Source organism: Notamacropus eugenii, chromosome 3 (genome assembly GCF_028372415.1).
Source record: "Notamacropus eugenii isolate mMacEug1 chromosome 3, mMacEug1.pri_v2, whole genome shotgun sequence".
Lineage (NCBI taxonomy): Eukaryota > Metazoa > Chordata > Mammalia > Diprotodontia > Macropodidae > Notamacropus > Notamacropus eugenii.
The window spans coordinates 149,638,171-149,710,259 of NC_092874.1; the positions used below are offsets into that span (position 1 = coordinate 149,638,171).

Genomic DNA, 72,089 nt, shown 5'->3' on the forward strand with positions numbered 1-72,089 from the left:
AGCTAAGTTAAAATGAGTAAATGGAAATTATGGCAATAACTTTCCTTTCTTATTTTGAAGAATTGTTTTTCTTTCACATGCCAGCATTCCATTCACAGATTTAATTTTCTTCCTCTATAGGCTAGTTTTCTTTATACCAATAACTATTTTCTCATTCTGGATGTAAGTTCAGCAAAACCATGGATCTTCCCTATAGTGGGGTTGCCCTGCCTTCTCACTGTACACACACATATCTACATGTATACATAGGAATACATACACATACACACACATATACACCTCATTTTTGTGTTCTGAACATCTCCTTAAATCACTTTTGATATAGCTCTAAGTATTCACCCTATATGCTTAAATGAGATATTGTTGTCATTCAGTCATTTCAGTCATATCTGACTCTTCATAATCCCATTTGGGATTTTCTTGGCAAAGATACTGGAGTGGTTTGCTATTTCTTTCTCCTATTTTATAGCAAATAGGGTTGTCATAACACACATACAGCTAGTTAGTGTCTTAAGGCTAGATTTGAACTCAGGTCTTCGTGACTTCAGGCCCCCACACAGACTCCACTCTGCTACCTAGTTACTCTTTAAATGAGATACTTGTATTTTGTTACTTTTTTTTTAATAAAATAAAAAATGAGTTTGACTTAATCTTGACTCTAAAACCCAATTCAGGGAATTAACTTAACTAACTAGTCAGTTAAATCAATTGAACTAAAGAACAATTAAGACAATTCATTGGCCAACTCAATGAAAAACAAAGTGAAAGAGTGCTAAATTGAATCAACGTTATCAAATTGGTAAGTTCAGTGAAAATAGTAGAACTGGTTTGATAGAACCCAAAATGGTGAGACATGGAGCTAGAACCCAGGTTTTGAAATCATCAGTATTAAAGCATTAACTTTTTCTAGTGTGAGAGAAAGGAGGGGAGGAGGGTAATTCAAGTGATAATGAAGTCAGGTTCTCATTTTCCTAAAAAAAATGGTTGGAAAACCCTTTTCCCCAACTAGGAAAGATGAACAAATGGAAGCAAACAGCTCAGCACTAGTTTTGACTTCTTGGAATGTTAATGGGATTTAAAATCTTCCCCCGCCCCATCCCCCCCGAATTAATAGGCCTCAAGTGGAGCCCATGAAGCTGAATTAAAGCTTGCTTAGGAGAGACTTGCTTGAAGGAAGGCTTTCACATCTTTTGCTAATTTCTAATTAGGCACTGAATCTGGAGGGTTGTGATGCCTTCGGGCTCTAAGAAGTATATTTATGCTTCAAGTTGGTATTTTGCTTAGGGGGTTCGCTTATGAGAAGGACCTTGTGATTCCCTGGTTGAGACTCTGAGTGGCCATATGTTCAGACCCTGACTGCTCAGATGATCTAGGGATGTATGTAAAGTGTACAGCAATACTGCTTTGATTCAGGCAGTAGAGCCCTGTCTGTTGGTCTTTATTTCTCTGCTTATATTTTCTCTATATTTTCTTTTCCCATAAACTAGTAAATTTAAATAAAAAAGATTGTTGATCCCCTAAACAGCTATCTTCCTAGTAAAGCAGATCTAAGAACCTGTGCTAACAGGTTATCCTAGGCATGTCAGGGTGCCTGCTGATATTTTTTCTTAAGAACTATGGCACATTCCTAGATCAAAGATATTGTAACCTGGCAAATGTGAAATGGAAAGGAAAATAATTGCAAAGTATGCATATGAGTCAACAACAACGATATGACCATAGCTCTAAAATATAACAAGATAATTTCACATTATAAACAATAACATTAGCAACACCCCAGTGGTGTGGAGTGGGAACATGACACGCTTCAACCTTTTGGCTCTGAAATTGTGTAACTATTACATCATCTGATCATATTTAATGACTGACTCCATGGTCAGCTTCTTTGAAGGAAAGTACAACTCATACTCTACATCACATGGCCAGAATGAACAGGCAACACTGGGTTTATGCAGAAGGAATATAGAATTGGTAGAAAGGGAAAGGTAAAAAAAAAAAGTAGAAGATTAAAAGAATGCAGCGGTGAGAAAGAAAGAGGGACTAAAAACATTGAGAAGAGTGAGGAGGAACGAAGAGAGAGACAGAAAAGAATGTTACGGGAGTGGTAAATGCTGCCAGTAGGTTTGTCAAGGGGGCCAGGTAGTGCCTACATCTTGGTATATCGTTGTACTTGGAGAAACATTAGTAAGAGGCAAGCATAAAATACTCTAGGGTAATGAAGACAGTAAAACAAAAATACAATTGTACCTGCCCTCAAGCTTTCTTTTAGGGAAGTCATAGATACACAGATACCAGGTGACTTGGAGGAATCGGAGAGGAGTCAGATAAAATTTCCTGGAAGAAGTGACTCGAGTTGATCTTTGAAGGATGATAAGGATAATAAAATCAGAGATGAGGAAGGATTACATTTCAGATTTGTGCAAGTGCCCAAGGGGATAAAATGTAGAGTTAGAAAACAACTTGAGGTCCAGCTTGGCAAGAACAGAGAGTGCATGAAAAAGAATGTTTACACATTACAACTATAAAGATAGAGCTGGAGCTACATTTTTCTTCTGTTTCGTAGGCAGAGAATATGGTGTTGGTTATTATTAGCTAATATTTGGCAGACTCTCTGAACAGATTTGATGCAGATGTAATTACTAATTAACCAGGCTCTTGCTCCACTTGGGTACTCAAAAAAAAAAAAAAAGACAGAGTTCTCTAAGGTGGCATAGCAAGAAACTCTAGAAGTTATAGAATCAAAAATATTTCTGTTTGAAGAGATCTCAAAAGTAATCTACCAGAATAGGAATCTCGGTGGTGGGAATATTGTGACAGAGTTGCCTGCTCGCAAATTTTTGTTTGGGATCCCAGAATATGAATTTAAACTATCAAATTTAGACTATTGCTACTATTACTTCCAGTCCACTTGGTGCAATTACTTTCATTCACATTTTGGCAAAATGCATGCATTGTGATCTCCAATTCTGAATGCATTGTCAATCAATATTCAATCAATATGCAATTATTGATCATGTGCTTTGTGTCAGATACTATGCTAGGTACAGAGGATATGAGGTCAAGAAATGAAATAACCCCTACTCTCAAGCAGTTTACATTCTATCAGGGGAAACAACATTACCATATATAAGTATGTAGAATAAAAATAAAATAAATGCTAGGTAAGTAAATAAAAGGTGTTGACATCAGTATCAAAGATTACTGCCTTGTAGAAACTTCTCACTCACTGGTTTTCATTACCATGGACATAAATCCACAGACTTATAAGATCTATATATTCAGCCCATCTGTCTCCTGAACTCCAATCTCTAATCTAGACATTTAATGACTGGGACAGTTGTGGTGCTTTGACAGTAATATGAAAGCTAGGAAGAGGGGAAAGCTTGAGGTGGCAGTCAGGATGTTTGGTTTTTGGATGCGTTGAGAGTGAGATATCTATCAGACATCCAGTCAAGATGTCCAGCAGGCAGTTGGGAAGGTGAAGCTGGAGGTTAGAAGAGAGGTTACAGCTAGATAAGTAGATTTGAAAAATCACAAACATAGAGATGATCATTGAATTCATGAGAGCAGATAAGCTCAAGTAAAATAGTATGAAGAAGAAAAGGTCCAGGACAGAGCCTTGAGGAACACCCATAGTTAGTGGGTATGCCTGGAGGAAGATCCAACGAAAGAGACAGAAGGAGCTGTAAGAAAATCTAGAGAGAAGAGAGCACCAAGCAGAAGCTCTTTTCTCAACAGTGTTAAAATGCTGCAGAGAAATCAAGAAGGGTGAGGCCATTAGATCTGGCAATAAAGAAATCACTTTTAGCTTTGGAGAATGCAATTTCAGTTGATTGATAACAGCAGAAGCTATACTGCATCTATCTATCCTTCATAGAGCTGCCAAGGTGATGTTGCTAAAGCATAGATTTGACCTTCTTACTCTTGTATTCAATAAACTTCAAAGATTCCTTCCTTATTGCCGTTAGGATCAACCAGAAACTCCTCTATTTGACTTTTCAAGTTCTTGACAACCTGTTCCCAAACAATCATTGCAATTTTATTCTATATTATTTTCCTTCATTTCAACCAGACTGCCTTTTTTGCTTTTCCTCACATACAGCACTCCATCCTGATCTTTGAGATGTTGTACTCACTGGCTATCCCCCAGGCCTGGAATTCCCATCCTTATCAGTGCTTCGTCTTAGAATCCTGAATTTCCTTAAAAAGTCATCTGAAATGCTACATCAAGTCTTTCCGTATCCCCTCAGCTTCTAGTGCCTCCCCACTCCCAATTTATCTTATAATATTTTGTTTATATTTTACACACACATACACACGCACACACACACACACACAAATGCTTTCTAACCCAAGAGAATGTAAACTTGCAAGCAGGACTGTTTCACTTTTGTTTTTGTATCCCCAAAGTTTAGGACAGTGCTTGGCTTAATAAATGTTGGTTGAATGATTTACAGATAATTGGTTTCTTCATTATCCCATAATGCATATTTTATAATGTCACATTCTTAATAATGTGATTTTGGGTGAATTTCATTCCAAAAACACACCAACTGTCCCTGATCAAGCCTAATTTGTCTCTATGGCAGATTAGGCAATGCTAGGCTTTAGGTACAATAATAGATATTGAATCTGGAAAGGCTGGTTGAGGCTTTAAGAGCTAAACAGAGGAATTTCCATTTTATTCTAGTGGAAGTAGGGAGCCTATGAAATTTATTGAGTAGGGGTGTGATATGGTTACTCTACTTAAGGAAAATCACTTTGACAGCAGTGTGAAGATGGAATAGAGCTGGAAAAGATGAGAAAGGGATGCCCGTTAGGAGGCTATTACAATAATGGAAGAATGAAAGACTATGCTAAGGTAGTGATTGCATGAGTTGAGAGAAGGGATGGGATGCTAGAGATACTGAGAAGGTAGAAATGGCAAGATTTGGCATGTGACAGCATATATGAAATGGAGGAACCAATCAGACAACTTGTTATGTGTTAGCCTAGATAAAGAACCTTGGTTTGAACTTAGTATAAAGAGAAGACCAAGGAAGTATGTGATAATTGTCATCAAATATCCAAAGTGTAGCAGAGGTGACCCCATGCTCTGGCTCCATGGGGATGGACAAGCACATTAATCAATCAATCAACATTAGGCATCTCCTATGTGTTAGGCACTGTTCTAAGAGCTGAGAGTCCAAAAAGAGGCAAAGACAAACCCTGCCCTCAGTTTACAATCTAATGGGGGGAAGGTGACATGAAAACAAATATATACAAAAACAAAAAGCCATACGCTGGATAAATAGGAAATAATTAAAACAGGGAAGGCACTGGAATTAAAAGAGGTTGGGGAAGGCTTCCTGTAGAAGGTAGGACTTTAGCTGGAACTTACTGGAAGCTAGGGAGGTCAGCAGCTGGAGCAGAGGGCAAATCACACATTGATCTCTTGCTGAGGGGCAGACACTTCACCTTGTTGAAAAGAGACAACTCCTGATTGGTTTCTGTGTACTGTTCCCCTGGCACACAGTAGGTGCTGACTGGGGATTTTGTCACTGAGCACCTTTCAAAACAGGCTGTTATAGAGGAAACTTCCTTCCTCAGAAGCTGTAAGAACTAGAAAGGCTCCATCCCTTCGCTCTTTCAGAGATGCCCTTTCTTAGGACAGATCCATCCCCAGCTGTGCTGTGAACTTCCAGCAAGGTAGGAATCTCTCACCACCTCCTCTTCTACTAACAAAGACTGCCTCAAATGGGTTAAGTAGCAGTGACAACATATGCTTGTCTAGCTGAGCCTGAGACTGGACCTCAAATCCCAGTCGCCTCTTCTGCTTTGTGTTTCTTTCCTTCTAATCCTGAGACATTTCAAAATTTTAGCAAGCAGCTACTTCATGTCTTTGAGAATTTTTAGGTACCTGAGTTAGTAGCGCCTGCTGTCCAGCAGGAGAGGTTCCCTGCAAGACGGTAACCACTATACTGCTGAACTTGAAGAGACTAGTGTCCCTGGCTGGCCAGAAGACTTAAATTTCATGAATTGTTCAGATAATATAGATTCCACGTGAAGACTAAATATCTGCTCAGTAGTTCTACTGACTCATCTTTATATCTCAGCAAGGTATAATTGCTTCAAGGGGCTGTTGTTTTAAAGTATTTGTTAATAGGCATTTATGAGTCTTGGGGGTTTAAACATTTCCCTTGTGGTGGAGGGGAAAAATAACTGTCCTATACATGATATCTATTTTGTACACAGTACTTTTTCTTAAAGTGACCCAATTGATCAGTCCCTTTCAAGAAGACCCTAGACACCAGTCATACCCTAGACTTTGTTTTAGAGAATTTCCCCCAGAATTCTGCATAACCAGCCAGGGTAAGGAAAAAACCTCACTCTTCTTTGGGATCATCTTGCCCCCAGGATGATTTCAGGCCCCCTGTGAAACCAGAGTCTTTTTTTCTGGCTCCCTGGGCATTGGTGACAGGTTGGTATTTGGAAGAAAAATTAGATAATTGTTCTTTTTGAATCCTTTCATACAACTAGGACCAAAGGATTCAAGTTGTAGAGACCCGGGTGCTAGTTCCATAAGAAGAAAAACATTCTTAACGATTTAAAGGAATGTTAAAAATTGTTTTTACACATAATTGGGAAAAATAAAATATTAAAAAATAAAATTTTAAAAAGTTGAACTGTAATGACAGTTGATTAAGAAATTCTCCATAGAAATCACTGGCAATTGTTGAATGGAAATAAAAAAAGATCATCATTAAAAAAAAAAAAAAGGTTTGCCATATATGGTAGTGAGTTCCCCATTCCTGGAAGTCTTCAAGCTGTTGTTGGATGACCACATAAGTCAGAGCAAATCGATGCTGCTAACATACGATATTTAATAAAGTACTTATAGAATTCTATATACTAAACATTTATTAAATGTAAATTGTATATAGAACTTGGTGCCAGGCCCTGGGGGATGAGTTTGCGTAATCCTCATGGAACTTAAACTTATTGTATGCAAGATATCTATCCATCCATCCATCCATCCATCCATCCATCCATCTATCTATCCATCTATCTATCCATCTATCTATCCGTCTATCTATCAGTCTATCTATCCGTCTATCTATCCATCTATCTATCCATCTATCTATCCGTCTATCTATCAGTCTATCTATCCGTCTATCTATCCATCTATCTATCCGTCTATCTATCCATCTATCTGTCTATCCATCTATCTATCCATCTATCTGTCTATCCATCTATCTATCCATCTATCTATCCGTCTATCTATCAGTCTATCCATCCATCCATTCATCCATCCATCCATCCATCCATCCATCTATCTATCCATCTATCTATCCGTCTATCTATCAGTCTATCTATCCGTCTATCTATCCATCTATCTATCCGTCTATCTATCCATCTATCTGTCTATCCATCTATCTATCCATCTATCTATGTCTGTCTGTCCATCCATCCATCCACCTCTATCTAATAGCTTACTTTGACCCAGTGAACAATCACGTATGTTAACATACAAACATTTATTAATCTCCTGTGCGCTGGGAACTGTGCTAAGCTCTAGGACTAAATTTCTTTAAAAAAACAATTTATTTTTTGGAACTCGAACTCTTTATGAACCGAAACGGCCCCTGCACCCCAAAGTCCTGACTGAGAGCCCAGGTTTGCTCCTCTCTCTCGAAGGCACCACCCGGGTTAATCGCCTGCCACACGGTGGGCACTGCACAAGGAAGCACTGGCACATGCCCTGACCCATGACTAACGGGAAGACTCTGAGGTCTGTCTAATGAATCCAAAGCCATGGGACGCGGGCGGCGAGGAGGCCGAGGGGAGGGGCGCACAGCTTGAACCCGTGGGTCTCTTTCTGCGGGGGAGGAAGGGTGTGAAGGGCACAGGCCTCGGGGACAGTGTAAACCCGGAGGGGCAGGGCCGGACAGCGGGCCAGGCGCGCATTCCCGAGGGGCAGAAGCAGGGAGACGGAACGCACGAAACCCCTGGAGACAGGGGAGAACAGGTGCCGCCCCTCCCCCGCTCCGATCCCTTGTCCTTGCCCCGCCCCCCCCCCGCGCCCCCGCCCCGCCCCCCCGCGCCCCCGCCCCGCCCCCCCGGGCCTTTGTGAGCGGCGCAGCGCCGCCGGAAGGGAGAGCGCGGGACGCGCGGCACTGGAGGAAGAGCGGGGCGCGCGGGCCCGGGGCGGGAGCCCAGTTCGGGCAGCTTGTTTAGGGGGCGGGCTCGGGGAGGGGGAGGGGGGGTTAGCGCGCTCAAGATGGCCTCGAATATGAGCTATAGGGTTCGCCAAAGGATCAGCCGGCTCGGCCAGGTGCAGAGCCAGGGAGGAGTCGCTCCTCCCTCCCTTTCCCTCCTCTCCGCCCTCGCCCCGCCTCCCCTCCGGACCCAACCAGGCCTAACCGCCTCCCGGGCCCCTCCTCAGGGCGGCCCCGCCCCGCCCTGCCCCGCCTCCCGGAGCCGCGCTCCGTCCGCCCGACCCGCCCTCCTTCCTTCCCTGCGCCGCTGGGCCGCCCTGGTCTGGCTCCCTCCTCCGCCGTTCGGCCGCCCTGACTCTCGCCCTCTTTCCCTCCTTCCCTCAGAGGATGTCGGGCCTCCAGATTAACTTCAGCCCGCTTAAGGAGCCCCTGGGCTTCATCAAGATTCTCCAGTGGGTGAGTGGGGCCCGTGGGCCCGGCCCCCGCCCCCCGGGCGGGGGAAGAGGGAGGGAGGAGGCCCGCCGACCCGACCCCGCCGCCCAGGAGGCCTTGGGGAGAAGGGTGGGGGCGGAGGGGTGAGGCCTCGGACGCCCGGGAAGGCCTGGCCGGTGCCCCGCCCCTGAGGCTGAGCTTGGCCGGAGGCGGCGGGGGTTTGGGGGGCAGGGAAAAGCCTCCGGGGGCCCCCGGGACCTGAGCGGATACGGCTGTCAAAGGGATCTCGAGGCGGCGGCGCCGTCCCGGGCCCGCGGCTTCACCCGAGGACCTTGGCCGTGGCCGGGGGCGGGGCGGGCGACGTGTTTGGTGAGGGAGAGAATGCTTCCTCTCGAGGTCCAACCGAAAGCCTGTCCTCACACTTCCATTCCCGAACCTCCCCCCAACTGCCTGGACGTGGTGAACAGGTAGGAGAACACGTGCTCACGGAACCCGGCCCCCCGCTGCGGGGCGAGGGGAGCTTCCGGAGCGCCGCAAAGTGGGGCGGCTGGGGTGCGGGGACGGAAGCCCGCACACCCGTGAACGCGTCCATTAGCTTTCCATTGTTTGTGAAGCCCATTAATTTTCTGAGTTGGAGCCGATGTACTAAATACGGGGTTTTAAACAGTGTTTCGCTGAGACTTGGAAACTCTCGTAGTTACTTAAGCTCTTCGTTAGGACTTTGGGAAGCCCGGCAGTCTTACTGCAGGTTGAAGCTGTTAAAGCTTAAAAGTGGAGCGAAAGGCGCTTGAGCCTTGGTGCGGCTTTATTACAGCTTGGGCTCCTGGACTGCCCCAGGGCCCCGGGGAGCCCGGCTCCTCTCCCCTGCCCAGAACACGCACGGCCGCTGGGGCGTTGCCTGTCACCTTGCGTACCCCCAGGAGGAAGTTTGGAAATCCTGGGTGGTTTCTGTCCTCCTCTGGTAGGTAACGCGGGAAAGTTCTCAGCACTGCAGTGCGGCCCCCCCCCCCCCCCCCCATCTAAGCCTTTGGTGAGTGTTTCGGAAAGCGGAAAGTATGCCAAGAGATACTGAGTTTCGTGTCGAACGATTTGCTTCCATTGGCTTCTAGAATAACATACGAATTGTGCTGGTTGGGAAAAGCCATTTCTCTCTGATACCAGATAGGAAGACCGTAGATACCTGCCGATGTTCGACCAGAGTACTCTTTAAAAAAGGCCCACTAGGGATGGTGAGTTTATCAGGAAGCCTGAGAACAGCGTGTGAGTCTGGTCGCTGAGCCTTGTGATACTAGTGAATGTGTGGTCAGGGCTTTGTGGTTTGGTGTTTTGCTTTTCCCCCGCCGGTGGACTTGGCTAGAACCGCACTGCTAGTGCGGGCGAAGCTGGATTTGAGCGCGGGTCCTCTGGCCATGCACCAGCTAGCTTCCCCTTTGTGGTCAACATTGAGCCCAGCATCTGGGGGGGAGTAGCATTTGACACAAAAATAAAAGAAAACCTCACAAATTATTAAGCAGCCTTATCCAATGTAAAATAAAAGCAGAAAGGAGCGTTATAGATTGTTTCTTCAAAGTCCTTTTGACAGATGAAGAAACAGACCCAGAGAAATGAAATGACTTGCCCAAGGCCACATGTTTAATCAGTAATATTTGAAGGGTGCTTCGGATTCCCAAGTGTGATGTTTTCCTCACCATTCCACCACTTGCCTTTTTTTTGGTTAACGTATTCAGTCAAATATTGTTTACTAAATAGAATATGTTTGCAATTAGTGCTTTCTAGATCTTATAAACAGCTGTTTTTTATTTAGTTACTTAGATTTATTAATAACGTTTTGAGAATCGTGGTTCTTAGACGTTTCAGATACATTATAACTTGTAAAAATGAACAGTTTTAGAGGACCTATAGTAGGACCGATAGTAGTAAGGTCATATAAACCGAACTGGAAGTGCCTTGGATGAGTGGGTGGGTCTTCTGTTCCAACCCCCCCCCCCCCCCCCATTTCTCCAGTGAAAAGGTTGTGACTAGCTCAAGGTCACTCGGGAAGTAAATGGCGGCACCGCACTGCTTCTTTAAGTCTGGGTTACCCAAGTTTCTGAAATCCTTAGAAGAAATTTATTGTAACTGGTTGGATTCTTAAAGGGAAGACTGCTTTTAGTATTTATAAAACTCTTGGAAGACACTCGCGTTTTAATTATTTGCCACTCCCTTTCAATGCTTGCTGCCATGGCGAGGAAGGGAAACGTACTTTCCGTTGTAAAGGTAAAAAAAGCAGCCTTTGTGCACTTACAACTTAAAGGGTGTTGTATTATTATTAAGCTTAATTCTTGGGTGGTATTGTATTTGAGCTGTTACATAACTTCTTAATCCCAAGCACCTTACGACTTTGTGCCTAACAGCTACAGTACACAGCTCCCTGTCTCACCCCCACCCCAGTGCTCTGTTAGACCAAGGATTCAGTTATACTTAAAAGTGAAGTATGTCTCTCACTGGCGTAATAACAGGTATGAATAAGTGTGTGTGTATGTTTATGTGTGTATAAACAATAGTACTTTGAGGCTTACTTAGTGCTTTGCAACATTCAACATCTATGAGGTATATATTATAAATATTTTTCAGATTAGGAATCTAAAACTCAGAGAGGTTGTGAACTCTTAATGTAAAATATTCTCCTATCTTCTAACCCTAGCATATAATGAAGAGTCCTATTTTTTTCATCTTTTGTTTTTATTATGATAAAACTAAAATGTGTTTAATGTTTTTGTGAGCTGGGTTATAAATTACTCCTGATATTTTGTAACTTAAGTGTTCCATAAAATATTGACAGCCTTAAAAGCATTATTTTAATTTGCTTAGTATCTTTAAAATTTTGAAGGGCCAAATTTCTGTATAAAAGATCTTTTATATAACTTCCTAATCTTTTGGTCAAATTGAAAACAAGGCTTCTAAACACGTAGCATAATTAGCCCAGTTTTTTATTAGGATCATTTTTATATAAAACTCCCAGACTTCATTTGGAAACAGTTGCATTATTTTTTAAGAGACTTTAATAGAATAGAGTCCAGCTTTTGAATTGGTACATAAAATAAAGAGATTGAAATACCAAATATCTTTTATATTTAAGTGCAAATTTTAATTCGATTTTTAGACAACTGAGAAAAGAAAGAGGTACAGGAACAACTAAAAGAATTGTTTCAGGTGGGAATTAAAACACCCATAGACCAAGTAACTTGCTTTTAGATAGCTTAGAATCAGATCAGTGTAATTGACCATTGACATTTGAAATCTTCCCCCTTCAGAAATAAGTTGATTTACCTAATTTACTATCACAAAACATCAATCTGGAAGACCCTCAAAAGTTTCTGGCCAGAACTGTAAACAGTTGCTATTTACACTCATTCTTAGCTTTAGATACCTAAACGATGAAGCTTGAAGGTTTGGACTCGGAGCTATTATTGGCCGTTCAATGAAAACTGGAGTGTTTGGGGTTTAAAGACTTTAAAGACTTAGTCGCTCCTTTTGAAACACACTAGGCTGGTCCAGAGAATCGTTTGATTCTTTTGAAATCATTTATTTTTTTAAACTAATTTTTTTCAGAGCCATGTTTTCAAGAAATCATAAATGAAAACATAGAACAAAAAGTCCAGCTTTTTCCAAATGAAAGACTATAGAAAGAGAAAAGAAGATTGCATGAGGAAGGGCTATTGGATATAGTAATTAAGAAATCACTGGGACCTCCGGACAGAAGTAGCAATAGAATATTATGCATCTTTCTTCAAAATATAGCTGTTAACTGCTGTGCTGTATTTCACAGGCTGCTGTATGACTACCAAGTCCCCATCCAAACAGTACATACCAGTTTCAAGAGTCCCCCTCTTTCAAAATGGGTGACAGAGGAAATCTGTGGACATTATGACAAAACTGGGGCTATATACTGACTTATTTATTAGTCTGATATAAAAACCACTAAAAAAAAAAAACCACATACCTACACAAAAGTATACAACCCAAGTGAGAAAAAAATTGCTAACAGTATGTGGAGAAGCAATTAAATTTCTTTAGATCCTTGGTGGATTTTGCATAATAAATGCTAATGTTTTAGCACTGCTAATCCATAATGATCAAGTAAAATAATAATAGCTTACATTTATATAGGACTAAGTTTCCAAAGATATTATAATGCATTCTTATTTAACACTAAACACTTTGTGACATGGATAATACAAGTATTACCTCCATTTTTGGATGAGGAAACTCAGGCACAGAGTGGATTAAATAATCTTTTCAATGTTACAGCTAAAGTGTAGAAAGTAGATTTTTTTTTTTAATTTAGTTCACCTTAAGTGTCACAATCTTTCTGCTATACCATATTAGTTTAGGGGTGAATTTAAGAAACAGTATACCAAGTGAGCATACATGGGAGTGTCTTAGAACATCTAAAAGCAGAGGTTCTTAACCTGGGAAGAGGGAACTTGAAATTTTTTTTAAAAAATAACCATTTCAACATTTGGTTTGTTTTCTAAAAATTCTATGTGTATTTTACTTTTGTGCATTTAAAAATATTCTGAGAAAAGGGTCTGTAAGGCTGGGGGGGGAGGGGTGCGCATGACCAAAAAAAATGATTTAAGAACCTCTGCCCTAAGGAAATAGTGATTAGTTTCAAGATAAGTTGACATCATTGTGAGGATTTTTAAAATGTGTAACAGATTAGGTAGGTAGTAAAAATGTCCTTCCATGGGGTCTCAATTTTTAGGTGCAGTTTTCTGTATTGGTCATATTTATAACATCTGGCACAGAACCCAGTAAAGGTGTCTTTTATGGGTCACCCCTCCATTCTCACTGCCAATATTACACCCTCAGTCATTTTGGACATAGGTTTCCTGAAGTCTCTGAATTGATGATCTTTCCTCCACAGCTATCTTCCCAAATCCATTTTTATACTTTGCTTAATCTCCCTCACATTTAAAAGTTGTACCATACTGTTTTGGTAAATGTGGTTCAAGATTTTCATTAAAAATTGCTTTTATCTATTACTAAATTCTTCTAATTAGATCCCATACAACAAATCGGAAACTGAATTGAGAGGGCAAATGTTTGTTTTCAAGAAATTCTTTTTAAATTAATATGTCCTTCCCATTAATCACTCTTCACCTCATTGAGCAAATTTTTAAATTTTTAATTTTTAAAATGAAAATTTTAAAAAAATGAAAAATCATTAAATACCTGTCTACATAGTGCAGCAAAACATTTTTATGTTAGCCATGTCCCAAAACATGTCTCTTTTTGAAGTTCATCACCTCTCTTTCAAGAGGAGAGTGGCTTGTTTTGTAGTCATTTTGAACTTTGTGGTTTATCATTATACTGATCAGAATTCTAAAGTTGTTTCTGTGTTATTGTATAAATTGTTCACCTAGCCCTGTTCACTTTGAATCAGTTCATAAAGATTCTCCCAACTTCCTCTGAAATTGTCTATTTCATCATTCCTTATGGCACAGTAATGTTCCATTACATTTCCTACATTGTAATTTGTTTAGCCATTCTCTGATAAGAGGACCGTCCCTTAGTTTGCAATTTTTGACTATAATTAAATCTTCCAATGGAAATAATGATAGTATGTATTTATTGTTCCTTAATATAACTATTTCCCATTTTTAAACATCCATAACTCTTAAAGTCTCAGGTTGGAGTTGACTAAATCATATACCATATTCTTATTCCATGTCTAATTTGATATTGATTTGCATGTGTGTGCGTGTGCGTTCGTGCCTGCATCTGCATGTTAGCAGGCTGTTGATTGATATGGGAGCAGTTTTATCAGTAGTAAGTTACAGTGCCTCTGCCATCCAGATAAAATTTGGGGGCCTTCCCTTTGTGCCAGAGAAGGTTTGAATTTTTTCTTCTTCTTTTATGGGACGTTTATAGTACCTTACTATAATAGTGGGTTAATTATTTGGTCGTAGGCTCTGTGTCATCTTCGGCTTCTGCAAAACACCCCTCAAAATTCCAGTTTTTCATGCCAATCCAGGATATAACAAAACAATGATGAGGAGAGTCATGATGTAGAAGGGATAGCTGTAGAACAGAGTCAGTTTAATTTTTGATGATGTTATTGCTTCCATTACCGTCTGGTTCACTTAATGAAAGTATCCTTGACTTGGAGACCAGGGGATTCTATATGTTCTACAACACTGGTGTCAAGTTCAAATAGAAACAGATGTTTGTGGGCTCCATATTTGACTAAGAAAACCTGGAATTGACTTTGTTGTATTCTTTTGTTAAATATTTTTCAATTCTATTTTAGTCTTATTTGGGTAGCACTTTGAGTTTTGCTGACCTTGAATTTGAGGACTCTGCTTTAAGTGTCAATCTTAAATAGAAATGGGGTCACTAAACCGTATGTAAGCTCCCTGCAGGCCACATATTGACTAAGAAAATGGAGTATTAATATTATCCGTATTTTATTGCATATTTATTTTGTTAAATACTGCCCAATTCACTCTAATCTAGTTCTGGTCATACCTAGTAACGTCAGCTCCATGCTGTTCCGTGGCTATTGATACCTTTGATCTTTAAGTCTAACTTCTCATTTTTTCTTAATTTCCAGCATTTTTTGTTGCCCTGCCTGATAATTACCTTTGCATATACGTGTCATTGATTATTAAAGTGTATGTATGCACACACATATAGATAAACTTAATTTGGAGTTCTTCATGACATTTCTCTGCCTTCTGAAATTCAGCAACAGATTTTGGTGCATAGACAGAAATTATGTTCATAATTTTCTTTATGCAAATGCTTATCTGCAAGGGATGACATGACGACTATTACCTATGAAATGATATTTCTTCTTGCCTTTGGATGTATGATGAAACCAAATGCTATCTCCTTTATTTGCCTATCTAAGGAGAACTAGTGAGCCATTCTTTGTTATATCTGTATCTTCATTTATCTTCTGGTTCCATTTATAGTGAAAATGCCAAGATTGATATGGTTCAGTTCCCTCTGTGGTGTGTCCATTTGTCACTGGACAAAGATCCCGTGCTTACTATCAACTGTTAATATTCTAAAAAACTGCTGCTCAGCACCTTTTGTTCAACACTGTCACTGTAGAATCAGAAAAGGGTTCTATGTGACTTAAGGATATTTTCTATTTTTCTTTCTTTAAATGCATTGCTGTGACCAAGGAATTCACTGAGGATAAACCTCTCTCTGTAAACTAGCTGGACTGTTTCTCCAAAAGCAGACATAGTCTGTTTCCAAGTTCCTACTGGAATCCTTTCTAGTTTGTTACAGTCTTTCACAGCTTGTACTTTTTTGAGAATTTATGTTCTAGGGCAGGGGTGGGAAACATGCAGCCTGGAAGGCCACATGTGGCCCTCTAGATCGTCAAGTGCCACCTTTGATGGAATCCACACTCCGAAGAACAAATCCCCTTAATAAAAGGATAGTAGTATAAAATTTGAATTTAGTCAAAAGGCCTCTCTGAAAGACCCAAAAGACCACATGTAGCCTCAAGGCTGAAGCTTCCCCCTTCTCTCCTCTCTTCCCAGGGTAATTGTCCTGCCACACAAAAAAGGCATCAGGAGTAGTTTCATTTAGGCTTATTTGATTTTGTTTTATGTTCTAGTCTGGAAATCATTTGGGATCCTATTTATAATCCAGTATATTAGCTATCTCTAGTATTGTTTTCTGCAAATTTGAAAAGTATGACATTTATGCCTTCCTTTAAGTTAATATTGTTAAATACACAAGACTCAGGAAACTACTATAGCCTTCTCTCCAAGTTCATATTTATGTCTAGTATCACAAATAAAAACACTCTTTAAGTACAATTATCCCTCCTTCTGCTTTGGAACTTTCCCCATTACTGTTTTTCTATGTCATGGGTTTGAATAAGAAATTAAATGGAAATTTGAGGGGAATTTTGCAGAAGCTGCAGATGATACATGAAGGCCAACAGATAGCACAGAAAAAATTTAGAAACTCAGAAATCCATAAAATATATGTGTAGTATTGTATAACATCAACACATTTTATTTTTTATATATATAAATATATAAATAATAATTAGGGGCAGGTAGGTGGTGCAGTGAATAGAGCAGCAGTCAGGAGGACCTGAGTTCAAATCTCACCTCAGACACTTGACACTCACTAGCTGTGAACTTGGGCAAGTCACTTGACCCCAATTGCCTCATTCTGGGTCATCTCTAGTCATCCTGAGGAACATCTGGTCACTGGATTCAGATGGCTCTGGAGGAGAAGTGAGGCTGGTGACCTGCACAGTCCTCACTCAAAACAAAGTCAAGTGCAAGTCATGTCATCATTTCTCTGATGGCATGGTCTTCTTTGGCAATGAAGGACAAACACACCATAATAAGTCAGATTTTTTTCTTTGGTATTGAAGGGAGGGCCAAAAACTTTTAGGCAGATTTCCCAGATCCAGAGAGTGCTACACCCTTAACCCAGGTGATATGGAAGGGATAACTGTACTGCATTTCCTAGGCATTTTCTGTAATTTTCTTTTTAAGAATTTTATATAAATTATAATCTGAAACAATAAATTAATACTAGATTTAAAAATCTGGAAATTAGTTTGCAACTTGAAACTTTAATGACCTGACTGATGAAAGTTATTAGTTTCTATCATCCCTTTTTCTGTAACATTGCCTACAACTTTATCACTCTCTTGTAGACCCTCTTATAATCAGTCTTTGGCCTTACATCTATTCACCTCCTTTCCATTCATAGTTAGCATCCTAGTTTGGGCCTTGATTTCTGCTTGTCTGGGTGATTATAATTGTCTCCTGTATTGTCTCTCCTTCCCCTAACCTTCATACAATCATGAAAATATTTCTTAATACTTCTCCAGCTCAAAAATCCTTTAGTAGTTGAAATGTTGTTGTGAAAAATATGAGTTGCTTCATGTGAAACCAGGACTTTGGCTTTCCAAAGTTTTTTTTCCACTCTTTTATTCTACTCTTCTCAGGCACTGTCAAAAACCAAACTGAAATATTAAAATGTGTCCTGATTTTTCAATTTGATCTCTCCTGCCTCTTTGTATTTAGAGTCCATCATACTCGGAATGCATTTCCTTAACATTGGAACCTGTTGAAATCCTTTTTTTTTCAGTGCCCAACTTTTCCCTGATCTCGTTACAAATCCCCCCCCCAAAAAAACCCAACTCTTCACCTGCTTCAGCTTTCTACGAATATCTTGCTCAGACCCCTCCTTTTCCTTTAATGTTCTAATTCATTTCTATATCTATGATTTCTGGTTTCTTCTCCTTAATTCCATGGTTTACCTCATCTATAATTTAGTAAATAATTGCTGATCCTTAGAAGTTTTTTAGAAGATTTTTGCCCATGAGTACTCAACTAGTCTAAGAGGTCAGATCTAAATCTTCCTGACTCCAAGCTAAGCACTCAATACAGTTATCTCTAATTATCTCTAATTCATATCTACTTCTCCTGTCCTCTCCTGTTTAATAGCAAACTGTAATGGACCAGGTAGTACCCTATTTCATCTTTGTGTTGGGAAAATTCAGTTATCTACCTTGTGGAGTTGTGGGGAAAGTGCTTTGTAAATCTTCTAATACCATGTAAATGTAAACTAACAATAACATCTGTTGCTCATTTTGCAATTTATATGCCATCATATGAGGGCTATGATATGATTGTGTTTTTTCAAGCCTAGTTTTCTCAACTAGATCATAACCTTCTTGAGGGCAGAGACCTTGCCTTATGAATTTTCTGTATCTTACAAAACTTAACAGTGCATGTAATTATATGTGTAGGCACCTGAGTAATGTTTATTTGTAGGTTTTGTTGGTTTTTTTTAAGCTACATATCTTTAAAGGTGATCTACTGGTATATACTTGGTTTAAAGAGAATATGGGTAAGAATCCCAGCACATTGGGTAGACTCCCTTAGGGGAACTTGGTGTGGTCAAGACATGGATGGAGTACAGTCTTCATCACTGAGCATCCAACTTGATGAAATCACCACTTGATTGAAGTATATGTAGCTTGGGAGAATGAATCCTATTAAATTGAGCTTGTATTTATTGAATACTGTATTCAGAGCATAAAGTTGGGCAGGACACTGAAACTACTGAACAACAAAAGGATTTGAACTTTTATACTCTGGCTCTGAAACTATTATCTCTTTCCGTTGTTCCCGGCTGTCTTTTTACTGTGCCCCTCCCCTCCGTCCCCTACAGCCTTAGGAGGCCTATCTTCCATTCAGTTAGCACCTTCCACTGAAGTTGAAAGTTTCAAAAGGCATTTTCACTCTTAGTTTGCCTTTCCACTTTCTGTCTTCCTTTAGGGCATTTGAGCCAGTTTATGGACTAATTTGTCATTTCAGGCTACTTTGCCAAAGGAGAGGAGGGTTTTTGTAGTTGTTACGTTTTATTCAGTTAATTTTTCAGCCTTGATAAATTATACCAGGTACTGATACATCATTTACATAGATCACATATATTAATGTGGACAACATCCATTGGTTAATCATATAGTAAGTATATACATTAAACCTTCTATGCCCTCTTATCATTGTGCCATCTTCCCCTGCAGGCATGGGTAGTAAAATGCTTGTCACAATATATAGACACCTGTAGACTCAAATCTTTTGAGTGTCTGTCTGTATTTGTCTCTGTACACTATTCCTCTGCTTATTGGGCAGACCCATAATTGGTAAGATGCAATATTATTAATATAAATTAATATATTATATAGGAAATGAGGTCTTGAATTAGGATGGTGGCAAGGAAAGGAAAATGAAATAGTATAGATAGTATATAACTAAAATATATAATAATACTATATGAGCTAAATTGTAAAGATTTAATAACTAAATATGGCATTTGAAGGAGGGAGAAGAATCAGATAACAGATTTTTGAGACTGGAGTTTGTCTGGAAGAATAATGCTATAATGAACAGATTCAAGAAGTCAGGAAGAGGAACCTAATTTACGGTCACAGATGCCTAATTTAGGGCCACAGGTTTTGGTTATGTTGAATTTGAGGTTCCAGTAGGACGTTTGCTTGATATATACATTAGGTAGTTGGAATTTTAGGTTTGGAGTTCAAGAGAAAGAACAGTTTCAGTGTGGTGGTAGGGGCAGAGTCCAGATTGTTGGACTAACTGACAAGATAGTGAAAACTGATTGTAGATAAGTCTTTATAACGGTGAAAGGAAGGAGAGCTGTAAGATGGTGGTGTGAGGGTATGACTTTATATGGCAGAGAGCTAAGTATTTTAGTTGATAGATGGGAAAAGGAATTGAAATGCAGATAGAAGTAAAGAAGAAAGCCATGGAGCTTATGGTTCTAATTGGAGAAGACAACACTTTTAAAGGGGTGTTTTTGAATGGGAAATCAGAGAGAATGATGATTGGAATCATAGTTTTCTAGTGTTTATTAAGTACCTATCATGTGTCATGCCCTGTCCTAAGCAGTAGGAATATACAGATAAGCTAAAAAACAATCCTTGCTCCTTACCAGAAATGGTGGTGATCTGATTACCATTATTGGAGCCAGAGTTGGGGGTTGGAGGTCAAAGAACACACATTGTATTGTAGCACAGAGATGGGAAGTGAAATGCTCTTTCAGAGACTGGAAAAATAAAGTGAATGCTCATGAATCAGAGGTCAAGGCCACACTGGATGAAAGCTTGAGGCTGGGACAGAGATAGAGACTAGATAGCAGGGAGCCTGCCATAGAGATAACTGAGAAACAGTGGATGAGCCTACAGGCAAGATTTATGAGAGGAAGGGATGGAGCACAGGTGGGTGGTAGGAGTTAATCTTGCAAAAAGGAAAGGAAAGAAGTGACAGATAGATGAAGGGTGTTGAGGGAGTTCCTTAATCTTGATCCAGTAGTCTTTGTGATATTCTGAAGGTAGAGATTTGAGAGAGTTTAAGCACAGCGAAGAAGGATTAGAACAACCATTGTGAAGGAGCATTTAGCTTTGAGGTAGAAGGTCATATAAGATGACTGTTGTAGAGAACCTATTCAGCAGGTTGGTATGATGAGATCAATGGACTTGGAGTCAGGAAATAATTGAATTCCATCTAAGATGCTTAAATATCACTTAACTTTTGAGAGCCTCAATTTAATATCTATAAAATGAAAAGTAATAACCTCTCAGTTTTCTGTTCATTAAATGGGGACAAAAATACCTATATCTATAACCTTTCAGAATGATTATAAGGATCAAATGTGATGACGTATGTAAAGTGCCTTTGTAAATCTTCAGACATAAAAATGTCCATTTCTGTTAGATCCCAGAAACGTAGAAAGTAGATGTGGTGAAGGTTATGCTGCTTTGGTTAATGAGGTTGGTACAGCTAAAAATCAAGTGAGTAAGGAATTCTGGGGTACCAACATATGGTTGAAGGAGGTAATTAGAGAGTTGATTAGAGAGAAATGAAGGGGATTGGAGGTTGGGATGAAGACCAAGAAAAGGTTCATCATGAGTGAAGAGTATTTTATGTGGAAAGATAAGAGGCCGAGGGGAAGTTTTTTTTTAAGAGTTCAAGGACCTGGAGATAGAACTGAGAATGAAAGGGATATTTAGACTAGATGATGAAGTCTTAAAGTGTGGGTTTTAAGCAGAGTAGAGATAGGTAAGAAATTGAGTATTTAAATCATCAAGTCATTAACCAGTTGCTAAGTCATTGAGTAAAGTGGGAAAGTGTTCTTGAAGTTGGTAGATGACTTCAAGGATGAGCAGAGGGTGGCATAGGGTATGTACATGGTGTGACTCCACACAGAAGATAGGTTGCTTGGTGGATAACAGCTTCTGGGTTTATAAAGCAGGATTGAGAACCATCCTCTCACTTCATCAGTAGTAAGATTAGTAACAGGTTATAAGCCATCAAATGACTTATCCAAGCTCATAAAGCTAGGATCGTAGAATTTACAATAGGAAGATTTAGAGATAATTTACGTATAATTTTACAAAAGGAAGCTGAGGTCAAAAGAGATTGTGACTTCCCCAAGGACAGAACATAGAATTAGTAAGTATTAGAGGGAGGTGATCTCTTTTGAATCCTGACTCTAGATCCAATATTCCGATGTCTTTTCTCCCTTTGAATTGGGAGGACTGAAAGAAGAAGTGACCCTCATTAGAGAGTGCTACAGTCTTAGAGGTAATACAAGTGACTTTCTAGAAAGATGATGGAGTATGAAAAGTAAGCCTAACAAGGGAAAAACAGTATGTGAAGAAAAGAGCAACTGGGAGGGGGGTTATTTGTGTCTTAACTGGCAACTCTAAGTAAATGGAAAATAATAGACGTGGAGGGCTATTGGGGGACATATTACCTAGAGGAGGGAATAACACTTAACATACCATTCTCAGTTTCTAATTGGAACAGTCTTTGCCTGTGACTCAGGTAATGCTGCTGGTTGATTACAAACCTTGAAATGTATGGAGAAAAGGGAATGAAAATGGATGCCATGGGTTATTAAAATTGCTGTAATTACTACATTATGTTACAGTAAAAAAAGAAAAAACTAGACTTGGAGTTAGAAATTCAGGTCATTGCTCCAGCACGTTAGCCCTGTGATCATTGGCAAGGCAGTTTAGCTTCTCAGAGGCTCTGAAGGACGTGTATAATAATTCCTGTACTAATTACATTACAGGAATATAATGAGGAAAGTGTATATAATTGAGGAGCCTAGTATTTATAACTCCTTTCAGGAGGAATCTGCAAAATACTAAGATTTGACTTCTAAAAGGTGACTAGATTCTGAGATGAACAAGAAAACAATACTTAGAATCTCATTATTCATAATCCTGATAAAAAGTTGACATTTGCATGATACACTAAGACTGTTACATGTTTTACATAAACTTGCTAAGAAAAAATTTAGGTTAATTCAGCTTGCCTTTAGGTGTTGCTTTAATGAACATTCTTTTGTTCAGAGTAGGAGAAAGGGGGAAGTTAGGAATGACCCAAGCTATGACTAACTTTCTTAATCCAATGAAAGATCACATTAAATATGATTAAGATCTGCTTGAGAAGGTAAGATATTAGCAACCTATCAGCAATCAAACTGGTTATATTTCTCTACTCTGTATTACTAAACAGTAGTAATTTGCTATTGACAGCTACTACAAAGTCATTAAGCACTTACAGTGCTAGGCATATTCAAAGAGAAAAACTAGCTGTGCCTGTCCTCAAGGTGCTTATTATTAAAAGGATGAAGAAGGCACTAAACAATTGGGAGAGAAGGTTGAAAGAGATTGACCCTCCTTTAAGGTGTCACCTAAGCTCATCCTCAAAGGAAGGTGAGGATTCTGGGAATGGAGGTGAGGAAGGAATGCATATCAGATATGGGGGAGAGCCTGAGTGAGGGCATCAAGGCAGGATTAGTTGGGAAATAGATAGTATAGTAACTTTAATTTAAAAGTAAAGTACATGAGAGAGAGAGGGAATAATGTGAAATAAAATTGGAAAGATAGGTTAGAGTCAGATCCTGAAAAACCTTGCATTTAATCCATCTGAAGCATTTGTATTTTATTTTAAAGACAAATAGGGAACTAAAATTTTTTTAATATATTCATTTCATTTATTTTTAATGTTCTACAATCACTACCATAAAACTTATGTTTTCTTTCCCCCTACCTATCCCCCACCAGTCCCCCTCCCTCCCCAAGATGACATACAATTCTGTATAGGATCTACACGTACATTCCTATTGAATACATTTTCACTGCAGTCATGCTGTGTAGAAGAACTAAAATAAATGGGAGAAATCATATAACAAACCAAAACATAATACACACACACACAAATGATTTGGTACATTCTGCGATTGAATCCCATAGTTCTTTCTCTGAATGTGGAAAGCATTTTGCCTTAGAAGACCATTGGGAATTTTTTTTTTTTTTATGTCCTTGCATTGCTATGAAGATCCAAGTCTACCAGAAAAAACTCTTGCACACTGTGGTCGTTGCTGTGCACAAAGTTCTCCTGGTTCTGCTCTTTTCACTCAACATCAGATCATATAAGTTTTTCCAGGCCTCTCTGAAGTCTTCTTGTTCATCATTTCTTATGGCGCAATAATATTCCATTCCATTCATATACCATAATTTATTCAGCCATTTCCCAATTGATGAGCATCCCCTTGATTTCCTTTTTGGCAGCTACAAAGAGTGCTGCTATAAATATTTTTGTACATGTGGGACCCTTTCCCATTTTTATGATCTCTTTGGGAATACAGTCCTAGAAGCAATACTTCTGGGTCAAAAGGTATGCACATTTTTGTAGCCCTTTGGGCATTGTTCCAAATTGCTCTCCAGAATAGTTGGATGCGCTCACAGCTCCACCAACAGTGAATTAGTGGAACTAAAATTTTGTGACCAGGGTCTTGGGAAGATTATTTTAATCAACTGTGTGGTGGGTACATTGAAGAAGGAAGGTATTTGAGCAGATATAATCAGTCTTCAAGGATTTATTAAGCAGTTAATAAGCTACGCACTGATGATAAGCAATAGGGACAGAAAGTGAAACTGGAACAGGAGTGATGACATGGTAGAGTACTGAAAGGGACAACACAGGGCCATTTTGTGTTTTCCTTTGTTTTCTGGATTACCTTGTTTCACATAGTAGCTACCCTCTACTAGCTATGAGTCTTTATGTGTTTACTACTTTTCTGTGTGAAGGTTTAGTCTGTTCCTGGGACTATATGCAAAGCTTTTTTGAGCTCAGGATTCCTTACTAGCTCTTGCGTGCTGTTGGTATAATCTGAGAACCCAGGGTGAGCTTCTGTGCCACAAGGAAGGTATTTGAGTAGTACTTTAGCTTACTATTAAGAAAAAGACTTTTGTGGATTGTACTTTTTAAATGTATGCTAGTTTTCTCATCCCAAAAAATTATAGCTGCTTGATCATAGACTTTGTAAAAAAATAAAAACTTAATCTTTTCATAGTGCCTGACACACAATGAGCATTAAATAATTTCTGGTTAAGTAAAGGGGAAGAGTATGATTGGATTTAAAGTCTTCTGTTGATTATTTCAGGAAAAAGAAAAATACACTTTTTTCTTTAAAACAATTTTTATTGTTCTCTTTTCAAAAACAAAGATGGCAGAAGGGGGAAATAGCTGAGAACTAACCAACACATCATTTCAGTTTGATAATCTACCCCAGTCCCCACCTTTGTGATATATTACTAACAGTGTTAGAAACAGAACAGTCACTTAATTTAGAAATGTACGAAAGTTCATTTGAATTAACTTTGGACTTCAAAAAAGCCAAGTTATTGTCAAGGAAATGCCCTTTATAATACTAGAAAGTTTTAAAATTTTAAGAGATAGTATACACATACAGTGGCATTTCATTTCTTCCCTCCCCCCACATACTGATTCAGTTGCCATATCTTGTCACTTCTGCTTCCGCAGCATCTCTTATACCTATCCCCTTCTCTTGCCTCACACAGTCCCCACCCTATTTCAGGACTTTGTCACCTCTCACTTCTTTGAATTAGTTTCTCTTTCTCAGTTCTCTTCCCTCTCCAGTTCATTCTCCACACAGCTGATGAAGTAAATTTGCTTCACCAGAAGTTTAACTATGACACTTCTGTACTCATTTAGCTTCAGAGCTTTCTTCTTCAACCTAGGATCAAGTAATTAATATTATTTCATCTTTTTTTAAGTTTTTATAATATACATAATTGGACTTTATGTACATGATTTATAAGTAAGTGTGCCTATATTGGAGGTACATGATCAAAGTAGTTTGGAGATCACTGGCCTGTTAATCATTTGGAATGTGGTACCATATATATATATACATATCTAGTCACACACACATGTATATTTAGTTATATGTTTTATCTCCCTAATTAGATTATAAGCCACTAACTGGCAGGGACCCTGTATTTCTTTTCAATCCTAGCACCACACTTGTTATTTATTCTACCCTTCTAATTTAGTTAAACTTTTGAAAGATCTGTGATTTATTCTGTATAGGATACTCTTTAAACAAATGGACACAAAACAGTTGCCTTCCAGTAGTCTCATTAGGTGTTTTTATGATGTTTTGTTGTCAAAAAAATCTTGGTGGCAACCATTATTGTGCCGAGCCTGTTACTTAGTGATATATAGATTTACTATGCTCCGTCACTAAACATTTATTAAGCACCTACTAAGCACCAGGCACCTGTACAAAGCAGTAGTAATACAAAAAGAGGCAGAAGAGATAGTCCACATCCTCAAGGACCTCACAGTCTAGTGGGGAAGACAACAAGCTCTTTGCCAGACATATAAGAAATAATTAAGAGGGAAGATGCTAGAATTAAGAGGGATTGGAAAGGCTTCCTGTGGATGTGATTTTAATTGGAACCAGAGAGTCGGTAAACAGAAATGAGGAAGAGCATTCCAGGCATAGGGGGACAGTTAGTAAAAATTGCCCAGAGTTGAGAGATGGAGTATCTTGTTCAAAGAATAGTCAGGAAACTGGTTTCACTGGATTGAAGAGTTGTATATGAAGAGTAGAAATGGTAGGAGAGGCCTAGGCTATGAAGGGCTTTGATATCCTTCCAGCTGAGGCAGACCTAGGTGCCCAGAGTTTGTGTTTCATTGGCATGTTCTTTACCCACAGTCACCTCCACACCAGAATGAGGCATCCAAGAAGAACTCTAAGGGAAGATTACTATTGTACTTGTAGCTTTTGAGTAAGTATGGTACAGTAGAAGGAGTGCTGGATTTGGAGATAGAGGACCTGGATTTATATCCCTTGTTCTGTTACTGGGTGACTTGGAAAGTCACCTCCATTTCCTCTTTATTTCTGATTTTACGATTTAACTTTTCATGTGACTTCATTGTGTTATGATTTCACATATGATTTCATTGTATTATGACTTCACAAAGTATTTACATGAGCCACTCTTCACACATGTAACCAATGAAAGTATTGTGAAAGATTACTGTATCAGGAATTAGTTGGATTTAAAATGTGTCGAAGGTGAAGTGGTTCTCTACAATGTTTTTTGTATTTGAGAATTCTTACACACCTTCTAAAACTCTTAAAGCACTCCATTTCCTCTAACCTACCTTCCCACACCCCAGTATTGGCCTCCCCTTTCTGTGCCTGACTTGAATAAGGCTTCTTGCAAAAAAGTAATAAAGGCAACATGTTGAACTCTAAAAAGCCATGGCTGTCTACTGAACTTCAGTGCAATATTTTAGTAGTAGTGATTGCTCAGGTTTCTGTATCACTTAATAGTTTACAGAATTTCTTCATGACTATCAGGTAAGTAGGTGTATACTGTGTTCATTTTATATATGAGGAAACTGAGGCTTAGAAAGGTTAAGTGATGTTCACAGTCACATAGCCAGGAAATGACAGTCTAGTTACAATCAACTTAAGTCTTTTCTTATTCTTAGAGCAGTGCTCAGTCTATCATACCATACTTGCCTCTCTGGTAGGTGGACTTCATCATGGCAGACCATATAGGATGTTACTTATGTTATCAGTTATACTCAGTAATTGTGTAGTATTTTTAATCTATTATTCTAAATTATGTTTTAATTCTAGTCCATTATTGAAATATGCTCTGATAGTTAAGATTTTAAGGCTGTTTAAGAGAATGAACTTTTTCCTTTGTCCTATCTCTATTTTTATGTAGGTAGCTTCCATTTTTTCTTTTGCCACTTGTGGAGGTTTTAAGGGCAAGACAAGTTTCAAAGTTTCCTGCTCAGCTCCAAATCCTGCCAATGGTACAGTTGAAGCTGCCTTTGCTTATCCATTCAGGTAAGTGTGTTTATGTTGCCACAATAAGATTTTCAGTTGTAAATTTGCTTCATTTGTGTGTGTGCGCACGTATGTGCACTGTGCCTCATTTTAAGCAAATGCAATGTATGAAAATGAAATATTTCCAAAGGATACATTATCAAACTTATTATCATTAGTATGAAATAAACTATACTTCTTTCCTTAGTGTATCTTTAAAAAACAAGATCCGCAAAAATACAGAAGTTGATTCATTTAAACTTGATGTGGATTCTTACCAGGTGTGCTGCTAAATGTTTAACAGCTAGATCTTGGGAGATCTATAGCACTTTAAAGTCTAGATAGTCAACAAAACAAAAGTCTGTATGTCAGAGTAGCATTCATGTGTGTGAGAGTATTCTAGTTAATAACTAATCATTTTTACCAGCCAAAATATTTTATTTCAGGATGTTAGAAAAAAATTTACTATAATACTAATATTATAGTGTTAGTATATTAGTATTATAGTATTATATATATATATATATACATACATATATATACACCTGCCTATCAGTATTATAGTGTGTGTGTGTGTGTGTATGTGTATGTATGTATGTATATGTATGTATGTATATGTATGTGTGTGTGTATATATATATATATATATATATATATATATATATATATATATATATATATATGCCTATCAAATAGAGGCAGTCTGGTGTAGAAAGAATACCAGTCTAGGAACTAGGAGAGCTGAATTTTAGTTCCAGCCTTGCCATCAACCATCTTTCGGGAAGTCCCACACTCTCTGAGCCTTGATTTCTACATCTGTAAAGTTAATGGAGCTGGATTAAATAATTTCTAAGGTCCCGTTTCATTCTATGAGCCTGTGGTATGAATTTGATTAGAACATTTAGGCTTATATCCAGAAAAGACTCTTGGGCTGTTACTGTTACCTAAATGTATGGCTGCATTTTTCTTATCTTAAATCTTCCTATTAAAATATGTTTAAAGCTCTTTTTTATCCTCTTTGATGAACCTAATTACTTTTTTTTTTTTTTTTTAGGTTGAATCAAGTTTCATTTCATGCACTACAGGAGTCTCTGTGTGGTGAAAAGTGGAGCACTTATTTTCTTATAGGAGATTTCTCTTCTTCTGCCCAGTTCTATGTTACATTTGCAGTCTTGGTCTTCCTATACTGCATTGCTGCACTTGTACTTTATATTGGTTATATGAATCTATATCGGGAGAGTCGAAAAATTCCCTTTATTGTAAGTTATTTTCACATTGATGTTATTTTCTTTTTAAAGAAAAGTAATTTCTGCTAATGTGTTTTTCTGACTTGAAATACAGGTTCTCATATCTTGGCATACTTAAGGACTCCTGTTTTTGTAAATATCATGAAATATAAGTCAAACTAATGTATAGATTAGCTTGAATTTTTCAATATAAAAATTCAGCGAGGTCAGTATTCTAGAACCAGTGATTATTCTTAATATTTTGAACATCTTTCTGTATAGTAAACATATAATTCAACTGCTAAGGGGGAGAGATTTTAGTTCTTTTGTTTATGTTATTTTAGATTTTTAAGCAAGCTATGGGATAGAAAATAATAGGCTATTAAGCATACTTTAATTCTGAAGAATTTCTTAAACACCAAGAACCTCAAAATTAAGTAGTGTTCATAATTCTTTTTTTCCCTGCCCTCTCCCACTCTCCCCCCAAAACAAAAATCTTTATAACTTACTTTAAATTTGCCTCTAAAACTTTGACAGTCTGTCTTTGAGTTCCCTACTTTTGAGTCGAACCAGACATTTTTTATTTGTGATATCCATGAGCTTATATTTGAGTTTTGATGCTATAGAAGTTTTTGGATCTGACTTACCTTATTATCTTGACTGCATGACCAAAAAAGTAATTCTTTAAATCCAGAGCACACAACGAGACTGGAGATAGCAAACTCACTGATGATTCACAGTAGCAGGCTGGGTAGATCTCTACCATATGTAGAATATCTGTAGTTTGCCCTTCATATAATTAGGATTTTTTATTATGTCCATAAGATCATGACATCCAGTGCTGGAAGATCACCATTGGTCCTTGGTATGGTATTGTTTGGCATCCTTCACTACAAATAAATATCATGGCTCATAGAGGAGGAGAGTCTCCCTGCCGCTCTATGAACAACTGCTACCAGAGATCAGTCCTTTGGAAGTATTTACCACAGCATAAGCTAAGGCTGAAAACACTGCAAGAGGAAAAACCTTAACAAACACTAACTAGCACAAGCAACTAAGGAAAATTTACTGAAGAAATTAGGAATTAGGTCAGATACTAGAGCTTTTAGTATAGAATTAAAGTATAATATTTGGCTGAAGAAAAAACTTAAGAATCAGGGATCTCCCAGAACAACATGACTTTTTAAAAAACAAAAAAGAATTCCATAATGCAATAAATAATAAAAGAAAACTGTCTAGAACTTAAGAAGACACACAGCAAAGCACATTTAGAGAATCCACACCCAGAAATCCACACTTCATTGAGAGCAAATTTTGCAAATGGTCAGAATAAAGACCTTCAAATATCAAGGAAGAAAAATGTGTATTACACAGAATAATTCCATATTCATTAAAAATGGAATAGCATATCCTAGAAAACAAAGGAAGTCAAACTGCAAACCAAAATATCATACCCTGTAAACCTGAATCTGCTCATCACTTGGAATAAGGGATAGGATAGGCTGACAAAGGAGAGGAAGAAAATGATTTCTGAAAAACTCCCAAATCATGCTTAGTTCCTAAAACAATATTCGTGCTGAGATTCTGAGAGTAGAGAACAGAAAGTACTTTCATGATGCCACCCTTATATATTTTTATGATTCTTAGAGAGCTATATACCCTCTCAGGTCAAACTACCCATGTCGCTAAAACAAATAACAATGACATGTAATTTAAAAATATTACAAATGAATCATTTAAAGCAATATATAGAATATTGGTAAGGTAGAAGATAAAGAGTCTATTCAGCATAGGTAACTAGAACCTCTTAGCTTTTACTGAGACTTGGTTTGGAACCTTGGCTTTAAGAGGCAGAGAGACACATTGAGGCTTGATATAATTTAGAATACTATTCAGAACTGAATGGACCATCTCAAGAAGTTGTGGGTTGGTTGCCCCTCAGTGGAGGTCTTAAAGCAAAGATATGTTTTATATGACTATAGATCTAGAGGGCTGCTATCGTTGTATATAGATTGGACTAAATGCTCTCTGAGGCCAACTCTGACATACTGTGATACTTCCAGGAATTCTAAATTTAAAGAAGGTATTTCAAACATTGCCTTCTTTAAAAAAGATTTTTTTTTTAATTAAAGGGTGTTGAAATTTGTAAGATGTTAGCATTTGGTTAAACAAGCAGTAAAATGTTTTATTTTTATTTTTGCTGCATGGCTAACAAGAAAACAAATGGTAAGTGTGAAATATTTTTTATCACCTGAAGTTGCTTATTTTCTTAGAAACTTTGCAAAGGTTGTGTTACTTTATTTTTAAAAATTCTTCTATATCTTAAGTAGGGCTTAACAGGAATTTTCTTAAGTACCTATTTTATAGGAACTATAAACTAGAATTCTATAAATAGTCTTTGTAGTGTCAGGCCATTTGCAAACCTGGTTTATAATTGTTACAACCATCCTATTCATGCTTTAAGTAAAATTTCTTGCTAAGTTAAAAAAAATTCTACGATATACATTAATAAACTAAAAGTTATGCTGAAAATAATCCGATTATGAGGGAATCTTATTATGATTTTCAAAATCCTGCAGTGTCTCAGGGTCATTGATCTGTCAGTCAGCAAGTATTTATTAAGCACCTGCTATATGCCATGCACTTTATACTAGCACCTAAGGACACAGGTACAAAAAAAAAAAGATACAACTACTCACAAGGAGCTTATGTTTTAATCAGGGAGACTTCAAGTACAAATTAAGATATTTACAATATAAGCATGAAGTTTATAGGTAGGTATAAAGTAGTTAAATACAAAGATATTTGAGAGGAGAACACTAGCAAGTGGGGTATCATGAAAGAATTCATGTAGAAGATTATACTTGAGCTGCATTTTATAAAGAGAGGAACTCCAAAGTAGAGGTAAGAAGGATATGGGAGGGCCAGTGCAAAGACAGTAGACTGTGGGGAGATAAGGAACATCCTATGAGGAGCAGGAAAATAGGCCAATTGTAAAGATAGGATGATAGCTAGATTTAAAGCCAATGGAGAAGCATATGTTTTACCCAGGAAGCAATAGGAAGCACTGGAGTTGATTGAAAAAGAGTCATATATAGTCAGGTCTGTGCTTAAGGAAAATTACTTAAGCAGTATGTACGTTGGATTGGAATATGAGAGACTTAAGGCTGTTGTAGTCATCAACTGGTGAGAATCTGAACTAAGCTGGTAGTTGTGTTAGAAGTGGTCAAGATGCAGGAAATATTACAAAGGTAGATGGAATTAATGACAAAATTTCATTGGCTAAGTAGGTGAGGGACAGTAGGGAATTCAGTATAATGCCAAGTGATAAACTTGGACGGCATGAAGGATGGAGATGCCTTCCTTCAGCAGCATTGGGGAAGTTCAGAAGAGGGAGAAGGCCAAGAGTTCAGTTTTTAGGTGTCTGATACATTCTAGTTGAAAAGTCCGAAAAGTATTTTGTGATACAGGACTAAAATTCAGAGATTGAAGCTTAATTTGTAAATGAGTCATCTGCATAGAAGTGTTGGTATCTAATAAGGTTACAAAGAGAGATCTGAAAAGAGTAGGACACAGTCTTGGGATACCCACATTTCTAAGGTATGATGTGGTTGGATAAGCCAATAATGGAGATTGAAAAATAATAAGAGTATGCAGGAGGCAAGGGTGGTGAAGTGTGTCACATGTAGCAGATAGTTTGAGAAGGATAAGGACTAAGAGGAGATCATCAGAAATTTTGGAAAAGGAGCTTTGTTTAAGAAGAGACAGTTTGGAGTGTAAAGTCTAGTGAAATACTAGTTAATCAAATTCTGGTTGATAGGTTGTTGAAAGTATAAGAAAATTGTATACACAAACTTTCAGAGGGATAATAGGTTTGATCAGCTCTGTTCTCTCATACTGTGTCTTAGACAAGTCTGAATATCTTTGCTTAGTGGGATCTTAAAAAATAATGTGTAATTAGTTATCTGGTGTATTTATATAATTTTCTTTCTTTTTTTTTTTTTTAGGATTTCCTTATTACTCTTATTGCTACTTTCTTATGGTTGGTGAGCACTTCAGCTTGGGCTAAAGCTCTGACAGACATTAAGATGACCACAGGTGAAAATCTTATTGGTCAAATTGCCTTGTGCAATAATAAGGATATAAACTGCTCCTTTGACTCTGTGACCAGTATGGGATCGCTGAATGTATCTGTGGTATGTGTATATTTTTTCCAAAGGTTTTGTTTTGCTTTTTAGAAATGTTTTACCTGGTAATTAAGGAGAGAGTAGCAGCTTTTTAAGTTTTAATATTTAAGATTTATTGTTAACTATTGCCATGTATAGTTATTTCCTTTTAAAACTAAACATGCTATTAAAATCTTAAATTAAGATCCTGATGAATTTATATAACTTACAATTAAACTGAAATAAGAATTGTCTTAAATACATTAATAATAATGAGGTGGAGTAAAAATACTTTGCTTAAAAAGAATAAAACTTTTTAAAGACTTTTGAAAATATTTGATATTATATAAAATATTTGATACTGATAAAACAGATATAATGCTGGGAAGGATCCTTAAAGGCCCACTTCAACACTTGCCTTTAATATTCTGACCCAATTTAGTCCAGTATTATAATTGGAACTGTAAATAAGGAGCTTTGGAAAAAATACAGTTTGACTACATAATATTATCCAAAATCAAAACATTGGAATAGGGTTTGTTTCCACTCATGAAGATAGTCTTTTCAGTGGCTGAGTTAAATTTCAAACATAAACTTTGCATGTTTACATTAACTAATTTGAGATAGAATAGTAAATGTCATTTTTATTTTAAATTATTATTATTTTTAAATGGTGCTCTTTGGGAATTAGGTGTTTTTTTTCTTATTACTCCGAAGAGCCCTTGTGCAAATTAATTTGGTTCTACACATTTCTTGGGAAATTCACTTCTCGTAAGAATTGGGGAGTAAAGTAGTGTTTGAAGATTCCATTCCATATTCTTCCATGTAACTTTGGATCTTAGGGGAGATGGCAAAGAGAAAAAAGAAAAAGGGAGTCAGAATCAGAGGGGAGAAGGAGAAGAGGTTTTTTCAAGCAAGACTTTACTTGGAAATGAGAGTGAAAGCTATGAAGACTTTAGAGCATAATTCCCCTTCTCTGACCAGGAACATACACTTGTCCAGCAAAGTAGTTAGAGATACCTTTTTAGTTGCTTATTTCTTTAAATATCATGTGCTCAACATAGTTTGGGGCATGTGCTTTTTTATTTTTGTAGTTTTAGAAATTTTATTGAGAATTCAGGGGTCAAAATTTACTGTTAAAGAGAAGTACATTAAATTTCTACTACTTTAGAATTTCATGGGGAAATAGATGTGTTCCTCTGCTATCATGGGAAAACTAACTGGGATTTTGAGGTGTGGGAGAGATTTTTAAGATGTTTTTTTTTCTCCCCATAGATCTTCGGTTTTCTGAACATGATACTTTGGGGAGGAAATGCTTGGTTTGTATATAAGGAGACCAGCTTGCACAGTCAGTCAAACATTTCTACCCATGGCGCAGGAACAGTTGCACCTCCTACAGGAATGTAATTAAAGGAGAGAACTACTCTGTGTGAAATTAGAATATATTCTACAACATATTGCCAGCATCTTTAGAGACAGTGCAGTTTGTTTCTAATAAAAGTAATGGTGTTTGCAATAAATTGATGGATTGAAAATTCTGCTAGTTTTTACATGAAATATGTGCCTTAGATACAAATTTTGGATGTAAATGTTTCAATTTGTAGACTCGGAAGATCTTTCGATTTATTATGAGGTTGTATACATAAGAATGAATATGCAGTTTCTTCACTAAATTTTTTTGCATAGCAAAAGTGTTTACCCCTTAGGCTTTAACACATGTATCTTTATTCAGGAAGGGGATGTGTTACCCTATTTTAAAAAAGGAAGAAACTGCATTTGAATTACACACTACTGTAAGTTTGTACAGTTCATATGCCTTAAGACCTGTCTTTATTTAAAAAAGGCTTATTGCATTATAAATATAGCATAGCAAAAAGAAATGTTCTTAACTTAAATCTAAATACAGTTCATGTTAAACAAAAATTCCTGAATGCAGATGGGTTTTAAAATAAATAACCTTAAAATACTGAATAGTTGTACAAAGATTGTTTTGAGGATGGAGATTGGAAATTTCAAGTGTGTATAAATGTTCTTTGATACAGTTAATACAGTAATTCTACATTTCGAGGTGTTTACATTATGCTGGTTGGTTTCTTAGACTAAGTATACTCTAAAATATGGTTCACCTAGGCACTTTGGAAAAAATGCAGGCATAGTCTAATTAATATTTGTCCTCCGTTACTCATGCTACTTGGTTTCAGGATGGGATAATCCTGCAAGTATAGAAAAAAATTTGTTTTTTCCTTTTTTTTTTTTTTTTAAACCCATTCTGAGTTTTTTCCTTTTTTATTTTTAAACCCATTCAGAGGAGAGAAGAAATTGTTTGTTTTTTACTTTTGAAATGCATTTAAATGTTTAGCATCAATGAAGTTACTATTGGAAGCTCAGCACTGATATTATGAAAATAAGAAATGAGATCCAAATTTCATTTTTTCTTAATGTTCTCATTCTTATGACATAAATGGATGATTTTTAAAATTATGTATGTGTGGTAAACAAAGGAACACAAGTGAACTAGCTACATAATGGGTGCCTGTTTCTTTGTACACATATTTGGTTGTATCTGAGTATGCACAAGTCATTCACATTATTTGCTAATCTTTATAGTTGCAATGTACAGAAATTCAATTTTTTTCTTCCAGATTGATTTACTTTGTGAAGCACAACTCACTGTTGCCACATTTTTGTTGCCTTTATTCATGACAAGAATTGTCCATGTGAGAAATGTATGTCTTTTATGCAGCCAACTTAATAAAAAAAAGTTGAAAAATGAGTGAATTGATTTACAGTAAGTCCCTTAGTATATACATAACACACCTTAAAAATTTAAAGATGTTATAGTTGTGCATAAAGGTACTCTCTCTAAAAATGGGAGCTGATTGACACTGATTTCATCAGTTATTTTGGCAGGATGTGGTAGAGTTTGTAACATTTCATGTGCAGTCTAATTCTATCCTCTTTTCTTTGCCAGTACCATTTCAAAGACTCACTTCTGCTTTGTGGATGATTTTTTCAGATAAAATTAAGGGCATGTAGGAGCTTGAACCTACATAAATGTGTCCTTGAATTCTTGAAGGCAGTGTCATTGGAACACATGCTTGGGTAGGTATTACATAGTATAGCAAAAAGAACACTGAATTTAGAATGAGGAAATCCTGGGTTTGAGTACAAATTCAGATATTTATTTACTAGTTTGCAGAGCATGAAAAAAATCACTTCACCCCTCTGAGCCCTAGTTCTCTCATCTCCCAAATGGAAATAACACATGAAGCACCTAGAATTATTGAACTTAAAAAAAAACAACATGTAAAGTGTTTGTAACATTTAAGTACTATCTAAGCATTGCCTCCAGCTGCTATTATTGCCAAGCTAGAAAGATTTTGGGTATGGGCCTGGAAATATATTATTGCCTGAGTAGGGAGAATTTCATCACTAGAAGGTTGGTCACCAAGATAGCTTTTTATTTGGCAAGCCATGAAACAGAAAATATCCGTCTGTCATTCATGCACAGTTCCTGTTGGATTGACGGCAGACAGCATTCTAAGAATCAAATTTTAGTTTATCAATGAATGGTAACCTGTTAATGTATTGTTTTAGTCCAGGTGTGGGAAACCTGGCCTTTTGAGCCCAAGTTTTACAGAACAAATCCTTTTATTAAGAGATTTGTTCTGTGAAGTTTGGATTCAGTCAAAGGGCTGCCCTTGAGGAGCTAGAGGGCCACATGTGGTCTCAAGGTTGCAAAGTCCCCACCCCCACTTTGGTCTTTGGATGAACATGAAGAGTACTGTTGGAGATGAGATGTACTAATGCTGACTTTCTGCTGTTAAATGGAAAAGACTTCAGGGATTGGAATTTCTAAACCCCTCACTTTATGGATGAAGGAACTAAGGCTCAGAGAGGTTTTAACTTTCCCAGAGTTACACATGTAAGTAGCAGAGCCAAGAACAGAAGCTAGGTCCTTTTGAATTTAAATGCCATACTTTTTCAGAAAGCCAGAAATTGACTTTTTAAAAACATTTGATGCTTTTTTTTTTTTACATAATTATCATTTCCCAGTGATTCCACCTAACCCTCTCTCCATAAAGTCATTCTTTGTAACAAATAAATGTATTAACCATGGCTGAAATACATGCCTCTCTTTTGTCGCTTCGAGTCTATCTCCTTTCTACTGAGAGTATACCCTTAACTGCCAGCTCTCTGAAGTCATGATTGGTCTTTCAGTACTCTTCCCAGTGGCTGTGCTTTCTCCATAAAGCTCTCCTTCTCATCTTCACTTGTTATTGCTTCCTCCTTTCATTTTCCTTATTTTTCACTTAATTGTATACCTTTTGAATTCCCAGCACCCTACCAGTGCCTCATATCCCAACTGCTCATTAAGTTTAACACTATTAAGAGCAAAGGGTAGCTGAAGTGTTGCACTGAGTGACATAATACCAAGAGGAAGGCTTCCAAGATATTAGATGCATGAGATGTGTAGATAAAAATAATATAGGACAAAAAAGGTACATGGACTTGTTGAAATCTGCACCATTGAAGGGAATAGATCAGTTGAATTGTTGATATAGATCACAGCTCTCTGTCTTAGCTGTTGATAGATTTTATGAGTGATTGTAGTTGTGGCCAAGAAACCAAAAAAACACTACCCCTATTGGTCATCACCTGGTGGGAAAGCTAATGGTAATTTTGAGGCCTCAGAAAATAGCCTTGGAGTCCATCACCAGATCTCATGGTAGGACCTGCCAGAGCTTATGCCTCCAATGACTGTAGAATGGTGTCATCTCCATGCCACAATGAGGCATCAAAATAGAACTTTAAAATTGAGGAAATTTAGACTTAATGGGGAAAGACCTGTTAGAACTTGGTTCTGCTAAATCCCTGGGGCAGAAATTGGGAGATATTAGTAAAACTATCAGTCAGATCTGTGTTCAAATTTCTAACCATTAGTTATATGATTTTTGGAAGCAGCTGCCTTAGGCAATACATAGTTTCCTAGCTCCAGGATTTTCAGGCAGAAGCTGGATGCTCACTTGTTGGAAGTATAAAAGGGAATCAACAAGTATTTATTACAAAAGCCCCTACACTACATGCTAGGAACTGCTAGGCCCTCAGGATGCAAGTACAAAGAATGAAATAATCTCTACTTGAAAGGAGTTTAAGTTCTAATGGAGGAGAAAATAAATGGGATATACTCAGAGGAGTTAAATTCAAAGTAGTTTTGGAGAGAGGACACTAGCAAGTTGAGTCATGGGGCTTCAGGTAGAGGTTAGTGCCTGAGCTGCATCTCATGATGGAAGGAGGAGTCTGAAGTGGAGGGAATATATTGTAGAGATCTCATAGGGTCAGTGCAAAGATGCTCAACTGAGGGGAGGCAGAGTGTTTTATGCAAGAAACAAAGTTCAGTATGACCAGATCAGAGTATTGAAAGGGGCATGATTGCTACATCCGTTGGTGCTGAGAAAATGGCTTCAGACGAGGTTGTATAGGACTTCTCAATGTAAGCAAACGGACTTAAGTTTTATCCTTGGGACAGTAGGAAGCACCTGAATTGGCTGAGCAGGAAAGTCAAATGTGTGCTTAAGGAATGTTTCTTTGACAGAAGTGCACAGGAAGGACTGGAATGATGGGACTTGAGGCAGGGGGGCTCATAATCTAGTTAAGAGGGACTGAACTAAATTAGCTATGTGAATAGAGGGTTGGCATGATATGGGGACAGGTGGATGTAAAAATAAAATAATATGTAGATCAGTGTGGCTTATTGACATATAAAAGTCACTGATTATATAACATAAAATGGAGATTAAATGAATTAATATTTGTAACAGTACCTGGCACATAGTAAATACTTAATAAACAAATGCTTGTTCCTTTTGCTGTCCATCCTTTAGAACTGGCAAGATTGACATCTGATTAGCTATGGGAGGGATGGGGTGTGAGGAGAAAGAAAACAATGTTGTGACTTCAAACCTGGTGCCTTTGACAGAAATAAGGAAATTTAGAAGAGGAGAGAGAGTTTGAAGGAAAAGATGTTTGGTTTTAGGGACTTTGAGATCTCTCCAAGACATCCAATTTTAAATATCTAACATGAAATTGGTAATGTGGGACTAAAGCTCAGGAGAGCCTGGAGGTAGGGAAGAGGTTAAGGAATAGCAGATGAACAACTTCACTGAAACCTGGGAAATATTAAAAGACTTAGAGGAATGTCTCTGGCTCATTGGGCAGATCTTGAGGATTCAGAAGTTCACAGCTAAGCACTGCATAGGATGAGAACAGATAAAGGTTAGTATCTAAACAATAAGATCCGAGATACATTGAAGTAGTTCTGTGCATTTAGCTAGTACACCTTAAATGTTCTAAGAGAGCAGTTATGTAAAGAATTTGGGAACTGGAGAATTTTTTGGAAATGCAATCAACTTATTGATATACTCAGATTTTTTTTCCTCTCAGTCCTAGGTTGAGTTTACTTAAGGGTTAGTCAACCAGTGGCAGTTACTGTACAGCTGTGTCAGTGGGTAGGTATGCATGTTTGTTTAGTGTCTTCTTTCTGTGAGGGTGATAGAAGTGCCCTTGAAAATACTCTGCTTATGTTTCAAAGTGGCACATAGGGAAGTTTTAAGTACTTCATTCTGGCAGTTTCATCTTGGTCTGCATCTTTTTCCAGCAATATGTAAAATTAGTTTTTCCTACGGACTTAACTGCCCGAGGCTCTTCCTTTTCATGGAGGTGGGAGTAGACAAAAGATTCCTTTAATACCTTAGTATGACTGGTTTACTTGTCGATTAGTTTCCAAAAGACAATCTGTCATCTTCACCTTTGCTATCTTCCGACAACTCCCTCTGAGCTCATCAGTACCAATTTTAGAAATATCATTCATTACACAGGTTTATCTTTTCGGTGACAACAGAAGAAAGGCAAAATGGTGTTGTACTTGATCGGTTGTTCTAATTGCACAAGAGGTTAAAGGTGGGAGCTTGAAGTGACCTATAGTGTTTCTGAATGTTATTCCCTTGATACCCTGTTAAAAAAAAAAAGACAAAAGCAATGTCAGAGTATGAATTGAAAATAAGCCTAATGAGCACAACTAGGAGAACAATGTATACAAGAACAACCCTGTAAAAAAAACACCTCAAAAACTTGAAGAAACGATTAAGGAGGAGCCTACAATGAAGTACATTCTCCACCTCTTGATAGAGGGGTTATGGACAAAAGGGGCAAAAGGAGACAACTTTTTGCCTGTGGCTGCTGGCAAATTAATTTTGATTGACATGTTTATCTGTTACAAGTTTTTGTTTCCTTAATGGGGTAGGAAGAGAGAACTGTTAGCAATAGTTACACCATAAAGAAAGGGGCAAGGGGACTGAAATACTTTTTAAAATGCATAATTGAGAATAGAAGGAAACATAGGACAGTTTTAAAACTAATGTGTAGAATGTGTTACATGTATGTATGTATACATATATACATACTTAAAAGCAATCAGATGGAGTTCATGATTTCGTTTATAATCTTTTTCTGTGTTCTGCCATTTTTGTTTAGAAAAACACTATTGGGGATATTTATGTTCAAGATAATTAAAAATTTTAAAAAGAATTTGCTAAAACACTGAAAAGTGAGATAAACTTTCTGTTGCACCAGAGTACTTAGTCCGAAGTGGCTTGTGGACTATTAGATCTTTGGCTTCCATTGAATCAGGTATTTATTTAGGCATAGTTCACATAATTTATTTCAGTTATGTCTCCACTGAAGCAAGGCAAGTACTTACTATGAAAATGAAGTTGGTTACACCGGAGTTCCTGTAGAGCTAGCAGAAGCTATTTAAGAGTATAGGGTGGGGGTAGAGTAAGAGGAAAAAAAGACTTGGCAACAAGTATTAAGACTGCCCTCCCCACCTTCTCTGCCCCGTAAGACTTTGCTGGTGGCAAAGAAGGCGTTAGTTAGAAGTTGCAAATCTTCCAGTTCACCCTCCATTGGAATGCTTCAAAGGAGGCTGAATAAGAAGCAGCACTTGACTGCCATCCCCCTTCCCAGGCATGGAGCTCCTATTTCCTACAAACTTGGGGCTCTCCCCAAATACAACATGCCTGAGTAAGACCGATGAGAAATAGTACTAGTACCTAAGGCCCCCTCTCACGCTCTGCACAAGGGCATTGCTGACCCTCCATGCCCTCCCGGGTAATCTTGCAAGGATAGCTTTAGTGTTTTCTGCACTCAAGTAGTTCATGACTGCTTAGAGACTGGCTGTGCATCAATAATTCTACCTTACACCTTTTATCTCTTGCTGGCATCGAAGAAAGGTAACCTATTGATAAACAAGCCTGCTCACTGTATTAAAAGGGCTCAAGTTGTGGCAGGTATAGCTAGAAGTGAATAGTGGGGTGGAATTTGGGATACATACTCAACTAGAGGAACCACATCTGTTTTTGATTGTGGCTTAAGTTGCAACCACTTAACCTTTCCTAGCTTGTTTTGAACGCTGAAAATCTGCTGAGGTGGAAGTCCTTTCTCCCTCCTACCGCTCCAGGTACTCTGATCCTTATGCCCAGATCTGTGGCCATTTACCAAAACATTGTTTGAGGTTGATTTGATCCTATACCTTAATATGTGACTTTGAGAGTCATACACTCTTAGCTCTCAATCTGGAAGGGACCTCAGAGGCCATCTAATCCAACTCCCCTCATTTAACAGATGAGGATAGTGAGATACAAAGAAAGTAAATAATTTGCCCGAGGCGATCTAAGTCACATGTGCCAGCTCTCCTCAAAAAAACGATAGGCTGTGATATCCTGATAGGCAGACACCCTCAGAATCAACCAGATTTTTCTGTAGCTCCAAGTCTCACTGCCCATAGTCAGACCCAGCAGTCCACTACAAGGAGCCAGATGGATCTCCAGAGCTGTGTGACACCAAACTATCCTAGTCAGTTTGGAGGAAAAGAAAGGAGATCTCCAATCTACTTTCCAGCACAGTGATACAGTGGAAAGAGTGAGAGATTTGAAGTCAGACCTCGGTTCAAATTCCAGACTTGTAACAATGACCTTGGGAAAGACACATGACCTCAATGCCTGTTTCCTCATCTGTAAGATGAGGGTCCCAGGCTGAAGGACCTCAGTTTTCCCTTTCAGCTCTAGATCTGCAATCCTATATCCCTCCATCCAAACCTTTTTAACATCACTGTTTTCTACCCAGAATTCTGATGCTAATACTCTGAAAGGTAGCATGATGTGGAGCAAGATTCAGTCACCAAGGGCAGTTGTGAGTACCTGTCATGTGCAGCGTAGAGTGTTAGATGCCAAATATATCATTTTTAAAATGGATTAGCCCTGCTCTCAAAGTACTTCCATTCCAGTGCAGGCGCAGAATGAGAGAAGGAAGAGCAAGGAGATTCCTTCAGTCAGCCTGTAAAGCACCCTTTTTGCATTATTGATATTATTTTTTAAATAACCAGAAACAAAACCCACACCTATGCAGAGCCTAAGTTCTGAGTGGCTCAGAGAAATTCCAGGATAGATTTTTTAAAATACGATAATCGATCTTTTCAGGTTCTCCATTTGAATCGCCCAAAAGTTTCGTCCTTCTCTTGATGTCACAACTATTCTGTGCTACCACAATTCAAATCTCTGAGATTGCTCTCTGATTACAACCTATTACACTTCCATCTCTCTCTGCCTTACTCCTCTTGAGAAGACATGCTTTGCCTTTAAGGATCAGCTCCAGCCACTTGTATTATCCTGATCCAACACCTCTATTGTCTCACTTTACTCCTTTCAGTCTTTACTCTGTGGCTACACTGCCCTCTATTATTTCAGGTTTTTTTCATTTTTTGTGTGTGAATTTAAGAATTATCAGTAAACACAAACATTCCAAGAAATGAACTGAGGGTTGTATAAGAAACTATGAACTTGCCTTATGCATAATTTTAAAATATATAAAGTTTAATAAGGTAGTAAGAAGAAATATTCTGTTTATATCCTATACTTTTTTCTTTTGTATATTTCTAAAAATATTTTATTGAGGCTTTAAAAAGAATAGAGAGAGATAAAATCACCATATCCTCTATTAATTTCTTGATCCACTGTCCTATTTCCAACTATGCCTTGCTGAACCTCATCCCAGGGCTATGCCTGTTTTTTGTGCTCACTATCACTCATGCTCCTGAGCTCTACTGGAGAAAGAAGTGTTTCAATTGAATCCACTGCAGATTTGTGTTATACAATCTCAACTGGACCCTGACTGTTAAATTGCATTTTTATTCTTACCTGAGTGGGTCTGTATCCAAACCCTGCTATTATTTTCAATCATTTCAGCCCAGCCTGACTCTTTGTGACCCCCATTTGGCATTTTCTTGGCAAAGATGCTAGAATGGTTTGCCATTTCCTTCACCAACTCATTTTACAGATGAGGAAACTGAGGCAAACATGGTTAAGTGACTTGCCCAGGGTCACACTGCTAAGAAGTAAGTGAAGCCAGATTTGAACTCTGGAAAATGAGTCTTCCTTACTGCAGGCCCGGGACTCTATCCACTGTTCCATCTAGCTGCCCCATATCCAAAACCTGCACAGCAGCTATTAGAAATCTCAAACCCCTACCATCCACTCCTCTTTCCCTCACAAGAGAATACTGTGAGATGCAGTGGAAAGAGTGATGAATTTGAAGCCACGTTCATGGATTCAAATCCTTGCTCTACTACTGAACTCAATTACTGTATCTGGCTTTTCTTCTGTCTTGTAGATGAGGTTATCAAGCATTTCTCCTTATTATACCATCTGAGAGAATCCACCTAATAGCATTCTTGCAAGGAGAGCTGTCTTAAGTTCTCGGTCATTTCCACTAATACCTCATCACTTGTTTCCAGCCCCTGGTGCACTTCGACTCTAGTGCACTGGCCCACTTCTTGTTTGTTGTCTTTCTGTCATTTAGTCGTGTCCAACTCTTCATGACCCTGTGGACCATAGCATGCCAGGCCCTTCTATCCTTCACTATCCCTTGAAGTCTGTCCAAGTTCTGGCTCATTGTTTCCATTACACTATCTACCTCATCTTCTGTCCCCTTTTCCCTTTGCCTTCAGTCTTTCCCAACATCAAAGTCATCAGGGTCTGGCCACATAAGATACCATCACTTCTCACTCTCTTCTTGACTCTCGAGGTCTAAGACCTTCAGATCTCCAGGTCCCACCACACCAGCCCAGCATTTGACTTCTTAAGAGCCTTCTACGAGGTGTCTTTTATGTATATGTTAAGATCTTGAAAGATTTCTTAATAGATACAATGGTTGAGATAACTTTGACCCAATCTCCCTACTTCTCTAGTGTTTGAGAGAAAACTGAAGCTTCTGTAATCACAGGACTCTTCAGGGTGTGAGTCAAATGGTGCTGCATCCTTATCCTATGGCTAGCAAACTCCTATTTCTTCCTTTCCGGGCTCACTGCAGTCAGTGGTAAGGGGCGGGATGGCTTTCAATCTAAGCAGGATTGAGTAGATGCAAGATGAAGGCCAAGTGGGAATGGAGAATGAGCACCAACCAGTGGACACGTTGGACCTTCCCTCCTTTTCTCTTGATTTTCACTCCCCGTTTCTTTTCATATTTCTTACCCTTCTTTCCTCTCTTCGATTGCTTTCCCGTCCTCCCCTCCTTGCTTCCCTGTCTTCTATCTATCCATTACTCTTTCTCTTTTCCCCATTTCCTTTCCTCTTCTGTGGTTTGGGTTTTGATGGCTCAGAGTGAGCATAAATAGCAGTCATTTCTATTCTGGCCAGAAACTCTGAGGGTCTTCTCTCAGGCTGATTTTTTTGTGAAAGCAAACTGGACCACATTTTGCCTCAATTCTTACCTAGCCTTTAATTACTGAGTGGGCATTACCTCGGACGAACACACCTGGAAAAGACCTTAGCTTTAAAAAGGCCAAGTTGTCTCACTGCATCCAGGGCCATTGCCAGTCTTCTTGACCTATATCTTACCACTGGACTCAGATGGAGAGAGTGAGGCTGATGACCTCACAGTCCTGCCTCACTTAAATCCAATTTATTTGCAAGTAAAGACATCATCCTCCTGGAGTTATTGCTCCACTTTGAGAATGAATGATGAACAACAGACTTCTTCCTTTTCTAATCCGTGTCATTCATGGTCACCCAAAACTAAGTAAAAACCTCCTTTTCCCTGTGAACACTTAACATCTCTCATCACTATCCACTTCAGTCCTACCTCTCCCTAGTTCTGTTTTGGCTTTGACTGTGCTTTTTAAAAAAAAATTAATTTTTTTCTCAGTTACATGTAAACAAACTTTTTAAAACAACATTCTTTTTCTTAAATAGTGAGTTCCAAATTGTCTTCCTCCTTCCCTTCACCTTTCCTTGAGAAGGCAAGCAATTTGATATAAGTTGTACAGTGCAGTCATGAAAAGCATTTCCATAATAGCCAAGTTGCAAAAGAAATCACTGACCAAAAAACCCAAGAATAGCAAAGAAGGTAAAGAAAAGTCTGCTTCAGTCTGCATTCAGACTCCATCAGTTCTTTCTCTGAAGGTGGACATTTTTCATCCTAAGTTTTTTGGGATTGTTTTGGATCCTTGTATTGCTGAGAAGAGCTTTCATGGTTCAATATTGCTGTTACTGTGTGAAAAGTTCTAGTTCCACTCACTTCACTCTATATTTGTATAAGCTTTCCGAGGTTTTTCTTAAAGCATTCTGCTCATCATTTCTTACATCACAATAGTATTCCAACATGATCATACGTCACAGCTTGTTCAGCTGTTTCCCACTTGATAAGCGTTCTCTCATTTTCTAATTCACTGCCACCCCAAAAAGAGCTGCTATAAATATTTTTGTACATATAGGTCCTTTTCGTTTTTCTTTGCTCTTATTGGGTACAGACCAAGTAGTGATAGTTAGGTCACAGTTTTATAGTCCTTTGGGTATAGTTGGCTCTCCATAATGGTTGGATCACAACTCCACCAACAATGCATTAGTTAACTGCCCTCAGGAACCTCTGTTCTCTTAGATTCCCATTTATCTTGGACTTTTCCTCTCATGCTTTCTACCTGTCTTCCTTACTTCCCTACACCAAAAACTGCCTTGCCTTCTTAGTTGTCCTCTCTAGTACTAAATGTACTTCTCATGCTCCCCTCTCAATACATTGGCTGAGGGAAAGCAGTAGGCACACCCTCTTCCTCATTCCTATAGACCCTCTCTCTATCACCATCACTCAACTACTTCCTGAACTTTAATGTTCACTCTATTCAGATATCATCCTATCCAGATCTAATTGGCAGTAATCTATCAGTTCTCATGTTATTTCCCCACCCTTCTCAAGGATTCCAGTACCTCCACTACACCTCATTCTCCTGCCTTCCCAATTTTGACCATAAATTAACCAGTTCAACCTTAAACTTTCAAGTCTCAAATTAATCTTTTGTCCTATTGCTAGTTGATGTAACACCCCCAAATCTGGGTTACCCCAACCACTTGCCTTTCCTGTTGTTACTCATGCTACTGACAAATAGAATACCATACAATTGGGCAATATTCTGGATATACTACAAATTTATATTCTCTAATTTCACTATTGTATAGTACTTTTTTTCTTTCCTAATTGGCTATCAACCACCCCTTAACATCTCCCCCCACATTCTGGCTGATCTCTGCAAATGTCCACAACCACTACCCATCCTTTTCAATGAAGGATCTCTTTTCATCCAAGAAAAGAGACCTTCCAAAACAAAAGTTCCTTTTCTCCCCTGTTCTTTACCTCAACACTTGATACTCACTAGCTGTGTGACCTTGGGCAAGTCACAATCCCAGTTGCCTCATCCTGATGAATATCTGGTCACTGGATTCAGATGGCTCTGGAGGAGAAATAAGGCTGGTGACCTGCACAGCCCTCCCTCAAGTGCAAGTCATGTCATCATTTGGACGAACACACTTTACCTCAAACCCCCACGATATCATCACCCATTCTCTCCTCCTTAGCTCCAATCTGATGTAGAGGCAGTCCTTTTTGATTGTCCACTTTCCAGCCTGCTTGGACTATTACAAATGACCCCTAATTACAGCCTCCATTCTCTCCCCTGACCAAACCATCCTCCCCACAGCTGCCAAATTAATCTTCCTCCGGGGGAGATAGCACCATATCATTCCCCAACTGTCTCTCAGATGGTTTAAGCTCTTCTACTGAGGCACAGCCCACCTTTCCAGGCTTACTTTCTGATCAGTGTTCCTCTGCATGCTGTATATTCCAACCAAACTATATACAGTATAGTATTTCTATATTGTTCCCCAAACTCAGCACTTCATTTCTCCCTCTCCATGAGCTCTTTGTATACAGGTGGTTTCCCATGCCAGGAATATAAGCTCTTCTCCTTTCAGAATCTCCCAGGGCAAGCTTTCCCTAATCTCTTCATTGTTAGGGCTGCTTTCCTCATATTATCCTGCATATGCCTATCCAATTCAATCTAATCCTATAAGCATTAAATTATTACTAGCTTTGAGCCTCAGTTTCTTTTTCTGCGAAAAGAGTGTTGAACTGGATGACCTTTAAGGCCCCCTTTCCATTCAGACATCCCTACCCTGAAATTTCTACTTCTCTCCTGACTGGTGACTGATTACTTAGCTCAGTGCACCATTCCATCTATGCTTCTTCCATTCCAGGCCCAGTTCAGTCTCTGGAATTCTCCAGCTCCTCACCAGATTCCTGGCCTTCAGACCCTCCCCTTGACTGCCCCCACCCCTCTTTCCAGCTCTTCTTTGTACTTCTATCCCCTTTTGCTTAGCACAATTCTTGGCAATTAGGGAGCACTTAATAAATGCTTGCTTTGGGTACCTTTTCTCCATGGGAGACTTCTAGGCTACTGGATAGAGAGTGGGTTAGGGACAAGAGGAGGACCCTGGAGATAGAGTGAAGCTGGACAATATTGATAGAACTTTTGTGACCTAACAGTGATGATTCTGTATGTTATTTTGCCTAATTTCCTCAGTTTTCCCTTAGTTTCCTAGTAAAGTTCTTTGCTTTTACAGAGTGCACTGAAGCCCAAGCTGGAATCAATGAAATATTCCCACTCCCTGTGGTTTCTGGGGGAGGCTAGCAGCAGTGGGGGAGAGTATCTTGCTCCTGGTCCAAGGGGCATGTCTTCACAGGGCCCATGGAGCTTGAGGGATCCATTCCCTGGCTTCTGCATTCTTCCAGTTTTCCAGTACTAACCTCTTTACTCCTTTTTGTGATTGCTTTCTTTGAACATGCTTCTCCCTCCCATATTGATTCCTTTCCCATCCTTTGGAAAGTTTACTTGGGAATGTGATGAAAAGGCAGTTGGAGTTAAAAGTTAAAAGAGAATCAGGGTTGAAGGTAATAGGTAAGTAGGACAACAGGAAAGACAGTTTATCCTTGCTGCTGGAGAAGAATGCAGAGGGGCAATAGACCGCAGGGTCCCAAAATAGACAATGACAGAGGTGTTAATACAGAAAAATTGCAAAGGATCCTGCTTCCTTTCAATTTTATATAGTGGCACAAATTGTGCAACTAGGTGTATTATAGAGAACTGGGCCTGGAGTGAGGAAGACCTGAGTTCAAATCTGGTCTCAGACACTTACTAGCTGTGTGATCCTGGGCAAGTCACTTTACCGTTTGCCTCAGTTTCCTCACCTGTAAAATGAGCTGAAAAAGGAAATGTGGAATCACTCCAGTATCTTTGCCAAGAAAACTCCAAATGGGGTCCCAAAGAGTTGGACATGCCTGAAAAAGTGGCAAAATCTTGCTCTCTTCCTCCTCATGGGAGTGATCCAAAGCTACAACCTCACTAAACAGAAGCCTTTTTCTCCCCTCTAGTTTTTTTGTATGATGGGCCTCAGAGCTTGTAAATGGGTTAAAAAGCCAAGGCAGGGTGTGTTAGGTATTAGATCAGTGTGGTGTTTTCTCTTCCATACATTTGATGAGGAGGGTAAAAGGGACTGGGAGGGCAGAAAGAGGGGAATCAAAGATTGGAAATCTCTGGCCTAAGTCCCAGATGGGAGGTTTCTGGTAAAGTTGAAACAATTTTATCCAGAACTAGCTCACTCAGTCAAGGTCAGGTTAGCAAGAGACAATTGGAGGAAGCTGCTGGACAAGCTCATTATGTACAGACCCTTGGCAGCCATCAAGAGAAGGACAAAACCCAGCAGGGGACAGTAGAAAGAGAACAGATTTAGAGGTGGATGGGACCTTACATACTGCCTCATCTTCCACCTTCCAAGGGTATGGAAACCAGCTCTGTTCCTTATTCCACTTGCATGACCTTAGCCAAATCACCCACTCCCTGGTCATTAGGTTCCTCTTCTACAAAGTGAAGGGGTTGGATCAGATTGCTAAGGCTCCTTCCCACTCCTGAGACTATGGTCCTATGGGATAAACTGAGTCACAGGTCCCTTAAAATCCTTTACTCTAGTCAGGCTGTTCTCACTGTACCTTTAGCAAATCTAGCTTGATCTCACCTTGGGTCACGCCTCCCATTGTTCCCCTCACTTGGAATGGTTTCCATTCCCCTTTCAACCCACTTAAAGCAAAGATTTATTAAGTCCAAGGAGCCATGCTAGGTGCTGGGAATCAAAATTGGACTTATGCTTTCATGGGGACAGGAATCATTTCTCTCCCCAGGCAAGGCCAAAACTTGACTGCAACTTGAAATTTTAGAGAGTTGCCTAGAGCCTTGAGATGTTAAGTGACTTTTGTCTAGGGTCACCCAGCCAGTATCTGTCAGCAACAGAGTTGGAACCCTGATCTTCTGCTTTGAAACTGGCTCTCTGTCTATCATAACATGCTGCCTACCAAGTCCCTTCAGTGCTGGGGATATGAAGACAAAAATTATACAGATGGTTAAATGGGAAGTAGGGAATGATGAGAAAACTGAGGCAAACAGGGTTAAAGACTTGCCCAGGATTGCACAACTATTAAATGTCGAGGCTAGATTTGAACTCGGGTCTTCCTGACTCCAGACCCAGCACTCTATCCACTGTGCCACCTAGGTAATTCAATTTCTTCATCTGTAAAATGAGAAGGAAGTGGCAAAACCACTCTAGTTTCTTTGCCAAGAAAACCCCAAATGGGGTCACTGAGAGGTGGACATGACTGAAAAATGACTGAACAGTAGCAGGGAATGAGGAGGGCAAGATGCTCTAAGAATATGAAGAGTTGGAGCTGGATGGGACCTTTAAGTTCACCTAGTTCAACCCTCTTATTTTAGAGATGAGGAAACGGAGGTCCAAAGATTTTAAATGACCTCCTTAAGGTCACATAACAAATGGGAGAGCTGAGATTTTAATTCAGGTCATCTGAGTCTAGATGAAGCACTTTCCCCACCAGGACACACTTCCTCCAGTGAGAACGGAGGAAACACTCTCATTTGAAGTGATCAGGAAAAGCTACGTGACGGAACATCAAAGCCGATCCGTAGAGGAAGGTAAGTGAATGCATTCCAGAATGTGAGACAGTCTGAGAAGATGTCCTTTTCTGTGTGCAGAATGATTAGGAATAGTTTAGGAGGAATGAAGGGAATGAGGCAAAGTTTGGATAGAAAAGTTAAGTTGGGGCCAGATTGTGGAGAGCCATGCTCAAAATTCTTATGCCCTCTAGGAAGGGTTTCTGAAGGTCGGCCTTTAAAATTACTTGGGTATCATCAATAGGGGAATGGCTGAACAAGTTGTGGTACATGATGATGATGGAATGCTATTTGTACTATAGGAAAGGATGAGCAGGATCCTCTCAGAAAATCCGAAAAGATTTACCTGGGCTGATGCAAAGTGATATGCACTGTGTACAAAGTAACAGCAATACTGTAAGATGACCAGCTGTGAATGACCTACCCATTCTCAGCAATACAGTGATCCAAGACAATACTGAAGGACTTGTGATGAAAAATGCTCTCCATACCCAGAGAAAGAACTGATGGTGTCTGAACAGGGTGAAGCATACTTTTTTACTTTATTTTTCTTGAGGTTTTTTTCCCTATGTTTTCTTTCACAACATGAGTATTATGAATTTGTTTTGCATGACTACATGTCGTATATAACCTATATCGAATTGCTTGCTTTCTCAATGAGGGGGGGGTGGAGGGAGGAAGGGAGAGAATTTGAAATTCAAAGTTTTAAAAATAAATGTTAAAAATTGTTTTTACATGTAATTGGACAAAATAAAATACTAAAGAAAAAAGAAAAAAAGATCAACAAGAAAAGAAAAAATGTGCAAAAAAGAGGTTTGGGCAGCTGAGAACATGAAATAGAGAGGGCAGAGACTTAGGGTTGCAACAATTAGGGAGTCCTTATTATAGTCCAGGTAAAGTGATGATGAGGACCTAAACACGGGACATAACAGGATGGAGTGGAGAAAAGAGGACAGATGCAACTCATTCAATTTCACCCATCATCTCAAGCCCAGTTTCTCTTCCATGAAAACCTTTGACTACTGCAGCCTTCCTTGTTGTCTCCAGCCTCTTCTGTATTCCCATAGCACTTTAGCCTGCACCATGTATTTTAGCATCCAACATTCAAAGTTTTGTATAGTTTGCTGTTGTCTCATCTATGTTAATCAAATGTCTTCTGATACGATAAGCTACTTGAGGGAAGGAACCATGCTCTAAACCTTTCTTTGTAGCCCTCATAATGCCTAGGAATTGTAGGAAGCACACAGAATGCCCTCAATAAATACCTGTTTAACAAGCCCTTTAAAGAGTCCTTTATAGTCAAAGACCTTCTAAAGGTCCTTGGAATGGGAAGCTAGGTGGTATGGTGGATAGAACTCTGGTCCTAATCTGGCCTCAGACACACACTAGCTGTATGATCCTGGGCAAGTCACTTAACCCCCATTTGCTCATCATAAAATGAGCTGGGGAAGAAAATGGCAAACTGCTCCAGCATCTTTGCCAAGAAAACACCAAATGAGGTCACAGAGTCAGGCGTGATCAGAACAACTTGACAACAAATAGATCCTGGACTTCTGTCAGTCAGTCAGCATACATTTATTAAGCGTCTTCTCCTTGCCAGGCTCTGTGTTAAGCTCTGGGAATACAAAGAAAGGCAAAAAGCAGTCCTTGCTTCCAAGAAAGTCACAGTCTAGTGGAGAAGATAATACGCTAACAACTCTGTACAAATACGATATATGCAGGGTAAATGGGAGATAATCAACAAAGAGAAAGCCCTAGAATTAAGGAGGATCAGGATGGTTTGGGGTTTTGGTTTTTTTGGGGGGTTTTTTTGGTTTTTTGGTTGCGGTGTTTTGTTTTTGTTTTGCATTTTCTTCAGCTCATTAATCCCTTCCCTGGAATACGAATCACCCCTGCCTTTCCTCCACTTTGAAGATCATTCCTCTTCCCCACCCCACCCCCATGAAGTAGTATTCCCAGTCAGGGAATAAAGCAATGATTACCAGCTGATCCTTTCTGAATCTAAGACAGGCAGGCACCCCAAGGGAATGAAAAAATACTTGATGTTTGCATTCTTTTCAAGGGCCCAGAGCACTGCTCTTTCGACATCACCACCAGGCAAGGATTTCTCCTGGCTCTCCCCGGGTCTATTTCTTCTTCCAAATCTTCCTAAAGCATACAAACTCCAACTCGACAAACCCCTCACAATGGGCACCCCCCGGATATCTTCACATCACTGTATTCATTATGTTGCAGCCCAACTAACCTGCTTGCTGTTTGTTCACCAAAGAGCAGCCTGTTTCTGTAACGTGTCCATATGTTATTTCACTTTCCTACATTTGTAAAGGCCGTCCTCAGGACCTGGAATAGGTCCTCTCTTCTCCCTTTGACTTTTACCTGCTTTCAAAACTCAGTTTATTAGCCTTCTATGGGAAACTTTTTCTGATCTCTTTAGCTGGCATTGCTCTCTCCAGAAATGAGCCTGCATAGAACTGTCCATTGACATGCTGTTTCCCCTCTCTTCCCACTATATATACTCCACCCCCAATCCCCAAATGTAGGATGGAAACTTCCTGTGCAGAGATTGTTTGGTTTTTCCTTTTTGAACCACCAGTGCCTAGTAAAATGTGTTGCACGCAGTAGGCACTTAACAAATGTGTATTACATTCGATTGTATTTGTTAAGGCACATTTGATTTGTTAGCAGTTAAATGGGGGCATTTAGAAAGGATCAGAGATGGCAATCTTCAATGTAACAGTAAAAAGACTTCTGGGTGTAAAGATCAATGAGGATGCCAGAGGACCAATGATGAAACATGCTATGGAAAGAGGTAACGGACTCAGAATGCAACAATGTTTTGGGGGGGGTTTTTTTGGACATGGTCAACGTAGAATTTATTTTGATTGACTATACATATTTCTAATGGATTTTGTTCAATAGAGGTGGGGTAGATTGGAGGGTGAGAAGGTATATCTTGGCCAATTATATTTTAAAAAATAGAACTGTACATACCCTTTGACCCAGCAAAACCACTACTAGGTTTGTATCCCAAATATACCGTATAAATGGAAAAAGGACCCACGTGTACAAAAATATTTATAGCAGCTCTTTTTGTACTGAAATTGAGGGGATGCTTATCAGTTGGGGAATGACTGAATAAGTTGTGGTATACAAGTTGATAATCATTTAGTATCATTTTTGGACTTTAATAAGGGCCAAAGCCTGAACTAATCAATCAGACTGCTTGGGTTTGCTCTAAAAATGCCCTTTCCTGTGTGTTTGTGACAGGCTGCTGGGAGCTGAAGTGGTGGGATTCTTCTTATCTTTTTATCACAGAGACATATGGCTATATGGGAAAAACTCAGACATCCTGGGATTCTAATTTTCTAACTGACACTGCTTTGTTAATTGTGTTGTCTCACTGTAATTATGACTTACTCAACTAAGAAAGTTCCTTTTTGTGGTATAAACACAGATAGAGATCATAAATCTGAGGGACATAGATATCCTGGGATTGTCCTAAACTAGATTTAAACCTGGTCATTCTTGTATCAGTCAGTCAGAACTTACATTTTCGCTCCTTGTGCAAGTTCGCTAGCTTAGACTAGCTTAAAGGGAATAAACTCTATGCATTAATATATCACCTAGCCTCTTTGCCTGCTTCAATCAAACTTCCAGGTCAATAGAATGTAATGGAATACTATTGTGCTCTAAGAAATGATGAGCAGGCAGATTTCAGAAAAACCTGTAAAGATTTACATGAACTGATGCTGTGTGAACCGAACAGAACCGTGAGAATATTGTATACAATAGCAGCCAGATTGTATGATGACTAACTTTGATAGACTTATCTCTTAACAATGCAAGAATCTAAAACAACTTCAGAAGACTCATGCTGGAAAATGCTGTCCACATCCAGAAAAAGAACTGGAGTTTCATTGCAGATTGAAGCACGTTATTTGCACGCACACACTCTCTTTTTGTTTTGTTTCTTTTTTCTACTGGTTTCTGCCATTGGTTCTGATTCTTCTGTACAACATGACTAACCTGAAAACAGGTTTAATATGAATGTACATGTTAAGCCTATATACATGCTGTTTTGGGGTTGGGAGTAGAGGAGAAATGGGGAGAAAAATTTGGAACTCAAAGTCTTACGCAAATGAATGTTGAAAACTAAAAATAAATTTTAAGAAATTTAAGCCCCTCAAAATGAGGATTGAGAGAGTTGGGAGTTTGAGGGTAAATGAGACAGAGAAAGAATATATGTCCTGGCTGTCAATAGATAAAAATAATTTTTAAAAAAGAACATCTGAACTAGAAAAATGGAATCAGTGACTTAGTTGTCCTAAGGTACATATGAATGCCATGGGGGTGCATTTGAAGTCTTTCTGTTTGCCTCACTGGGTTCCACAGAGACCTTAGGACAGTGCTATAAAGAAGACCCCCTCTTCTAGAAGCTTTAACCAAAGGGGTAGAGGTAGAATTTCTTTAAAGTTGGGCATTTACTGGAAAAATCCTCAATCCCTCTAAGTTGATTACATCAAGAATGTTGGAGGTTAGGTAAAAGGAAGAACTTCCTGACAGAAAGGTAGAACAATGTATATACCCAACATTTTGGATTCATGGGCCTACTCCAATTATTTACATTTGGACTTACCCCATTACAATTTCTGGGACCTTATTAGTACAATATTCCTATAAGCATCTCATTGGGCAGTCAGTCAGTAAACATTTATTAAGTACTTTTGTGCCAGGTACTATGTCAGACTCTCAGAATACAAAGACAAAAGCCCCTGCTGTCAAGGAGCTTATATTCTAATGAAGGAGACAACGTGCAAACAACTATGTGTAAACAAGATATATATATATATAGATATAAATATGATAAATGGGAGATAGTCACTAGAAGGAAGGCCCCAAAATTAAAGGGGATGAGAAAAGGCTTCCTGTAGAAAGGACTTAAAGGAAGTTAGAGGGTGGAGATGAGGAAGGAGAGTGTTCTAGGCATAGGGGAAAGCCATTGAAAATATTCAAAGTCACTTTCAGGTCACTTGACCAACAAGACTGAGAACCAGACATTTTCTCTGAGCCTCAGCCTCTCAGACCTCTCCAAAACAGAAATTATGCACCTAAGACAAAGCAACTTCAGCTGTGTCTATGGCCTAGAACATCCAGAACCCAAAAGAAGGTTAAAAAAAACAAAATCATGAACTGAAATGTTCTCTGAGCTCATGCGACACCCCTTCCCTTCTGCCCACCATGCAACAATACTGGCAGCAAAGATACACTAACTGACCTAACATCCCAACCCACAAGCTAGCAAGGACACCCAACCCTACATCCCATTCCACCTCTTCTCCTTCCCTTTTTCCAGTGCTGTGGAGATCTGGACTCCAGGTTACCAACATTTGTGGAAGCTTTGATGACTGGCCCAGCCAAAACTTTTTGAATAAAGAACCCAACATCCAGTTGGAGCCAGTTCTGTCTTTCTAAAAGTCACTTGGGATACAAACATATTGTGACGAACAGTAAATTGCCCGCAGTGGGAGTAGGTTGAGATGCTTTGACATTCAATCCCCAGGAAAACCATTGTGAAAGGGGAATGAGTCAAAAATGTGAATGACAGGGAAAAACAAAGACAAAAAAAAGACTAAAATTACCAAAGAGCTCAGAAGGTAACTCAAAGACGTTGAACATAAGCACATAAATCAACAAAGGAAACGATAACAACAGAAGGAAATATGGCCTTCAAATCTAGTAAACAAGTTCAAATATCTGAAAAAATGCTGCAAAACAAAGAAAAAAAACTCAACGCTTGAGACAGAGGACCTTGTAGAATTCTAGGAGAACAAGGAAATACAACACACTGTTCCAGTGGTTTAAAAGAGAAATGAGAATTATGAGAGCAGAATTTACGACCTACACAGCAAAAATAATGGCAGAATAGGAAAACTGGATCTGTGATGGCAATTCTCACTAAAAAAAAAAAAGAGAACAACAGACTGAGAATGCAAATATGCAGAAGTGAAGGAGAATCTGAAAGAAGAGAAGTGAAAAGCAATAGCACGAAAAGGAAACGTGCTCACTGTCTAAATATCAGGTTCCAAAACACACTGATCTTGAAGACAGGATGCATGGGGCTTATTTAAGGAATACAGGTCTCCCAGAAGAACATGACAAGACAAAACACCTGAACCCCACAATACAAGCAGTAATGTAAGAAAATTGCCTGGAACTTCTGAAAACAGAAAATGAAATATCAACTGAAAGACTACATAGACCACTTCCAGAAAAAAACCTAAAGCTGCAAACTCCAAGACATACAGTGGTAAAATTTGACAATTCAGTTCAGAAACTACAAGTTCTACCAGCAACCTGGTCAAAGACCTTTAAGTCCAAAGGAAAGAAAATTTGAATAACTCAAGCCTATTCTGTACTCAACAGAAAATGCAGGAGGAAATAAAATAATGTGCAATAGATCTTAGGATGTAGTCCAGGGTAAACTACCTTGCAAATCAGAGCTTAACCATTGATCAAAAAAGATAGACATTCAATAATGAAGAAGTCATCTGAAACAATCTGAGAAAGAAAACCAGACCTAAGGAGATCATTTGCTTCTCAAACATGCCGGACATCAAAAATCAAGGCAGTGTGAATGAATGCAACAGCCACATTCAGCAACGGAGTGACAACAGAGAGACCATTCTTCAACATGTGAACAAGGACTTCAGAGTGAAGGTAGAAGTCAGGTGGAGAATAACCATGGAGTGGCAGGCCTGGGGCATTATCACCTGAACTTGGTGACACCTTGTGTCCAGGTGATTCCGTTTTTTTGTGTGTGAGACTGTATTACCAAATAGGACAGTAGGTGAAAAAGGGGATGAGGACAGGGGAGAAAAAAGTGTGTGCTGTGTGAAAAGGATGATTGTATTTTGTTTCCACAAATCATATGAAACATAATTTGCAAAACCTAAGGAGTCATACTTATGGCTAATGTAAAAGATAAACTGATTGGTGTAAAAAGCGGTGGGGGGTGTAGCCCAGAGTTTGAGAGCAGACACTCTCTTTCGTTCTCTGAGAATGCCTTCTTCCTGTGTATTAAAAACTGCCAGGCCAGGTGCAGCTCACTAAGGATGAAGCCCATTAACCCAGAGGAAGTCTTAGATAATGGGACTTTTCTTATGGATATCCTGGCTTGAATCTTCAACTCACACTTTTGTCAACTCTCTTAGAAATTGAGAAAATTCCTTTCTCAAGATCATAAAATCTGATACTGAAATCCTGGGATGAGACTAAAAGTATTTATGGTTTGCCATTTCTTTACTAAATAAAGTATAATAAGAATGAGGATGAAAGTGGGAAGGAAATTGAAATGTGAAAATGAGAGATGTAAGCAGGGATGGAGACCCACCTAGCAGATGGGTTTTAGGTGTTTTCAGATAGACTGTAGACTCTGAAAAGCCCAGCCAATGGGATACAGGGGAGGGACATGCAAATCAAGATAAGTTATAAAAGACTTTGTAATTGAAAGGGCATAACTTTTTGTAACAGCAAGGACCCCAACATACACCACTGTACAGTTTCTTAGATCTGCTTTTCTAAAAGGAAAACAAGTTTTGAGGGGTCAGCAATCACTTCAGGCACCCTGAACTTCAGAGAAAATACTAAAAGAAACAAAGATCAACCAACAGACAGGTCTTCCAACTGTCTGACCATAAGCAATACATACATCACAGATCAACAGGCAGATCCAATTGTCTGACCCTTACATACATATATACATACATACCAGAGAGAGAAGCACCAACATCTAGATTTTCAAAGCCAGGGGACTCTTTAGTGACTGCCCAGAGTCTCATCTGGCCAAACAAACACTTCCAATCAGTTAGCCCCAAAGTAAAACCTCACCTCAGAGTATTTCTACACTTTTCAGAGCCAGAGGGTATCAGAACCCTTGAGAACCAATGCATTAGAAATTAACAAAAGATGTGGGCCTCCTCTAATCAAGCTTCTGTTAATGGACAGGTCCTCAATGGGTGGGGAAGATCTTTAACTCTCTAGTTAACATTACACTTTCCTAGAGGTTGCTAGTCCAAAATGACATGAAATAAATTTTTTTTCTAAGTTCACTAATGGCCAGCTGGCATTCTTGGTAAAAAAACAATTATTTCTGACAATATACATGGGCTAAATCAAGAGCTAGTAATGAGGGGAAGGTGACCTTCTGTGGTCTCTTGGGAAGAAAGAACCTTCAGGAAAGTGGATGAGGAAGAGAGTGAAAGGATTGAAAAGAAGAGTAAAAGAAGGAGGCCTTGCTTTGGTGGTAGGAGGGCATCACTGATAAATGCTGCTATGGGTGAAGAGAGAGGTTCTCTGAAGGGAGGCAGGGCCTTGATGCTGGATGTTGTGTGGGGAATTCATTGCTTGAAAGGATCACTCATCCTACCTCAGAAGAGGGTAGGGGAAATTGGAAGTCTCCTGAGGCAGCTGGAACCTAGGAGAGTGGGAGGACGTGGACCCAGGGAGAAAATTTTTGAGGCAAATGGGTTAAGAAAGTTACGAGGGAGAAGATATAGATCGATGCTGGGCTACATAATCAGGGACATGGGGGGGGGGGGGGGTCCTACCTTGTGGCAGTGAATTCTCTCACCTACAGAAAGTAGCATTCTAAGACAGAATCTCAGTGGAAAGCAGAAATCTAAGGGGCAAGATCTACAAGGCCGAGGTAGAAACTGTTTAGAGGAGAGAACACAGAATGGAGACCTTGGTAGCTTTTTGTTTTCCCAAATCCACCTCTTTAATTTTTTCTTGTAACCACTCAAAATCGTCCTCTCTTAGCCCTGTGCAATGTGCAATTTTTTTTTAATTGGAAAGGTTTGTTTCTTTAATACCTGTTTCAATTGTTTTGTGATTTATTTAAACATCACAATGTTTGAGAATCTCTAATATATTACAAAGCAAAATAAGAAATAACAGGGGAGGGGGAATAGATACACTGGTAGTTTAAAACATAAAAAGCATTATGATGGCTTTGCGCAGTTGTCCCCATTTAAGGGCAGGACATGCTCACTGCAGAGCTGTAGTTGGCTAGTAGAAAACAGGATAGTGAACGAACAGGCAGGTGGGCAGACAGGGAGGAAGCAGACAGAAGAACCATCTCTGCTCCCCTCCGGAGTTCTTCTCTTCCCATCACCTTGGGGAAGAGAAAGCAGTGCAGGATGGAGATGCTGAAGGGGGTGGGGGCCATGTTGATTGTCAAAAGGTGCTGTTCTAGCAGAAAGGGTGGGGGTGGGGATGAAACTGGGAGAGGGGAAACATCCGGGAAGGCCTGTGTGCAGGCCTCATCTGCCCTCCTTCCAGGCCCACCTCAAATACATAAGGAAGAAAGGTAGAGACTATACAATTATAGGGGTTGTGAACAAGAGAATGAGAGTCTAACGTAGACAGAGAGGATGAATAATAAAGAGAGGAAAAATTCTCTCTGGTACAGAGTTCAAAAAAATGAAATTTTAAAAATTAATGAATTGTACTCGCTGAAAAGGAGGGGAAGAAGTAGGAATCTACTTGATTAAGGTGAAAAAAGAAAGGAAGAATTCAATAACGAGATAAGAACAGGAAAGAAAAAAGAATAATCAAAATCTCAAAGAGAAAGGGATAACAAAGGACTGGGGAAAGAGTCAGGAAAAGATTAAGCTAAAATAACAAGAGACATAATGTGTTTGCAATGAAAAAAGGAAAAAAATAAAAATTTGAAAAAAAATTTTTAGAGACAAATGGAAGAAAATTTAAACTTAACTCTCAAAAAATTATTATTATTTTTATTTTAGTTTTCAGTTACAAATTGTCTCCTATCAACCCCCTCTCACACCCACTGAGAAGGCAAGGAACAAGATACCCATTTTGTGTATGAAATCCTGCAAAACATATTTCTACTTTAGCCATGTTGCAGGGGCAAAACACCACAAATATAGGAAGTGAAAAAGATATACCTCAATCTGCCTTCAGAATTCATCAGTTCTCTCTCTGGAGGTGGAGAGCATTTTTCATCATAAGTCCTTGGGAATTGTTGGGGATCATGGATCGTATTGATCAAATTAGTCATTTCTTTCACAGTTCGTTATTGTTACAAGATTGCTGTTTCTACGGACAATGTTCTCCTAGTTCTGCTCACTACACTTTGGATAAATTCACAGAAGTCTTCCCAGGTTTTTCGGAAACCATCCTGCTTGTCATTTCTTACAGCACAATAGCACTGCATCAACTTCTCTATTATACCGCAGCTTACTCAGCCATTCCCCTATTGATTGGCAGCCTCTCAATTTCCAATTCTTTGCCACCACAAAAAGAGCTATTATAAATATTTTCATCCATATGGATCCTTTTCCTTTCCCTTTGATCATTAGGGCACAAACCTAGTACTGGGTTTGCTGGGTTAAAGGATATACATAGTTTTATAACCCTTTGGGCATAGTTCCAAGTTGTTCTCAAGAATGGTTGGACCAGTTCACAGCTCTGCTGATGGTATACTAGTGTACCTGTCTTTCCACAACCCCTCCAGAATTATTTATTTTCCGTTTCTGTCATCTTTGTCAAACTGATAGGTGTGAGGTGGTACTTCAGAATTGTTTTAATTTGCATTTCTCTAATTAATAATGAGAGTATTTTTTTTATATGACCATAGATAGCTTTGATTTCTTTTTCTGAAAACTGCCTGTTCATATCCATTGACCATCTATCATTTGGTGAATAACATGTATTTTTATAAATTTAACTCAGTTTCCTAAATATCTGAGAAATGAAACCTTAATCAGAGCAACTTGCTGTAATTTTTTTCTTTTACCTTTCCTGTTTTCATTCTAATTTTACATGCATTGGTTTTGTTTGTGCAGAAACACTGACAATTTTAAATGTGAATGAATTGAATAGTCAAATAAAACAAAAAAAAGAGTGACAGATTGGATAAGAAAACAAAATCCTACAATCTGTTGCTTACAACAAATACAATTTAAAACACAAAGTCAAACCAAATAAAACTGGAAGGATGGGGGAAAATTACTTCACATCAAATGATTGATGTGAAAAAATATTCAGGAGTTGTAATAATGCCATCTGGCAAAGCAAAAACAAAAATTAAAAAAACAAAAAGGGATAAACAAGGAAACTACATTAACCTGAAAGGAACTGTGGACAACAAACTAATATCAATAATAAACTGATATGCTCTAAATACCTTAGCATCCAAATTCATAATGGAGGCATTAACTAAGCTACAAGAAGAAGAAGATGGTAACATACTATTGACAAGAGAGTTCCATGTCCTTCTCTCAATTTTAGATAAGTCTAACAGAAATATAAACAAAAAGGAAAATATAGAACTGAACAAATTGCTGGAGAAACTAGAGATAAAAGACTTCTTCTAAAAGGCATCTTGTAAATGGGATCAAAGAAGAACATACATATTTTTCATCACCAAAAAGGACTTTTACAAAAATTGACCATGCATTAGAGCACAGTGATATTGTAAACAGAAAAAGGCAGAAATAATAAATATCTTTTGCAGACTATAATGCATAAAAAAAAGTCACTGGTTCAAGAACCATAAAAAACACAGACCCAAATGGAAATTTAACAAGAAATCTTAAATAACAAGTGACTCAAAAACAAATTATATAAATTAATAATTATGTGAAAGAAAACTATAATGATGAAACAACATAACAGTACAGCTAATGCTGTCCTTGAAGGAGAATCATATCTCTACAAATATACATGAACAAAACAGAAAGAGAAGGTTAATGAACTGAATGTGCATTTTAAGAATTAGGAAGCCAAGCCACAGGGTAAAAGGGCTGTTTCTGCCACACTTGACCCTTCATAGCAATGTGAGGACCTAAAACATTCCCAAAGAGCTCTTATTGCAAAATGCCATCCACATCCAGAGAAAGAACTATGGAATAGGAAGGCAGAATGAAGCAGACTATTTTCTCTTGGGTTATATTTTCTTTTAGTTTGGTTTTTCTCATGGTTTCTCACATTGGTTTTAATTCTTCTATGCAACATGACTAATGTGAAAATGTGTTTAATAAAATGTATGTGTAGAATCCATATAAGATCACATGCCATCTCAAGGAGGAGATGGGGGGAGGGGAAGAAAATTTAAAACTTATAGAAGTGATTGTTGAAAACTGAAAATTAATTAATTAATTTTAGAAAAAGAATTAGGAAGCCAACAAACAAGCCTAAGATGAGCACAAAGAGGTAACATATTTAAGGAAATAAAGCAAAAGTAATAGAAATGATAAATAAAACTAAAAATTGGTTCTTTGAAAAGCCTGATAAAACTGAGAAATCTTTAGCTAATCTGATTAAAAAAGAAGAAAGAAAATAAATCAATAGAATAGCAAATGAGCAAGGAGAAACCATAACAGAACCAGAAGAAATTTAAAAATAATAAGAATATTATGCCAGTTATGTGCGAACAAAACAAAGAAAAATCAAAAGACATCTCCAAAAATATAAAATATTCAACTAGCAGAAGGTCAGAGATCTCAAATAGCTTAATCTAAGAAAAGGAAATAGATATAGCCAAAAAGGAACTACTGGTCCTTGTGGATTCATAGGAGAATCCTATTCAAATTTTAAAAGAATATTTAGTATAAATAGCTCATAAATTATTCTCAAAAAATGAAATAGAAAGTGCCCTACCAGAAACTGTTTGTGAGGCAGTTTAACTAACCCAGGAAAAGATAAAATAGAAAAATACTTTAGGCCAAAATCCTATCATAAAGACTACAGTAATTTATCCACGAAATCATTCATTATGAAGAAGGAGGATTTATGGCCAGGGATGCAAAGATGGTTCAACATGAGAAAAGCAATCAACAATCATATTACGAATCTAAACATCCAAAATCACTCAATCATCTTAATAAATGCAGAAAAAGCCTGTGACAAAGTACAACATTCTTTTATGCAAAATACCCTACAAAGTATAAGTGTAGAGTGATCTTTAAAATATATATATTCTAAAAAGCATCTATCTAAACCCAAAAAAAAGCAAGCATCAGCTACAATGGAGATACCCTGAAACCTTTTCCAATAAATATGAGAGTGAAAGCAAGGAAGCTGAACCTCCTCACTATTATAAACCCACACACACGTCTATGCATATGTGTATATATGTATATGTGTGTGTGTGTGTGTGTGTGTGTGTGTATTTGGCAAGGTAAGTGACTTGCCCAGGGTCACAAAGCTACTAAGTGGGAAGTGTCTGAGACTTGAATTCAGGTCCTTCTGACTCCAGAGCCAGTGCTCTATCCATTGTGCCATCTAGCTGCCCCCCCCCCCCCCCCCCCCCACTATTAATTGATATAGTCCTGGAGATGCTAGTAACAGCAATGACAAGAGAAAGAAATTAAAGGCATAAAGATAGATAAAGAGGAGATACAACTATTTTTATTTGCTGATGATATGATGGTATACTTGGAAAATTCTAGGAAATCAGCAAAGATACTAATTAAGATAAATAACTCAGCAAAGTTGCAGGCTAATAAAACATCTCCTCCCAAATCGGCAGCAAAACCCAAGAAGTAATGATAGAAAGGAAAATTCCATTATGAATAGCTACAAAATGCATTAAAAAATCTGGGGACAAATCTTCCAAAGCGCAAAAACTTGTACAGAATCAATTACAAAATACTTCTTGAAGAAATAAGGAACTTAAATAGCTAGAAGAATATTTAGTGTTTATGTCAAGACCTTGCCAATATAATATAAATAACAATATTACCAAAGTGATTTTACACTTTTAGTGCCATACCAATCGAATTATCAAAGGGCTACAGAACTTATAAAACAATAAAATTCATTTAGAAAAACAAAAGATTTAGAATATCAAGGGAAATGATGAAAAAGGAGTAAAACTCAAGGAGGAATAGCACTTTTGGTCCCAAGTAAAAAGTAGCAGAGATCAGAACCATTTGGTATTGGCTAAAGCATAGAAAAATAGATCAATGAAACATCTACACAAGGGAAAATTCAGAAAAAAATGGACCTCAATAATTCAGCCTTCAATAAAGCAGAAAACTTTTTTTTTTTTTTTAAAGAAAAGAGTTTCCTATTTTATAGAAACTTCTGGGAAAACTGAAAGCAGTCTGTCAGAAATTAGGCTTAGACCAGCAACTTACACCATGCTCCATAATACATTCTAAATGGATATTCAATCTTAATTTTAAAGACCATATTATTTTTAAAAAGAGAAGCAAATCATGTATCTCTCCCAACTATGAGTTAAAGATATTAACCAAACAAGAGATGGAGGTAAATACAAAAGACAGAATAAATAACTTTATTTACCCCAAACTGAAAAAAAAATAGATAACTTTGTTTACATAAAACTGAAAAGTTTCTGTTCAAAATTAATATACCTAAGCTAACAAAGGAAGCAGAACTCAGAGACCATACACAATGACTTCAACAATGTAAATGCAAAGAAAACCACACACCACAAAAATCAAAAGTGAATGCAACAAAATTCTAAAGATCAAACATGACTCCAACTCACTCCTTCATGGAGGTCCACAGATATTACACACTTAAATGTTTATGGATTTTTTCAATGTATTGGTCAGGTGTATTGATTTTTTTCCCCTCTTTTTCTTTCAAAAAATATACGGGTTGGCTCTCTGCAAAGGGAAGAAGGAGAGACACTAAAGAAAACTGTGATGATGTAAAAAAAGAAGACATCAATACAAGCAGTTTAAAAAAGAAAGAAAGAAAATGTCTGGAATTAGAAAGGTGTATCTGGCTCAAGAGCAGCAAGGAGGACAGCTCATTGGACCACAGAGTATGTGGTGGGGTTTATAGCATTTGTTGTCGTACTTAGTTCTTGAAGAGGACCAAAATGACATCACTGTGTTGAGGTCAAGGAACAGCGTGTTGGACGAGCAAATCAATGTGAGTGTGGCTGAGCAAATCAATATGAGTTCTGAAGGTTCTACCATATGTCCCACACAAATAATTCATACGAACATTTGGAGTGGAGATGTCTCTAAATTTGCTCATCTCACATTTCTTTTGAGCTACTGCAATTCTGCTTTGTTCATCAAGTATAACACCTTCTTTGATGCAGACGCACTATACTGGGCAGTCCTGTGCCAATGTCTCTTATGTCTCACGATCAATTCCAAAGTTCTCTGGAGTGACCTCAAGAGTGTTTTTTTTCCAATGTCCTATAATCAATAAAAGAACTCTTTTCTATTTTTAAAAATTAATTTATTTTAAACATAAATACTAAAACTTAAATACACAATAAGAAAAGAAATAGAAACATATCATGAACTTAAATATAAAAACTTAAATACAAAATAAGAAAAGAAGAAAGCATTGCCATGTGCACAGTAGAATGTGAGAGGATTCAAAAATATACAAAAATAAATTTCCATTTCAAGAAAGCCTATATAATAAATAACACACATTATGCTCAGAGCTGTCCATCTTTGCTCCTTATAAGTTTTCTTTTGTTCTCCGCTATATACTTTTTACTTTCTTCTTTTTTCCCTCTTCCTCCTCTCCTCCAAGAAAGCTATAATTAAGCACAAATATATGTGAACATACACACAATGCACTTACATACACATACATCTACTTAGATATCTATAGTCATAATCATATATAGACATATGCATTCATATGCATCTATGTAAGATTTACTGTACTCATTTGTCCTCTCTTTCTCTGAGGGTGGATAACATCTTCCTTCATAAATCCAAGTCTTTCCATATTTTTCTAAGTCTACCAACTCATCATTGCCTATACCACAGCAATATCCCAACCTTATACTGTCTAGTTCTTTCAAATAGTCTAAAACAATATTGATTTGACTGACATATAGTGTAATTTTCCTATTTTCCTTTTCATTAAATCTTAAAAGAGCAAATGTTAAGAATTGTTTTAACATGTAGTTGGGGAAAATAATTTTTTTGAAAGAAAGAAATAATGAGGGGGTGGTTTCAGAAAAAAGACAATGGAAAGACATATGAACTGATACAAAATGAAGTGAGAAGAATCTGAAGATCATTGTGCACAGTAATATTGTAATTATGATCAATTGTGAATGACTTAGCTATTCTCAGCAATACAGTGATCCAGAGGACTCATGATGAAAAATGCTGTCCACCTTCAAAGAGAGAACTAATGAACTGAGTCCAAACGGAAGCATAACTTTCTCTCTCTCTGGTGATATGACTAATATGGAAATATGTTTTGCATGATTTCACATGTATAATTGGTATCATTTTTTTTTTTTTTTTGCCTTCTCCAGTGGGTGGGGGAGAGAATTTGGCTTCAAAATTTTAAAAGAATGCTAAAAAATAAATAAATAAATTTGCCGCTCCAATCTCCTCAATTCCCTCACGCGTTCCAGTGGTTAGATCATCGGGACTTGGAGTCAACAAAACCTTGGCTTGGGTATCTTCTCAGACAACTAGCTAGCTATGCGAGCTTGGACAAGTCACTTAACCTCTATGGCCTTAGCTTTGTCATGTATAAAAGGAAAGGGTTGTTTTTTATTTTAATTAAATTAAAAATAAATTAAATTTTAAAAATAAAAGGAAGGAATTGAAGTCGATGGCCCCTGAGGTCCCTTTCCGGCTCATGTAAATTCCCACCACAGTCTTCACTACTGTGCCAGCTACAGACAGGAAGTCTGTGTGAATGGCACATTTGTCTTTACGGTTGGTAAGTTCAAATACTTCTCCGATGCTGGCAACCTTATGCATTGCTGCCAATGTAGAATGGCCCACGCTCTAGCCGTCGTGTGTGCCCCGGGTGCCCGACAAAGCGCTGTTTGAAAGGCTGAATCTCTATGGGTCGGGATGGAAAGGGCATCTCCTCTGCAGGGAAACAGCGGAGCGCATGGGTCTGGCATCCTCCCCGCTCATGCCCACTTACAGAGAGCGCCCGAGGCTTCCTCCTCCGCAGCCACGGACGGAGCCACTTGGGCAGGAGCTCCGCAGAGCGCATTCCTTCCCTCAAAGCTTCCAGAAGGGTTTTCCGGCTTTACCTTCCCTTCCTGCCCCCGAGCTTCTGCAGGAGGCGGCTGGAGGGCAACGCGGAGGGGGCATGGCACAAGCTTTCCCGTCAGTTTCGTTTTCCTAAAAGGCCCTTTCCCAGAGGGAGGGTGAGCATTCTTAGTCCCTGACGCATTGGAAAGCAGAAAGCGGAAAGCGGAGAAGGAGCCCGGCGGGAGGTCCCTCTAGTGGAGACAAGCTCCTTGCTCTGGGCGGTTTGGGGTGGGAGACTCTTGGCTCAGACTAACCTCTGTGCAGAGGTTCTATATATATAGGGGTTCTGCAAGACAGAGCCTAGGAATCCCCCGTCCTAAGGGCTCTTTCATTAGCGCCTGTTACGTGCAGGACACTGTGCTAAGCTAGCAGAATCACAGAGTGTTAGAGCCGAGGTTTTAAAAGCACTTCCATTTACAGATGAGAAAACTGGCCAAAGCAGGGTCATAGATCTATAGCTGCAACAAAGAATACAATGGATCCGACCCTCCACCCACTTTACAAATGAGGAAACTGAGGCCCAAAGGAAGAATGCACAGAACTGTGATTTGGACTAACGAATTGATGGCAAATCTTGGACTTGATATAAACAGGAAGGAGCTACAAACATAAAGCTATGCCCCACCCTTGCTTTTGTTCTTGGGGAAACGAAACCATAGCTGGCACTCCTCTGACTTGTTGACCCTGGAACTTCACCTGGGCTTGACTGAAGAGACTTTTAGAGGCCCTCAAATACAGCCTTCCCCCTCCCAACATACCCCTACATTTTGCTGATGAGAAAACTGAGGCATGGAGAGATGAAGACTCACACAGCTAGCAAGTGTTGGAGATGGGTTGTGAACCCCCATCCTCCTGACTGGTTAGGGCCCCTCTGGCCTATATACTGTTCTGTAGACACAAGGAACTATGGTTGATAACTAGTCTGAAAGTGGTCTCTCCATGAGTTGGTCTTCTAGACTTTGGAATCCTAGTACTACAAGCAACTGCCATGTAGCAGGGAGAACAAATCTCAGTGATAGGAGACCACCAGAAAGAGGTCCCAGAGAGGACAGACTGTTCCTATTTCCAGAATTCCACCTACCCTACAAGAGTTCAAAGAGTGAAGATTAATTTACAGGTCACTGAGCAAAAGGCCACATAGCCCACTGGAGTCAGGGACATTTTTGTCCCAATATCCTCAGCACCAAGCATGGTGCCTGGAACATAGTAGGTGCTTAATGAGTTCTTCTTGGTTGCCATATGGATTGATTGAAGACCTGCCAGGTTTGTGGATAGAGAGATGACATTTCAAAGGGATTTCACACAAGGTCATCTTTTCCACTCAAGGCAGAAGTCTCAGCATGGGGGCTGTCCAGCCAGCAGCCTGAGACACTGGGATCTGTCCCCAGAGCTCTCTGCCAACCACATGCTAGGATCTGCCAGGGACCAGTGCTACAGCTAATGACAAATCATCTCATTCTGGGAACAAAATGGGGCTTTGTGGCTGGGTGTCAGCATATGCTCTCCCAGGGCTAGGCTCTGGGCCGCTCTGGTCCATCCTGCCCAGGATAGACAATGGACCTATAGTTGGATCTGGGCACCAAAGAAAAGTCAGTGTGGAGAAGCTGCGAAACAGAGCAAGTTACTTACAGCAGCCTTGTCCAGACACGCCTCTCTCCCATTGAGGGGGAGGTAACCAGCCCAGCTGGACTGGTTTTCTGAAGGATAACCAGGCAATGATTCAACAGAATAAATTAGAAAATTTGATTCCTCACCCAGTCTGGCAATAACCCAGGCAGGCTAAAAGAGTCACCCATGCAGGGCATGATAGTCCTCCTTTCTATGCCCAGGATTACTTCTTTCCTCCTGATCCTTCATAAGTTACCTAATACAATTCCAAAAGTAGGCAAGTTGGTTTATGTGTCCAGGCCCTTAAAAGGCCTGGACAATCTAAGGCAATAATCAGGAAATTACTGCCTTTCCTTGTCATCCCTAGGCAGTAGTGCAACCAGGGCTTTGTTCCAAATTGTCAAAATTTGGTGTGTGTGAGAGCGAGAGATATATTAATAATGTTTATACTCCTTCAGCAGCTATACCTAGTTTTTGAGAATTCATTAAAATAAGAAGATATGATCTTATTTCCTCCCCTCTCTCCAGCCAGTTACACTCCTTGTCTGAGTAATAGAGTGACTTCACTGTCCTCAGGATTCTCTGTCTATGGCACCCAGTGTCCCTGATTTAAAGGCCCCTTTTGCGTTGCTGCTAGTGCTAGAGTGTTTTTATGAAACTTGCCACAGGAGAAAAAAATAATACTAGATAACAACTCTAACTCTTGGCTTGGGTTTTAGTGAACTCTGGAGAAACTCTGGGTATATTAGCCTCAGGGAAGCTATTAGGTTTTCTCAATCTAACAATTTTATTCCTTTTAGCCTAGCTCCCCAAATTCCTACCCCTATGAATGAGACCTGCCACTCCACCTTTATTCCATGGCCATTCCTCTCTGCTGAAAGACAGCATAGCATGGTATAGGAGAAAGGATTTCGGGTAAGAGGATCTGGGTTTGAATCCAGTCACTTACTACCTGTGTGACCTTGGCTATATATCATTTCATCTCTCTGGACCTCAGTTTCCTTATCTATAAAAAAATGAACAAGTTGGACTAGCAACCCCTAAAGACTTTTCTAAATCTGAATTCTGTTATGATTGCTGTTGAGTTGCGTCCAACTCTTTGTGATTCCATTTGGGGTTTTCTTGGCAAAGACTGGATTGGTTTGCCATTTCCTTCTCCAGTTCATTTTACAGATGAGGAAACTGAAGCAAACAGGGTTAAGTGACTTGCCCAGAATCACATAGTAAGTATCTGGGGCCAGATTTGAACTCAGGAATAGGAATCTTCCTGACTCCAGGTCTAGTGCCCTATCCACTGGGCCACCTAGCTGTCCTATAGCTGTCCTATAATTTGAATTTTATCATCTGGGAAAGAGAAGGAAGAAACCTGAAGAGTGATGATATCAGCAAATAGAGATAGGACAGAGGCAGACTTTTCATGACAAATACCATAATGTCTGTGACCTGACAGCTTTTTGAAATAAGACTGGGCTAAAGTACCTCTGCACACCAGGAAAGGTCCACCTAGGCAGTCTGGCAGGCTACTTTTAATATTGCAAAGGGTATGTCATTTTCCACCAATCCTTTCTCATAACACCTTTTATATTTCTTCCAGCCTCTCTCCACACCATTGTTTTACCAGTTTACCAGTTTCCCCTTCATAAAGAGAACAGGCTCAGTTAGGAAAACCTGTGTCCAAATATTACCAATGACATTAGTTATGGGGCCCTGAACAAGTCACTTATTTTCTCTCTGCTCTCTATTTCTACATATGTAAAATGTAAATGGTCTCTAAGGTCCTTTCCAGCTCTAACTCCACAATTCTATCATCCTTCCCTCACTTGCTATAAGCCCTCTTGGACCTAGAAGCTCTAAGCTTCTACAATGGAGGAATCTGCAAGCAGGAAAAGTAATTAAATTGACAAACCAAGTCTGGCCACGAGCTGAGAATGAGCCCCCATGTCTGTGGTTCCATGTCAAGACTGCTCTCCTGAACCAAGAAAGTCCAGTGAAGGTCAGCTTCTGCTCTCCTGATTCTGTGCTTTCCACTGAATAATGCTGGTTTCAGCCTGTCTAGATCTTCTTTAGGAATGCCAGTTGTGTGACCTCTCTGGGCCTCAGTTCTCCCATCTGAAAAAGGAAAAAGTTAAACTTAATTATATCTAAGGCCCCTTTCAGTTCTGAAGTTCTATGATTCTGTGACTCCCAAGTAGACACATTTCTTCTTGGTGGAGAGAGGTGTACTCTGTGGAAAGTACACCTTCCCCAGAATCCAGAGAAAAGTTAAGTCTTTACTACCTAGTTTCAGCCACAGAACAGAATACCACTAACGCAACAGCTTTCTAGCTCTACCAGAAAATCTCTCATGAAAAAAGCAGACTCTGTTTTACCTCCTAATAAATGTTATACTCCAAGAATTTCTCTTCATTCTCACAGACCCCAATCTACTTCTCTGAAACTTTCTACCCACTACCACCCACAATTATCATTTGGTTTTTCACTCACTGAGAGCTGCAGCTGTTTCAATTTTTATCCCCCATGCTTAACACAGTGTTTGGCACATAATGAGTGCTTAATCAATGCTTTTTGGGTCATTCATTTACTCTTGGAAAATAAGGGGATTAATCTTACCTCACCTACCCCTTCTGTTGTTTTTCACAATAGGTAAAAACCTTATAGGACTGTGATACTTTGCATATTCGTTCCTTCTACTTTTTCCTCTATTGACACAATCAAATGCAGACTTGTTTCCTGCCAAGGTTATTGCAATAACCTCCCAAAAAGCCTTGAGGTTTTCTTCTCTTTTCTATCCTTCTAATCAATGCCAGACTAATCTTCCTTCTGTATAGTTTAGCAATATCACACTTTTACACAACCATCTTTATTGGTTCCTTACTGTCTGAGTAAATGTTCAAACTCTTTTTTTTTTTTTAACTTTGGAAGCCTTCCATAATTCAACATAGGCTTTTGGACAATGTAGAGAGACAGGAGATAGATGATACATAGTACTGTTACATGGATTTGGAACTAGTTGAATGACTAGACCCAATGAGGAGTCATCAGCCAATTGGCCAATGTCAACTTGGAGGGAGTTCTCAAGTGGAGCATTCCAAGGATCTATCCATGGTGCTATTCAATATTTTTATCAGTTACTTAAATGAAGGCATAGTTAACATGCCTGTCAAATTTGCAGATGACACAAAGTGGCAGGATAACAGAGACTGAGTTTACTGAGTCAGAAACCCCAAGAGATCTGGCTTTGGCTCAGTCATTTCACTGCTTTAGGTCTCAATTCCTCATTTATAAAATGT

At 38.8% G+C, this 72,089-nt stretch overlaps 1 protein-coding gene and 1 long non-coding RNA gene across 6 annotated transcripts; one reads left to right on the top strand and one right to left on the bottom strand.

Annotated features, from left to right (window-relative positions):
• Positions 1 to 7,033: 7,033 nt before the first annotated feature.
• On the top strand, positions 7,034 to 35,527 carry SYPL1 (synaptophysin like 1). Of its 5 annotated transcripts, XM_072653078.1 has the most exons (7): positions 8,215 to 8,314; positions 8,583 to 8,654; positions 9,740 to 9,859; positions 27,259 to 27,383; positions 28,417 to 28,621; positions 32,596 to 32,784; positions 34,030 to 35,527. In XM_072653078.1, exons 1-7 carry the CDS (start codon positions 8,261 to 8,263, stop codon positions 34,159 to 34,161), a joined length of 897 nt encoding a protein of 298 aa, XP_072509179.1. In that variant the 5' UTR covers positions 8,215 to 8,260; the 3' UTR covers positions 34,162 to 35,527. The 5 variants fall into 5 exon arrangements, with proteins under 5 accessions (XP_072509178.1, XP_072509180.1, XP_072509179.1 ...); XM_072653077.1 differs by lacking the exons at positions 8,215 to 8,314; positions 9,740 to 9,859 and adding an exon at positions 7,034 to 8,008; XM_072653079.1 differs by lacking the exon at positions 9,740 to 9,859 and having other exon boundaries at positions 8,143 to 8,314.
• Positions 35,528 to 65,379: 29,852 nt separating this feature from the next.
• Positions 65,380 to 67,442, bottom strand: LOC140533419 (uncharacterized). The gene is made up of 2 exons (XR_011976915.1): positions 67,079 to 67,442; positions 65,380 to 65,711 (listed from the first exon to the last, which is right to left on the bottom strand). It is a non-coding gene; the product is annotated as an uncharacterized lncRNA (long non-coding RNA).
• Between the last annotated feature and the right edge of the window lie 4,647 nt (positions 67,443 to 72,089).

What these genes read in the sequence shown, in the direction of transcription:
- SYPL1 (XM_072653077.1), top strand. Translation starts at nt 7,781, where the DNA reads ATGAATCCAAAGCCATGGGACGCGGGCGGCGAGGAGGCCGAGGGGAGG. An exon ending in CTGGAGACAGGGGAGAACAG is followed by an intron (nt 8,009 to 8,582) that starts GTGCCGCCCCTC and finishes TCCTTCCCTCAG; the next exon opens with AGGATGTCGGGCCTCCAGAT. An exon ending in GTCGAAAAATTCCCTTTATT is followed by an intron (nt 28,622 to 32,595) that starts GTAAGTTATTTT and finishes TTTTTTTTTTAG; the next exon opens with GATTTCCTTATTACTCTTAT.